This window comes from Bos mutus, chromosome 8 (assembly GCF_027580195.1).
Source record: "Bos mutus isolate GX-2022 chromosome 8, NWIPB_WYAK_1.1, whole genome shotgun sequence".
Classification (NCBI taxonomy): domain Eukaryota; kingdom Metazoa; phylum Chordata; class Mammalia; order Artiodactyla; family Bovidae; genus Bos; species Bos mutus.
Genome location: NC_091624.1, coordinates 57969682 through 58041599, shown reverse-complemented (window position 1 = coordinate 58041599; position 71918 = coordinate 57969682). Strand labels below are relative to the sequence as shown.

The 71918-nt window shown below is 43.6% G+C and overlaps 1 protein-coding gene across 1 annotated transcript; it reads left to right on the top strand.

Annotated features, from left to right (window-relative positions):
• The first annotated feature begins 11720 nt into the window (after nucleotides 1-11720).
• Nucleotides 11721-40153, top strand: PSAT1 (phosphoserine aminotransferase 1). The gene is made up of 9 exons (XM_005892988.3): nucleotides 11721-11903; nucleotides 15823-15883; nucleotides 16848-16917; nucleotides 19431-19636; nucleotides 20611-20783; nucleotides 22324-22493; nucleotides 28468-28596; nucleotides 37978-38115; nucleotides 39017-40153. Exons 1-9 carry the CDS (start codon nucleotides 11844-11846, stop codon nucleotides 39120-39122), a joined length of 1113 nt encoding a protein of 370 aa, XP_005893050.1. The 5' UTR covers nucleotides 11721-11843; the 3' UTR covers nucleotides 39123-40153.
• The last annotated feature ends 31765 nt before the right edge of the window (nucleotides 40154-71918 follow it).

Below are 71918 nucleotides of genomic sequence, written 5' to 3'. Positions count from 1 at the left end.
GAAACACTGACCTAAAGTTCTAACTAAAGGACAACATGTTAGTACTAGATGCTATGATCAGCCTTTCAGCCTCAGCAGAAACACCTGGTAGAAAGATGGGCCTCAGCAGTTATGGGCTCGCAAAAGTTGCCAAGTAGCTTCTCAGGATCACCAGGGCTTTGTGGAGGGTCTCATGCCTATCCTCACTCCACTATTTAAAAAATAACCAACTTTTTAAAAAGTTGATTAAGTTTGGAATATTCACTATGGAAAGTTCCAGAAAAATAATGTTTCAGCAACAAAGACTGTCAACAATGCCATCTATTTCATTCTTTCTGCCTTTTTTAATTCACTCTTGGAGTATCAAGCAAGCACTCATCAGTATACCTGATACTGAGGTATAGCCATGAGCAAGTTAGGCACAGTCTCAGCTCTCAGAGAATGTACTTTCTAGAATGTACTCATTCTACAGTGAGTAAGTTTTAGTATTTCATTGACTAGCAAGTTATGAGAGAAGTGTCCCAAGAAATGAGATAAGGGTGGGCAGGGGGTACTTTTGATAAGGTGGTCAGTCACAGTGTGAAAAGATGGTGCCTCAATAGACTGAGACATGGGCAGAGCCAGCCATGAGGAGGCTGGAGGGAGGGAATTTGGTGAGGGAAGGAGCCTGAGAGAGTCCTGGGACTGAAGGAGGAGTTCGGAGATTGAGCAAGTAAAAGGCTGAGCCAAGAGGTGACCAAGGACCAGGTCAGGTGAGGTCTTGTGGGCCTTTTAGGAGTTCAGTTCTAAATGTAATGGGAAGCTGTTAGAGGATTTCAGCAGAGCAGTTATATGTTCTACTCCATGTATGTTTTAAAATTTTTATTTATTTACTTTTTATTAATTTTTATTGGATTACTGTTGTTTTAGTTTCTTGCTATACAGCAAAGTAAATCAGCTATACATGTACACATATCCCCTCTTTTAGTTTCCTTTCTCATTTAATTCAGCACAGAGCAGAGTAGAGTTCCCTGTGCTATACAGTAGGTTCTCATTAAATAACTATTTTATAGATAGCAGCTGTATATCAGCAACAGTTCAGTTCAGTTCAGTTGCTCAGTTGTGTCCGACTCTTTGCAACCCCATGGACTGCAGCATGCTGGCCTCCCTGTCCATCACCAACTCCCCGAATTTACTCAAACTCATGTCCATTGAGTTGGTGATGCCATCCAACCATCTCATCCTCTGTCATCCTCTTCTCCTCTTGCCGTCAATCTTTCCCAGCATCAGGGTCTTTCAAATGAGTCAGTTCTTTACATCAGGTGGCAAAAGTACTGGGCTTTCAGCTTCAGCATCAGTCCTTCCAATGGATATTCAGGACTGATTTCCTTTATGATGGACTGGTTGGATCTCCTTGCAGTCCAAGGGACTCTCAAGAGTTTTCTCCAACACCACAGTTCAAAAGCATCAGTGCTTCAGCACTCAACTTTCTTTATAGTCCAACTCTCATATCCATACATGACTACTGGAAAAACCATAGCTTTGACTAGACAGACCTTTGTTGGCAAAGTAATGTCTCTACTTGTTAATATGCTGCCTAGATTAGTCATGACTTTTCTTCCAAGAAGGAAGATTCTTTTAATTTCATGGCTGTAGTCACCGTCTGCAGTGATTTTGGAGCCCCCCAAATTAAAGGCTGTCACTGTTTCCACTGTTATGCATCTATTTGCCATAAGTGATGGGGTCAGATGCCATGATCTTAGATTTCTGAATGTTGAGTTTTAAGCCAATTTTTTTCACTCTCCTCTTTTACTTTCATCAAGAGGCTCTTTAGTTCTTTTCCACTTTCTGCCATAAGGGTGTTGTCATCTGCATATTCGAGGTTATTGATATTTCTCCTGGTAATCTTGATTCCAGCTTGTGCTTCTTCCAGCCCAGCATTTCTCATGATGTACTCTGCATATAAGTTAAATAAGCAGGATGACAATATACAGCCTTGATGCACTCCTTTTCCTATTTGGAACCAGTCTGTTGTCCCATGTCCAGTTCTAACTGTTGCTTCCTGACTTGCATACAGATTTCTCAAGAGACAGGTCAGGCGGTCTGGTATTCCCATCTCTTTAAGAATTTGCCACAGTTTGTTGTGATCCACACAGTCAAAGGCTTTGGCATAGTCAATAAAGCAGAAGTCGGTGTTTTTATGGAACTCTCTTGCTTTTTTGATGATCCAGCGGATATTGACAATTTGATCTCTGGTTCCTCTGCCTTTTCTAAAACCAGCTTGAACATCTGGAAGTTCATGGTTCATGTACTGCTGAAGCTGGCTTGGAGAATTTTGAGCATTACTTTACTAGCGTGTGAGATGAGTGCAATTGTGTGGTAGTTTGAGCATTCTTTGACATTGCCTTTCTTTGGGATTGGAATGAAAACTGACCTTTTCTGGTCCTGTGGCCACTGCTGAGTTTTCCAAATTTGCTGGCATATTGAGTGTAGCACTTTCACAGCATCATCTTTTAGGATTTGAAATAGCTCAACAGGAATGCTATCACCTCCACTAGCTTTGTTCATAATGATGCTTCCTAAGGCCCACTTGACTTCACATTCCAGGATGTCTGGCTCGAGGTGAGTGACCACACCATCGTGATTATCTTGGTCATGAAGATTTTTTTTGTGTAGTTCTTCTGTGCATTCTTGCCACCTCTTCTTCTGCTTCTGTTAGGTCCATATTATTTTTGTCCTTTATTGTGCCCATCTTTGCATGAAAGGTTCCCTTGGTATCTCTAATTTTCTTGAAGAGATCTCTAGTCTTTCCCATTCTATTGTTTTCCTCTATTTCTTTGCACTGATCACTGTGGAAGGCTTTCTTGTCTCTCCTTACTATTCTTTGGAACTCTGCATTCAAATGGGTATATCTTTCCATTTCTTCTTTGCTTTTCGCTTCTCTTCTATTCACAGCTATTTGTAAGCCCTCCTCAGACAGCCATTTTGCTTTTTTGCATTTCTTTTTCTTGGGGATGGTCTTGATCCCTGTTTCCTGGACAATGTCACAAACTTCCATCCATAGTTCTTCAGGCACTGTCTATCAGATCTAATCTCTTGAATCTATTTCTCACTTCCACTGTATAATCTTAAGGGATTTGATTTAGGTCATACCTGAATGGTCTAGTGGTTTTCCCCACTTTATTCAATTTAATTCTGAATTTGGCAATCCGGAGTTCATAATCTGAGCCACAGTCAGCTTCTGGTGTTGTTTTTCCTGACTGTATAGAGCTTCTCCATCTTTGGCTGCAAAGAATATAATCAGTCTGATTTTGGTATTGACGATCTGGGGATGTCCATGTGTAGAGTCTTCTCTTGTGTTGTTGGAGGAGGGTGTTTGCTATGACCAGTGCATTGTCTTGGCAAAACTGTATTAGCCTTTGCCCTGCTTCATTCTGTTCTCCAAGGCCAAATTTGCCTGATGCTCCAGGAGAAGGCAATGGCACCCCACTCCAGTACTCTTGCCTGGAAAATCCCATGGATGGAGGAGCCTGGAAGGCTGCAGTCCATGGGGTCGCTGAGGGTTGGACACGACTGAGTGACTTCACTTTCACTTTTCACTTTCATGCATTGGAGAAGAAAATGGCAACCCACTCCAGTGTTCTTGCCTGGAGAATCCCAGGGATGGGGGAGCCTGGTGGGCTGCTGTCTATGGGGTCGCACAGAGTTGGACACGACTGAAGTGACTTAGCAGAAGCAGCAGCCAGGTGTTTCTTGACTTCCTATTTTTGCACTCCAGTCCCCTATAATGAAAATGACATTTTTTTTTTTTTTTTTGGGTGTTAGTTCTAGAAGGTCTTGTAGATCTTCATAGAACTGTTCAACTTCAGCTTCTTCAGCATTACTGGTCGGGGCATAGACTTGGATTAGTGTGATATTGAATGGTTTGCCTTGGAAATGAATAGAGATCATTCTGTCATTTTTGAGATTGCATCCAAGTACTGCATTTTGGACTCTTTTGTTGACTATGATGGCTACTCCATTTCTTCTAAGGGATTCTTGCCCACAGTAGTAGACATAATGGTCATCTGAGTTAAATTCACCCGTTCCAGTCCATTTTAGTTTTCTGATTCCTAAAAGATCAACGTTCACTGTTGGGGGCTTCCCTGGTGGCTTTGCTGGTAAAGAATCCGCCTGCAATACAGGAGACCTGGGTTCAATCCCTGGTTTGGGAAGATCCCCTGGAGAAGGGAAAGGCTACCCAGTCCATGATTCTGGCCTGGAGAATTCCATGGACTATACAGTCCATGTGGTCGCAAAGAGTCAGACACAACTGAGTGACTTTTACAGTGAAGAGTGTCAACAAATGTATCAGCAACAGCCATTTTTAAAAAAACACACACAGTTTTTCCAAATTGGATGGATGTTCCTGCTCTTTGGAGAATGGATTCAAGGGGCCAAAGTAAATGCAGGGAAACCAGGTCCAGTAATTGAGAAGAATCCATGGGAGCTTGGACAGGCAGGTGATAGAGAGAAGCAGATGGACCGGAGAAAAGTCTGGAGGTAGAGCAGATTTGCTAAGAGAGTGAATAAGGCAATGAGGGAAGATAAAACCTCCTTTGAAACCTTGTGGAATGAGACTTAGTTTGGAGTATGAGAAAAAGGGGGAAGGCAGGAAGACCCAAGTCCTGCACTGGCTTCCCCTGCTGCCGCCCCCAGATATCCCTGGCTTTGCTGTATCGCCTTTCTTTGTATTTGCTCTGCCTCCAGAAAGAAAAAGAAAGAACAAAACTACATTCAGATTATGAAAGTACAGAAGTCATTCTAAAACTGAGATGATGGTTTCTATAATAGAGAAATATAGATTTTGAACAGATGAGTAAACAAGTGTTCTGTGGCCTGTTTTCACATTCCATGTGGGACCCTGAAATGAATGAGATATCCCAGGTGAAAAGTGGGGCTTCTCAGGTGGCACTAGTGGTAAAGAACCCACTTGCCAAGGCAAGAGATGTAAAAGACACAGCTCAATCCCTGGATCTGGAAGATCCCCTGGAGGAGGGCAGGGCAATGCACTCCAGTATTCTTGCCTCGAGAATCCCATGGATAGAGAAGCCTTGTGGGCTACAGTCCTTGGGATCGCAAAGAGTCATGCATGACTGAAGTGACTTAGCATGCATGCAGGTGGATAGTGCTGATCCAAAAGATGCATGTATACATGACTAGGTCCAGCACACTGGGTGTGATGAAAAGTCTGTTTACAAGCTAGAGAGGTGGTGCCAGAAATGTTGTTCTTTTCCTTTTTTTTAAAAAAAGGCAGTGAAATACATACATTTTCAGGTTAAAAAAACTTGATGCTTTTTCTATATCATAATCATTTTAGGGTGTCAGGAGATATAAGCAGTATTGTGTTTCCTGTGTTATGTTGCCCACTTCCCCTAAAATGACCCCCTTAGATATTTTATTTATATGAAGTTTGCAGTGGAATGCTCTCTATATCGATTATTTGAAAATGAAGCAAAAGGGGGGAACTGAGGGATAAATAGGCAGAGCACAGAGGATTTTTAGGCAGTGAAACTTCTCTGTATGATACTATAACAATGGATACATGTTACTGTAGCCTTGTCCAAACCTACAGAATGTACAATACCAAGAGTGAGCCCTAATGCAAAATGTGGACTTTTGGTGATAATGATGTGTCAATGGAGGTTCATCCGTTATAACAAATGGACCACTCTGGCGGGGGATGTTGATAATCAGAGAGGCTATGCATGTGTAGGGATGGGAAGTAGTTGGGAAATCTCTGGACCTTCCTCTCAATTTTTCCTTGAACCTCAAACTGTTCTAAATAATAAAATCTATTAAATAAAAACAGAGAGAAAAAAAAGGATGAACTGAGAAGACATTGTACTAAGTGGTATAAGCTGGTCACAAAAGGCAAATTTTATATCTTCCACTTACAAGAGATACGTTTGTTACTGAACCAAATTTGGGTTCATTTGATACCAACCCCAGGGTTCTTGGTCTTCCCAAATGAATAGAAATTGGCTAGAGGCCAGAAAGCTCAACATTCAGAAAACTAAGATCATGGCATCTGGTCCCATCACTTCATGGGAAATAGATGGGGAAACAGTGGAAACAGTGTCAGACTTTATTTTTTGGGGCTCCAAAATCACTGCCGATGGTGACTGCAGCCATGAAATTAAAAGACACTCCTTGTAAAGAAAGTTAGGACCAACCTAGATAGCATATTCAAAAGCAGAGACATTGCTTTGCCAACAAAAGTCCGTCTAGTCAAGGCTATGGTTTTTCCAGTGGTCATGTATGGATGTGAGAGTTGGACTGTGAAGAAAGCTGAGCGCCAAAGAATTGATGCTTTTGAACTGTGGTGCTGGAGAAGACTCTTGAGAGTCCTTTGGACTGCAAGGAGATCCAACCAGTCCATTCTGAAGGAGATCAGTCCTGGGTGTATTTTGGAAGGACTGATGCTAAAGCTGAAACTCCAATACTTTGGCCACCTCATGTGAAGAGTTGACTTATCGGAAAAGACTCTGATGCTGGGAGGGATTGGGGACAGGAGGAGAAGGGGACGACAGAGGATGAGATGGCTGGATGGCATCACTGACTCGATGGACGTGAGTCTGGGTGAACTCTGGGAGTTGGTGATGGACAGGGAGGCCTGGCGTGCTGCGATTCATGGGGTCGCAGAGTCGGACACGACTGAGTGACTGAACTGAACTGAGAGGCCAGAAAAGAAATTCAGGTAAGGCTTTTTGGGGCTCCTGCACTGCTTGCTGCAGGAGGGAGCTAAAACAAGTGACAAGTTCCCTTGCACACTCCTGGGGGTGGGGCTCAGGTAGTGGGAAGGAGCTCATTCCTCATATGGGATGAGGGTGGGAGTGTGTCCAGGGGCTGGGCTAGAGGGACGGGTGGTTTAGGTGGTTTGCCCATCCCTTTGTGGTGTTGAGTGCAAAGGGCATGTATAGTACCCTGCTTTCACTTCCAGCACCCACTTTTTGCTTCTGGCTCTTCAGAAATTGCAGTTGGGCTTTTTGGGTTTTTTTTTCTTCTTTGTATCTTTTGGTCCAGAACTTGCCTCAACTGCACATACACACAGTTATTTTTAGTCCCATATAGTTTCTTTGTACTTTGTTGCTGGAGGAGAGGTTTGTCCAGGTGCAAGCATTGCAGCACTGCAGCAAAGGGTCCCAGGTCCCAGCTTATCTCACACTCACCTGACAAGCAGCAAAACTGATTTACTGATACCGATCTGTGGTGAAGGAAAGTATAATATTAATTGGAAAGGGTCAAGCAAGGATAATGGGCAGCTAATGCTCAAGCCCTGAACTTCTGGATGGCTTTCAAGGAAGAGGTTTTAAAGACAACATTAGGGGTGAGCGTTAGAGGTGATTGGCTTGATTAACTGACTAAGAGGTGACAGGATGAAGTTTCGAAATCTCAGTCATCTACTTTCTGAGTCCAACCAGTCTGGGGTCTATATGCTGGTGGTCAGCATGCAGTTAACTTCTACCTGGTGGGGGTTCTAATATCTCCAAAACAATTCAAAGATATGACTCAGGATATTATCTATAGTCCTTGAGGAGGAACTAAAGGTCCTTGACTCTGTTTTATGGACAAACTATTAAGATTTTGTCTTGCCTTCTTTTGTTTTTGCATTTTCTTTGTTTTGCAAAGAGCATTGAACTTTGGAACTCAGGGAAGGTCTAGAGGGCTAAAGCTTTCCTACAGACAAGAGGCAGTGGACTCAGGGACCTGTTTCAGGGAAGGCCCCTTAGGGTCCTGTTCCATTTCACTTACAACAGTCAAATTTAGAGACAGAAAGTTGAATGGTGGTTTACAGGAGCTAGGTGAGGGGGAACAGGGACACTGTTTAATGGGTACAGACAGAGTTTCAGTTTGGGAAGGTGAAAAAGTTCTGGAGATGGATGGTGGTGATGATTTCACAGCCATGTGAAAGTATTAATGCCACTGAATTGTACATTTAAAAATGTTAAAATGGTACATTTTATGTTATGTGTATTTTATCACAATAAAAAAATGAAGCAAAATAGGGTGAGGACATAAACTGAGGTAATAAAGTGAGTAGGATGGATATCTTTTCGTACCAGTTGGGGTCAGAATGGAGAGTGTAATAGGATTGTGACATTTCTTTTTGCTACACAAACTCTGATGAATCCCTCTCCCTGTCCTCCATTTTCTCTGGAAATGATGAGTGAAAAGGAAAAAGGATCTTCATCTCCAGTTAGAAAAAGAGTAATAGAAGTAACTTCACTCATTCCAAACAAACAGGTTTCTTTCTTCCTCAGAGTTGCCTTCTCTTCTCTTCCTGCTGCTGCTGCTAAGTCACTTCAGTCGTGTCCGACTCTGTGTGACCCCATAGACGCAGCCCACCAGGCTCCCCCGTCCCTGGGATTCTCCAGGCAAGAACACTGGAGTGGGTTGCCATTTCTTTCTCCAATGCATGAAAGTGAAAAGTGAAAGTGAAGTCAAACACTGATCTGATTGGAAATGGCAGCAAAGCTCACCATTCATTCATATTAAGGGCTCAATAAAAATATCTATGAAAATTGATATTTACAAAGTATGCATTTCATGAGAATCTACCAAGAGGGGAGCAAAGTGAAAATGAAAAGTGTTAGCAGCTCAGTCGTGTCTGACTCTTTGAGACCCCATTAACTGTAGCCCCGCCATGTTCCTCTGCCCATGGGATTCTCCAGACAAGAATACTGGAGTGGGTTACCATTCTCGTCTCCAGGGGATCTTCCCGACACAGGGACTGGGTCTCTTGCAGTGCAGGAGATTTTTTGCCATCTGAGTCACCAGGAAAGCCCTAGAGGGGAAAGGCCCTCATGAAATACAGGGGTTCCCTGAGCTATCTTTATACATCTGCACTGCAAAATAGGCAAGAATGACAGAATAATATTTTAAGGTTATATTTTCCCCAGTGTCTTCCCTTCTCCAAATAGAAACAAAGATGCCCTTTGTTGAATAAGGGGAAATACATGACAGAATACTATAAATAGTCCCTAGAAGGAGAGCTGGTGATCAGCAGGCTGCATCAGGCTTCTGAGAAGCTAGGTTTGATGCCTCACAATATTGATCTGCATATTACTGTCTGAAATTTGTAAACATTTAAGAGTTAGGAAATGTCACACAAAAATCTGAGTTTTTGGTTTCTCTTTAAGTATGGGAAGATAGCTTGAACAATCTTGTTTGTTCACTTGGTGACAACAAGCTGGATCTCTGAGCTGCAGCTGTTGCATTTAGATGGTGTATAAGTTAGGATTACATAGCCCTTCAGATTTCAGTGGCATAACCTAAGAGAAGCTTATTTCTCATGTGTAACAAGCCCAGATCAGGTAGTTCAGAAGCTGGGGCTCCTTCCTTTCTGTCTCCACCATCCCCTAGGACTTTAGAGTCTTCAATTTCAGCCTGCAGAACAGGAAAAAGGAAGTGGAGGAGCATACCATTTATCAACCACCTTGGTCCGAAAGTGGTATCCTCTGTTCCCTTCCATTGGTGGGTCCCAGCCACATGACCTGCCTTGATGCAAAGGGAGCTGGGAAATATGGAGCCTGACAAAGGCTCTACTCTATGGAAGGGGAAGCATACATGTGGGGTGGGTTGGTGCAACTCTGCCATAAATGGGTGTGTGCATTTCAATTTACCACAGTCTCACCACCGTCTTTTTATACCTAAGTGGCCCTGGCTGAAGGTGTTTGTAGACAGAATGTTTGAGGATGAAGCATAGAAAGAGATAGATTATTTCTAGAGTGAAAAAGAGACTTCCTTGGGTTGGGAGAGAGACAGAGACCCAAGAAAGAGACAGAGGTCAGCAGGTCCCTGAGTAAAGGGTCTGTGTGCCTTATCCATGATGTCATCTAGGACACTACAAGCCTCTCAGAGGAATAACTGCATGGCATGTTGTGGTAGACAGGATGGCAGCCACTCTTTTGTGTGTATGCTCAGTCTCTCAGTCTTGTCCGACTCTTTGTGACCCCATGGACTGTAGCCCAAAAGGTTTCTCTGTCCATGGAATTTTCCAGGCAAGAATACTGGAGCATGCTGCCATTTCCTACTCCAGGGGATCTTCTGGACCCAGGGATCGAACCCATGTCTCTTGTGTCTCCTGCATTGGCATGCAGTTTTTACCACTGTACTACTTGGGAAGCCTGGATAGCCACCCTTTCTCCACCCAAACGAGTCATAAAAGTGGTAGACAGCTATTGAAGTAGCATATAGACTTCAACAGTGGCAACAACTCAGCTAGATTTTCTGGGGAAGGAGGACCAAATGGACGAGTGCTTTCCTCTCTACTCCATGCCACGGAACTGTGTAACTCTCTGGGATGAGCTCCCCCACTCCCATAGTAGATTAGCTGCTTGGGGTCTACAACTAAGTCATTACATGCGATAACGGATACGTGACAATTCTTGCACACTTGAGTTTATGGATAGACATTCATACCCTCTATTCAATTTTGCAATTTTCTAAATGAATGTGCAGAGGAAGGCAGTGAACCTTGTTCATTTCAGCTTTTTCTGGAAACTTTGCCCTCCACCACCCAAAGCTAAAGCAGGACCTCCTATTCTAGCTCAATCCCTCCCACATACCACAATAAAGCAAACAAAAGTCCTAATCTTGTCAGTTTACAAACCTTTTCAAACTAGCATGGTTGACACTGGCTGGTGTGATGGTGGAAAGCCCCAGAACAGGCATTCTGTGTATTCCTGGTGTATCAGTTTTGCTCAAAGATTTGGGAAAATATTTTAATAAGAAACTGGGTTAAATTAAAGAGTAGAAGGAAAAATTCACATTTTAAACAAATGATGAAATTCCAGACTTCGAAGGAACTTTTTTCTTGCAGGAAGGGGGCCTCCCTATTTCAGAGTCCCATGTGGGTCTTCACTGGAGTTCTTCTGAGAAGAACACTTCTGTGGAAAAGTTTCAGCTGTGCTGGCCCTGTGCCTGGCCCTGGCTTGGGCTGACGCTCCCCAGAGGTATCGCTTTCTTGTTAATATCTCCTCACGTTTCTAAACTCACAGTTTGTCAGCGCCTGCGAAACCCGAGAGGTAATGCCAGGTTCCAGCTCGCTCTTTTCACAAGGGGAAACGGAGAATCAGCAACTTAAAAGGACTTGCCTGGGAAGCAGCTAGACTTCCCAGGTCAAAGCTCCTCTCAGCGTCCTTGGCAACACACGTCTCTTAATCCTGCTTTAAGCCTTGGCCCCTTGATGTTTTGCAGAGAACCTCATCTCCCACCCACCCACCCCCAGCCCATTTCACCCTGCAGTTCCATCCTTGGGGGCTCTGCCTCTCCCCTGTAGTATCTGGCGCCCATGGCGGGGGTACTTAGGAAAGTTTAGTGAGTTAATGACTGCTGACTCAAACAAATGCATCACAGTCCAGTCTACGGTCTGGTGAAGATGTAGTTGGATGGGGGTGAGGAATGATTTACTCCGCATCTCCCCATGCAGCCCACGGAGTCTGAGGTCAGGGTTGGAGGACTGGAACCGGCCTCAAGGGTGCAGAAGTGCCAAAGCATGTTGGCAAGGGCAACCGCTTCTAGCCGCCCACGGTTGTCGGGCGGGCAAGCAGCCGAGCCGACAGGCTGGTGCAATCTCCCGCGTGCCTTGCATTGATCAAAAGGGTTGAAACAGAAAACGCGAGGTGGAGCAACTGCTCATGAGCCGTGACTGCGAAGCACGACCAATGGGGGATGAGAGTCCCATTGCGCAAACCAATCAGCGCAGGGCCAGCGATAGTGCAGGCCGCTACTGGCGCCTCTCGGAACTGAAAGAGAGCGGAAAGTCTTCGCCAGACGCAAACTTGCGCTGCTCAATCGATAGGTCGTCTCCGGCTGACTCCTGCCGTCCCTGCAGCAGCACCATGGACTCCCTGATGCCGGTGGTCAACTTCGGACCCGGGCCTGCCAAGCTGCCGCGCTCCGTAAGTCCCAGGGAGCGCGCGCTAGGACGGCGCTCCAGGCGGGAGCAGGCGCGTTGGTGGCTGTGCATCCCTGCGTGGAGGGCTCGGATCCCCTCTACCCTCCCCGAGTCCCCTAAATACTCTGCATGAGTGTGCACGCCCAGTTCAGGATATGTCGCGGGTGGGCCTTTGGAAGAATACTTTGGAGAAGGAAACTTGAAGTTCGCTTGCTCAGCTGCCCCTGGCGCCGGCTACTGGTGCGCCGCGTTCTGAGTTCGGCCCGCCGGGGACGTGCTGGCTCGCTGCTCAACACACCTGCAAACTCAGGCGCTGTGCCTTCAACCGGGTCGGACTAGGGGTGCGGCGGGAAAGAAAAAGTCTCAACTGTGCATTCGCCTTGCCCAGCAGTGCTGCGAGCCAGGCAGTGTTGAGTGGATGTGTGAATGGACATGGTGAATGAGTGGTGAATAGAGATCGTGTTAATTGGAGCGAAGTGTAAACTAGAGGCCCGTGCAAAACCCCTCAGGAGCAGTGTTGGCTTCAGCTAGCACTTGGAAACGTTGCTTTTCAAAAAATGTAAGTTTGAAAGACTTCAGTACAGCCCAGCCTTTCCCGCTTTGCTTCTCAGAGACTCCACCCGTCCCTAAACCTATTTTTCTCTGCTCTGTTTCATGCGTAGATTTCTCCTCCCTGTACTGGCGTGTACCCTAAAGGCATTCTAATATTCAAGCTGTGGTAGGCACTGGGCAGCTAGCCCAGTTCGCTTCATTTTGTTCTGGAGCAAATGAATGACTGAATTCTCCCCCGGGCCATTACCAGACCTTTCAAGTGCAAGTGTAACTCATTCCCTGCCTTCCAGCCCCCAGCCGGGTTCCAGCTCCTTCCCTAACCTTCAATACCCACTCCCCCCACTCCCATTCTCCTTCCCACCCCACCAGCTGTGAAGGAGGCCTAGTCTCTAATGTGCCTTGGACGCGTTGACCAGCTGCCCCTGCTGTTACATTTTGCGTTTTCTAACCGGGATAACTCTGATAATACCTTGTAGCAACATGAGACATAGCCAAGTGCTTTCAATTATCTATTGTTAAACAGAGTGGAAATATCCCTGGGCCAGAGCCTTCTCTGTGTTGTCCTAAGAAGAGAGAATTTTTATAATTTTAGACGGTAAAGAACATTTTGCTTTTCTCAGTGCTCATAGTAGCTGAGAGTACAGGGCTTACTTTTTTCTTAGTTATTGCAGTCTGTGATAGGTGAGATTTCCTGTCACAAATATGCAAAAGTTTCTGCTACCCTCACTGGTTTTCATCCTCCGTGTTTTGGAGTCTTTTGCATATTTGTTTCCTGTGTAATTTGTTCTGCATTTATTATAAAGATAATTGTTATTATTAATACAATTACTTATTATTTATCTTCCTGGAGGATTTATGCCTTCATATGTGCTCTCTAACCTGTGAGGGGGCAGCTGTTTCTATTTATGTGTTTTCTTGAGTTAGTTGAATTATAAAGATTAGAGAAGTTTTGCAAACTTTTTTTGGCTGAACCATAATGAAAAATATATTTCACAAAGTGAGGAAGTACCTGCACATAATCAAAACAAAAAGTTTATGAAGTATTTAGCCTGATGACTACAACATACACAATTTTATATTCTATTCTTCTTTGGTCTATTCTAGTTCATTAAAAAAAATATTGGTTGTGATCCACAAAATTATTGCATTCTTCAGTTTGAAAAAAATAAACTTCACTTGATTAGAGGGGTATGCTTTTTGGGTAGAAGTCTTTAAAGCTTTTTATAATGATTTTGGTTATAAACCTTTATAGATGTTCTTTTCAGAGAATACTATAAGAGAATTCTATAAGAGGAAGGGAGTCTGAAAAGAAGTTCAAGGATGACTCTATCACAGATGTTTGTTTATACTAAAGAAAAGGATTCACTATAAGTTTGTTTGATCAGCCAGTGCTAATGTGTCCAACAAAAACGATGACAAATTCTTAAGCCTCCTTTTTTTTTGTATAATTCTTTCTTTATTGCTGAAATGTTTTTTCATACAAAGTTGCGATCTAGTTTAGGTTATGTTATATGAGATCTTTAGCTGGTATTTTTTAAGGCAACCTCCTTTGATGGCAAGATGCTTCTACAAAGTGTTTGTCTCACCTATTTTGTATACATTTTTACAGCTTTTCTTTCTGATATTTTTACTTTATGGCAGTTCACTCATACTCAAAGATAGAGAGGGAATAATATAATGAAATTTATAGACCCAGCCAAGATTTAACAACTAAGGACACTTTGCTAATCTTGTTTCAGCACTCCCTCCCCTATACTCTTTCTCCCCTTCTGCTTCTAGGTAAATTTTAAGCTAGTTCCAAATTTTATGTCATTTCATTCCTGTAAATGCTGCAGCATGCATCTCTGATAAGGGCTTTCTATTCTTCTTACTGAAATGTGTATGAAATATGTAGACGAAATAAGTACATATATGTGTGCATGTGTGCATGCTAAGTTGCTTCAGTCGTGTCCAACTCTTTGAGACTCCATGGACTGTAACCTGCCAGGCTCCTCTGTCCATGGAATTCTCCAGGCCAGAATACTGGAATGGGTTGCCATTTCATTCTCCAGCAAATGTTCCCCAACCCAGGGATTGAACCTGGATCTCCTGCATTGCAGGCAGATTCTTTACCATCTGAGTCACCAGGGAGGCCCGTATTAAAGTGTGTGTGTGTGTGTGTATACATACATATATAAATGAAATAGGTGTTTTTCTTTTCAGTGTGTAGTAATTTGCCTTTTACTTGCCTTTGGGAAAAATAACAATGAGGCACCTCTCTAGCAAGTGAGCTGTGTATTTGGGGGCAGTGGGTGGAGAATGAGCTTTGCCCTTCCCCCCCTTTCCTGGCACTGAAGGATTGGCCATAAGATGGGTCCCACCTATCCAGTTGCTCTTGTGAGGCAGAATGTGCTTATGGGATTGCAGTGATCTTACAAGATGGGTCAAAGGGCTGGATAGGGACATGCAGTTAAGTTCTTTTGTCGACTCAGCTGAGATTCTTCACCTACACACTGGGGATGAGACTATCACCTTCAGCGCTGTTGTTGAGGGGGCGATCAGTACCCCCATGGGTGTATGTGTGTGTGCTAAGTAATTTGAGTTGTGCCTGACTCTGTGCAGCCCTATGGACTGTAGCCTGCCAGGTTCCTCTGTCCATAGGATTCTCCAGGCAAGAATACTGGATTGGGTCTCCTCCTCCAGGGAATCTTCCCGACCCAGGGATTGAACCCATGCTTCTTGCATCTCCTGCCTTGGCAGGCTGGTTCTTTACTACCAGCGCCACCTGGGAAGCATCCCAGCCTTGTCTTAATTCACAGCAAGTGCTTCCTACTTCCTGCCCAACCCACCCATTCCAGTGGACCCAAAAGATGGAAAATTGAGTTATCAGTTTAATTTGGGCATAAATTATTTTTTGTTGTCCTCTATACCCAGAAATTTTTGTGCTTTTGCTTTCAGAGAATGGCAAATGCAGTTGTGAGAGTCGCAAATGCAATTGTGAAGGGGACATTTTCTAGGGAATCAGATTTTTCCCAAAGTTATTCTTTAACTGATATTGACAGGTAAAGAATTGTTATTAGAAAACTTCCTACTTGATTTTTATTTTACTTTCAAGTGAGATTTTATCTCTAAATTTGTGCCTTTGGAAAAACTGTATCTTAGAATTGGTCATATTGCATAGTTTCATACTCAACTTGAATGTAAGTTGCATCATCGGGGTTCGGTGGGAACAGGCAGAGAGAGGGGATTGGCTGTGGCAGGGACAGATGCTTCCTCACAGACCCAGCGGGTGGAGCTTCTCCTTGCCCCTCCTCTTTTGCAGTTTGTGTGTCCAGAGAGAGTTGTGCATAGCATACTGAAATCATCTTATTTTCTTTTATTTTTTTTCCTAGGTGTTGCTAGAGATGCAAAAAGAATTATTAGACTACAAAGGAATTGGGATTAGTGTTCTTGGTAAGATTTACTTTTGGATGTTGTGAATGTCCAGGATTTAAAGGGAACTAACTAAAATGCATCATCAAGCCTAAAATTTCTACTGGGTCTTCCCATAGGCATTTGTAGATGTATTTTTAAATTTTAATAACTTCTGTGGCATGTTTGATCAAAGCAATTTTGAAATCAACATAAATGCTGGTGAGGGGTTTATACATCTCAGCTTACAATTTCATAATCGGTTTTTGCTATACATAGGATCTGAGATCAAAAGATCCTATGTATTTGCATAATAGTGCCCAAACATTTATAATATTGTTTCACATTCTTTTTAGTTTTTGCTGTTCTTAGACACGAACTCATTGAATGTATAGAAGTATACAAGCCTTTTTTGGAAGATCTTGCATGTTAATAATTCCATTGTTTCTCTCCCCTCTGTTATTAGGAAAGATGACTTTTGAGTTCTAAAATGTACCTTTTAAAACCTTTAATTTTCTTTTTCTTTTTTGGTAGTTCCAGAGGCTACAGAGTATTAAAGAGATCGTAGGGTTAACTTTGTGTGCTATTGCTATTGAATTTTGTTCCTTAATTTGAATTAAGTGACATGTGCTTAAATTTCTGTGAAGGGACAGCACAGTATGGCGTTTTGTGCTGTTGTCCTAAAGGGCAGCCTTTGCAAACAATTCTTGTTTGTGAGAAAGTGATGAGAAATCAGAGATTGAAGAATAAATTAGCAAATGGCTCAGTCAGTGACTATCGCCACTTGAAAAAAAATCATTCTGCTGTGACAATAAAGTTAAAATGTTTGCAGTTTGAAAATCAGTTTGGATTTTCTCTTAAAATGTGTGGTCCATCATTTGTATGCAATATAACTGACATTTCACTTTATTATTTTACTTGCAAATTTTGTAGTTACATCTTCAATAACTTTTGTTCCTTTGGTTTTGAACTGGAATATTTTTCTTGTTTATTTTTCCTTCCACAGAAATGAGCCACAGGTCATCAGATTTCTCTAAGATTATCAATAAGACAGAGACCCTTGTACGGGAATTGTTGTAAGTATAAAATTTTAAAGACAAAGTTGTGTTATTCTTGTTTGGTAATCCATATACGTAGGTGTATGTTGCATTACTACATTCTGCTATATGTTCAGAATATTTCATTCTTAAAAGTCATCTTTTTAAGATTCTTTTAAAAGATCTTTTTAAAGATTCTCCCAGATTCACTAGATCAGTACATAATGCTTTTAATGTGATCCTCATCCTGCATTTGTGTGTTTATTTTTATTTTATGTGGTTTTTCCAAAGATTTGAAATCATTATATCTGGGATTTTTCAGCACTGTGGAAGTTAAATTGGATTAGAAGGGATTTAAATGACAAGTGGTCAGCATAATTAATTGTAATTTAGTTCACTGGCTTTTAAATTATGGGCCTCATACAATCTGTCAGAATCACTTCTTGGGAGAGATATAAAAAAAATTCAAGTGCTGGGCCCCACCCAGACTTGTCGAATCACAGCCTCTTTAGAAACTTCATTCTTAACAGACTCTTTGGGCAATTTTAAGGGTTATGAACTCTGGGAACTGCTCCTCAAATGAACTCTCTTAGTTATCTGCACTGCTTTTCTTACCTAGAGGAAACTATATTCTTAAATAGATTGCTGCTTTAAGCTACAGTTTTATGCATTACATACTCACATAGACATACAAATATGGTCACCTTAGAAACACAATACTTATTTGTTTTCTGCTCGTAACACTGGTGCATGTTCATGGTGGGAAGCTTAGGGAAAAAAACTCACAAATTTAACTGGAATTGTCCATAACCCTACCAGTCAAGAATAATCATTGTTAAAGTTTTAGGGTTCATCCTTGCATTATTTCATTAACAAAATTGGGTTTGTACTAATTGTGTAATAACTTGCTCTTTAAATTGCCTTAATAAAATGCCTGAGATGGGGCTGACTTAGTGACATTTTCTGAGGAGCGTTAGAAGCCCACCACAATGTGCAGGTCAGAGGCGCTCATCATCTGTTTGGCAGCACGCGGGGCTGCCTGCTGGGTCCCCAGTATGTTCGTGGAGCGATCTTGTCCTTCATGAATGCTTGGAATGTGGCCCGAAAGGCGTGCCATTTGACCTGCAGGGCTGTGAGCCTCCCCAGCCTGGACTTCTGGCTCAGGGTATGGGCCGGTCCCTTTGGAGCCCTGTACCCAGACCTCTGGTGTCCTTCCATCCAGTTCTTGGCCTTGTTAACTGCATCTGAATAACATAAACCTGGAATCCTGCTTTGGGCTGCTGTCCTCCCAGCTGCCAAGAACCTGATAGTTAGCACCTCCCAAGGCCTGTCTGCTCTGCTATTCTCTGGAGCCCTGGAGATAGGCAGGCATGGCTCAGAACCAGATACATGCACACCATACCACCTGCTGGTGAGCCCAAGACCCTCTCACATTGCCCAGCTCTTTGCTGCTTTCCTTAAGCCTCTTTTCTGGAGCTCTGTCGCCTGGCTGTTTGCCTTCTGCATAATCTGTTCCTAAGCTCTGACATTGCTCAAAAGCTCGGGTCCAGTTTCCATGGCCTGTGGCTATCCCAATCATCATCTTAATTTTCCATGCTGGAATCAAATCATTTCGCTCTTAATCTCAATATATATGGAGTAGGTGAAACATGCTTAGGTCTAAAGGGTTATGGAAGATCCTTCTCCACTGTTCACCTGATTCGTAGCATGGACCAGCACATATATACTTTTAGGACTTTTGGTTGCAAGTGAGAAACCCAACTCTTGGCTTAAGTAAATAAATAAATGTATTACTTCATAGGACAGAAAAGTGCAGGAGCTCACATGATGTAAAGGTCTTTTCCTCTGTCTCCTGGATCTGCTTTTTTATGTGTTTGCTTTATCAGATGGCCACCAGTGGTTGCAGATTTAGCTCCTATAAGTTCTTTCCCTCAATAGAAACAGCTTCTCTTTTCTAGAAGTTTGGATCCAAGATTTCAGAACCAAACCCCACTGACCGGTGTGGGTCATGTGCTCATCCCCTGGAGCTGGGATTGGGCACCCTTGAACCAGCTGGACTGAGAGTGGTATCCAATGCTTCCCTAAAGGAACAGCAGGGTGTTGCTAAAATTCTGTCAAAACAGTAACCATAGGCTTTCAACATGAAAAGTGAGTGAAGGTGTTAGTCACTCAGTCATGTCTGACTCTTTGCGACCCCATGCACTGTTCCCTGCCAGGCTCCCCTTCCATGAAGTTCTCCAGGCAAGAATACTCGAGTGGGTAGCCATTCCCTTGTCCAGAGGATCTTCCCAACCCAGGGATCAAACCCAGGTCTCCTGCATTGCGGGCAGATTCTTTACCGTCTGAGCCACCAGGGAAGCCCAGACTTTCACTGTGGGGCCCAGTAAATATCTGTGCAAGAAATTGAGTAGATAAATGACTGATTTGGGGAAGGCAGAGGTGGGGCTTTACCATTGTGCTTATGGTGTGTCCACCCCAGGGTGAAGTGCTGGAAGAGCATCACTCACTCTCAATCTTTGACCCTGTTTACTGTCACCTCTGCTTCTGCCCAGAGCCATTCCAGACAACTACAAAGTGATTTTTGTACAAGGAGGTGGGTGTGGTCAGTTCAGTGCTGTCCCCTTAAACCTGATTGGCCTGAAAGCAGGAAGATGTGCTGACTATGTGGTGACAGGATCCTGGTCAGCTAAGGCTGCAGAAGAAGCCAAGAAGTTCGGAACTGTGAATATCGTCCACCCCAAACTTGGGAGTTACACGAGTAAGTGCTGGTAGCTGAGCTGGTCTGTGAAATGCTGGCCAGTGGGTGATCCCTCCTTAGCTAGCAGGTTACCCCTGCCCTGGGCAATTCTTTCTTCCCCTGTTTGATACCATTTAGATTGGCTGCCTGTTCCTGTTAAGATTACTAACTGGCTGCTGCAGAAAGAGTGATCCTAGGCTGTTGTGTGCGTGCCTGCTCAGTGGCTTCAGTTGTGTCCGACTCTTTGCAACCCCATGGACTATAGCCCACCAGGCTCTCTGTCTATTGGATTCTCCTGGCAGGAATACTGGCATGGGTTGCCATTTGCCTCTCCACCTGGGCTGCTAACTTAGTTGCAAAACCCAGGGGCTGGGTTGGCTTTAGGTATGGCTTAATCAAGGGCCCCCCTACAGTGAGGGGACTTCTCCTGGTCCTGGCGTCTCCCTCTGTCTCCTTCACAGTCAGGAAGGCTGCCCCCTCATTTTTAGAAGATGGCTGCAGCTGCTCATTGCCTTATATTCTCCTAAGTTTCAATGCCTCTGCTCAAACATTCCCAGTAACAGTCTCATGTCTCCTGTGTCCCATTCCAAATCAGTCAAGTGGCCTTGCCTGAACTGCATTCTCCCTTCAGGGCTGTGGGTAGAATTGGTTCTATTGGAATCACATGAGCTGAGAGTGAGGGAGACTGGCACCCAAAGGACACTGTCCGTGGACCTAGGATGTTGGAAGCTGGGTGACAAGGAAAAACCCAAATACCTACCACACCATTCTCAAAGATTATTTGCCCCCAGTAGAAGTCAAAGGAATGAGATGGAGCATCCTTTTAGGACACTGGTGGTGATTGTAATACTAGATGAATAGGATGCCTTTTACTTGTGAATGCTCTGGGATCAGTCTTCCCCTGCTAGGCGAGGGGTGTTGTACCTGGTGGACTCCCGTCTCCCTAAGGGAAGAGGGGAGGAAACGTGGAGTCCCTAACTTGTCTCCTGTGATAGAAATTCCAGATCCGAGCACCTGGACCCTCAACCCGGATGCCTCCTATGTGTATTACTGCGCCAATGAGACTGTGCACGGAGTGGAGTTTGACTTTATCCCTGATGTCAAGGGAGCAGTGCTGGTCTGCGACATGTCCTCAAACTTCCTGTCCAGGCCAGTGGATGTTTCCAAGGTAAAGCCTGAAAGAGGCCTGGGTCAGGGGGAACCCAGTTTGGTTTTTCTAAGGACATTTTAACATATACTAGGACGGAGAAAGGCCGACCTTGGTTGTCAGAATATTTACATCCGGACATTCATAGCCCTTTGTTGACAGTTGCCTCACAGGATCCTACTTGATTCCTTGGGGAATTCACCTGCCTTTGAGGGTGGCTTTTAGAAATTTTTTTCATTGACACCTTGGGAATTTCTTGCTGTTGTCAAGGGAAGATATGCATTATCCAAACTTGGGGGGCTATGAAGGAGCCCTGCCTTACCTCGTTAGCCACCCCAGCATCAAGAGCATCCATAGGACATGAGATTCCCAGGTGGATCTCCAGGGTGGGCAGTGGGAGAGGCACCCACCATTGCACAACATGGGGAGCACGGGTTAGGAGGGTGATATCTGTAAGGAAGTTAAAACAAACTAAGTGGTAGTGTGCCTTTAAAAAAAAAATTCTGGTAAAATATACTTATTATAAAATTGACAGTTTTAACGATTTATAAGCATACCGTTCAGTGTCATTAAGTACATATACATGATTGTACAATCCTCATCACCATCCGTCTCCAGGACTTTTTCTTCCCACTGAAACTCTGTCCCCATTAAACAGTAACCCCAGTCCTTCCTCCCCCTAGTCACTGGCAACCACTATTCTCTATATAATTTTTTTAGTCTCTGTGAATTTGACTGGTCTAGATAACCTCACATCAGTGGAGTCATGCGATATTTGTCCTTTCATGTCTAGCTTGTTTTCACTGAGCATAATGTTCTCAGGGTTCACCCTGTGGTAGCATGTCAGAACTCCATTTCTTTTTAGGCCAAGTAATATTCTGTTGTGTGAATATATACATTTTGTTTATAGCCTACTTTTTATTTTCACTTACCATACACTGGCAATTCTAAACAATGCCAATTGTAAAAATACCTCTTCCTGTTGGGCCAGGCTATCCCCCTCCTCCCATGTGGGATGCTACTGAATTTTCCTAAAGGTTTCATGGGGAGACATGGAAGAAGGTTCTATATCTTACATGGAAATTGTCCCAAAGTACATTAAAACATCTCTTTTTCTGAATTTTTTTCTCCCTTGGGCAGCTTGTTTCATTTCTCAGTGTCTTCTGATTGTCCCTTTATACAAATATAAATAGATTAAAAAATTGGTTTCTTTAGGTCACCAAGGACAGCAGCCTTATTTTAAAGATGGGTTTGGAGGTAGAAAAGAGATGTAATAGAGTGAATAGGAATAGATACAAGGTCTTCACAGTGGTGGGCTTGGGCTGGCCTCTTCCTGGGGAGAAGGACCAGGCAGATTCATAATCTGCAGGCTCTAAACTCACAAGTATTGATTTGCTGTCCAGATAGAGATTCCTTTAGAAAAGGGAATTTGCTCTGAACAGGATTAAAATTGAGTTACTTCCTCATAAAAACTGTGTTTTAGAAAGAGATTGGGGAATTTGACATACATTTATGAAAGATGACCAAGTACGTTTAAAATAGCACGTTTTCTCTTTGGCAGTTTGGTGTGATTTTTGCTGGTGCCCAGAAGAATGTTGGCTCTGCAGGGGTCACGGTGGTGATCGTCCGAGATGACCTGCTGGGGTTTGCCCTCAAAGAGTGCCCCTCGGTCCTGGATTACAAAGTGCAGGCTGGAAATAACTCCCTGTACAACACACCTCCCTGTTTCAGGTAACTCCAGGGTGTGGCCTGGGGACCAGGGAAGGAGGGGTGTCTCAGCATTTCCCATCAATACTAGGTGACTTTCTGAAGCTGGACATGATTCTGTGAATTGGTAACCTAATCGCCCAGATGTCCTTCAGGATTCTCTGCCCAGCTCACCTCTTCCTCATCCTCCTCTGTGCACTGTCTGATCAGCTTTCCTTGCCTTTCTTTTTTGCAGTGTTTCTGTTTGGTCTTGGTAGCCTTGGTGGTTCACTGTTAGCCCAAAAGCTTTCTGCACATGAAGTGTCATGCCTGCATCTCAAACGAGCAGTGCAACTTTAGAGAAGAACTTTCAAAGGCTGGGCTACCTGCCTTTTTCATTCCCTAGCTGGGCCTGCTTGAAGCCCACTGCTTGGCATTGGACACACTGGCTGGAACAAACACTTCTCTGTTTTTCACCTAGTCTGCAGGGGTCCTGTTAGCCTGGCTTCCTGTTAATCCTAGTCAGAGTCTGCATTATAGCACTTTTGGGGAAAGTAAGCCTATTCCACCTTATGGTCTTTTAACTCTCAGACTCAGGCAGTTGGTGAAAATCTTTGTGACACCTAAAATTTAGCCAGATAAATTTTATTACTAGCAATCTGTGTGAGTTTAGGCAAGTTGCTTAATCTATCTGTGCATCTGGTGTCTCCAAGAGTAATTAGTTGCTGATAAAGATTGGATGATTAAAATATGTGTCTAAAATGTGCTTGGGGGCTTCCCTTGTAGCTCTCAGTAAAGTATCTGCCTGCAATGCAGAAGACCTGGGTTCAATCCCTGGGTCGGGAAGATCCCCTGGAGAAGGACATGGCAACCCATTCCAGCATTCTTGCCTGGAGAATCCCATGGACAGAGGAGCCTGTAGTGTCTAAACCTCTACCACCAAACTGTGCTTAGTGAATGCCTGGCTCTCAGTGGCTTATAAATGTTAGTGCTGTATTATTATTTACCAGCAGGGATAAGAGCCAGAGTTTATAGACTATCTTATCTTTCCAGGGCATCTGTGATGTAAATAGTGATGCGTATGACCCACTTAATCTCCCAAGCACCCTAGGAGATAGGTACTCTAATTGTTATTCCCGTTTTGCAAGTGAAGAAGCCAAAGCCATACTTCTAGGAAGTGGCGTGGATTTGAACCCAGGCGGTCTGACTTGAAAGCCTGGATAAGTACAGCTGGTGCCTTCATGCTCTTCAACAGCAAAATGACCAGGGTGGGTTTGTGTCGGAAGGGTCCCATCTCTGGAGAATAGATAGCTGTTGGAGTCCTGCTCTTTGAAGTTTTTCAGTGATGGTGGATGCTCTCATAACAGAGCATATGAAGAGGGGCTTGGGCCAGTATAGGCCTCAGTTACATGGGGGCTGGGGCTTTGTTAGCGGTCTCCTTCCGAGGCGCTGCCTGTGGGAAAGACACTTCTTCCATATAATTTACCACAGGAAGAAAAGAGCTTTTTCCACAGCTGGAATGCTGATGGAAATTGTTGCTGGTTTTCTGCGTAGCTCACGTAGGCTGCAGCAGCTCTTCTCTGTGTGTCCCCTGCTTCCCTCAGGCAACGGAGGTGTCTGGTATTTTCTCCCGGTCACCTGTCAATCCCACTCTGTCTCACTCCGGTTGAAAGTGCTTCTGAAGTGCCTGGTGGGGATTGCGGGGCAGGGCTGAACCTGTCTTGCCCACTTGTCTTGTCTCTGGGGTTTCTGGTAGTGGACAAGCCAGTAACCACTGGCCAGCTGGGAAAGGAGCCCTGCTGTGCTGAGCAGTGCTGGACAGCTGGGTCCCCTGGGGAAGGGGCTCTGCAGCCAGGCCACACCATGGCAGGAGGTGCTGGGAGGCGTTCAGTCCTTACCTGTTAGAACAAACAGTCAGGGTCTGGTCTCGGGCGCGTGAGTCTTTCAGGCAGAGGCAGAGACCACTGAGGCTCTGGGAGCAAGAAAGTGTGTGGGGCCGGGAAAGCCCTGGCCCTGGATGTGCCCCGAAGGCCAGCAGTTCTGATCAGAGCATAGACTGGGGGAGCAGGATGAGCTGTCTTACCCTCTGGCACCTTCTCTATGTGAGTGAGTGACCTTGAAATCAATTTTTTTTAATGTAATGCATATGTTAAAATGCAGCCTGTTAATATTAAAAGTCAGCAGAAATAGTGAGTTAGCAGGTGAGTCTGTCTAATGGGAAATAAAAATGTCTGGAGTCAGACCTGGGGGAGGCACTGAGAGAAAGTCCTTCTTGAATGACTCACAGAGGGTCATTCCCCTGCCAGCGCCTGTGCAGGCCTCCGCCCCGGGCCTTGACCAGTCAGGCGTGCAGGGTCAACCTGGTTACCTGGGGGCAGGGGCACAGGGTGGGGGAGGCAGACACTCCCTGCCTGGAGCCTTTCTGCCTAAGGAGGGAGCTGAGCCAGACACACAGAAACAAGGGGAGAAAAAGAGCAAGGTTTCTTTTCCAGACAGATCAGGAAAGTGAAAACTGAGACCATCTCAGGGCAGGACTGACAATAAGATTTGATCAGAACTGCATATAGCTGATTCACTTTGTTGTACAACAGAAACTAACACAACACTGTAAAGCAGTTACACGCCAATTCAAAAAAGAGAGAATCATATAAATGTGGAGGTCAAAAGAGATTGGGTTAAATTCTGACCCAGGACACCCCTTGGAGTCGTGGATTCTTTTACTCTAAAAGAAGAGAAAAGGAAAAACAGTAAACATCTGTGTGACTGAGCAGTTACTTACAGTCTATGACTTGAAAAACTAATATTTCATTTGGTGTATTTTTAAGATTAGAAAATTGTAGTTCTCCCAGTGAGAATAAGCATTGAATGGAGAGAGGAGGATTTGTGCATGACACCCTCCCCAGGCCTGGCTGTGAGCTGATAAGGCACCCAGAACAGTTCAGAACTTTGTATCACGTGGAAGTCCTTGAAAATGTCCCAAGTTAAAAAAGAAGCTCTTTTTTTTTCTAATAAAATTAGAGCCAAGTGACCAGAGGCCCTGGGCAGTTTGTTTGAACTGAACTGGATGACTGGCCTTCACATAATTGCCTGTAACCCTGAGCAGTGAATTGGGGTGGAATAAAGGACCATGTTCTCATTCTGTTTAACACTAAGCCCAGTTTATGGACAAGCAAACAGATTCCTAAACTTCCCTTCTAACCCTATAAGGCAGATTTACTTCCCATGACTAACGGGACCTGTAAGTATAAATTCGTTTTATCTATCGTATGAAGTAGCTAATGAGAAACAAAATATTCCCCACTAACCCAGGCCATCCTTCTTATCAGAATGGGAATGTGGGCCTGCCCAGGAGGCTTAGTCCTTCAGAACAGCCAGGGAGAGTTTCCAGGGCTTTCTGGGGTGCTTTTCTAATCCCTAGTGCCCAAAAAGCATTTTGTATTGCTTAGAAAAGTTAACACAAGATCTTGGCAAAGACTTCTGAGGCGAAACTACTGCTAACTGCTTGCTGTGCAGGGCAGATGCAAATAGAGCCATATATTTAATTATGCAAATGAAATGTTACCATACAGGCTGCTTTGTGAATTCTTTTTCCACCCAGCAATGTACTGTGAACACGGCTGTGTCAGGACAAATGCTTGCCTTTTTTCCTCTTTGAATTGCGGTGTGATATTCCAGAGAATGGATCTGCTGTGATTTATATAGTCATTTAACGCACAGGCTTAGACAGTACACTTAACACTGTGTGAAAAGAAAGTGAAAATGTTAGTCACTCGGTGGTGTCCAACTCTGCAACCCCATGGACCGACTATAGCTCTCCAGGCTCCTCTGTCCATGGATTTTTTCCAGGCAAGAATATTGGAGTGGGTTGCCATTCCCTTCTCCAGGGGATCTTCCCAACCCAGAGATCAAACCTGGGTTTCCTGCGTTGCAGTTGGATTCTTTACCGTTTGAGCCACCAGGGAAGCCCCAAGCTGGTGGCATTTTAGAAGTGAAGACAATATAACAGTTAAAAGTGATACCCTGGTTAGTGGGGAGAATGGAGACCAAGTTGCAAGGCTGCATAAGCATCTTAGGACCCCTGTGTTTTGAAGATTTCGGATGGTATGGGAGTGGAAGCGTGTGTTAGCTATGCATTAGAAGTTCCGGCTGAGTCATGAGGCCAGACATCCTTCCACTTCTGGGGCATCTGGTCTCCAGGAGAACTCGCTTCCTTCCAAGCCATCTGCCTTACACTGAGGCTTTGTAGACGGAAGCTAAGGGCGCCAGTTCTGGGCAGCTTGTAAAACGGGAGGGTTCTCTGCTGACTGTGCTGCTCAGATCTCATTAGGATTAGCCAGGAGCATGGGCAGTGAGTCTGGGTATGGGGCTGAGTCACACACCAAGAGGGAAGTGTGTGGGTGCTGAGGTCTGGCTGGGACCATGAACCTGGTCTGAGCCTTTGCTGCAGCCGTGATTTGATGACTGAAATAGCAGCTTGGGAACCCTGGGAAAACAGCTGCTGTGAGAAGGGAAGCCCAGTCACCAAAATGTACTGTTGAACAGGCAGGACTCACACGTGACTCTGCTGGGATCATGTGGCAGGGTGGGTTTATGTGGTTCCTGGGGGATCGAGCAGTTTGGGGTTAGATGGAAATTCTAGAGCATCTTACGGTAAAGTGGGAGAACGCCTTATCTGGAACACACGTGTGAGCTGTTATGCCCCTGCAGCCGCTGCTCTTGGCACCTATGTCGGAGCTGTGGTGCCAGCCTGACCGCCCCACTGGCAGGTGAGATAGTGGCTGAGGGTCTAGAGCCCTTTTGTTATTGTGCAAAGAGCTGGGCCTTTGGGATCAGACCAGCTGGGGTTGGAATCTTGCTTTATCAGCTACTTGTTGGATGTAAAAGTCATGCAGAGTCAAGCTCTCTGAGCCTGTTTCCTCATCTGTAAAATAAGATAATGGCAGCTCTGGCCTCAGACTTTTTTTGATCAGTAAAAGGGCGCCTAGCCTGCTGAATGGTGCTTGCCTCCCCTTGCTTTCTTCTGTCTCCTCTGCCCCTCTGATTTCTCAGTCTTTACCCAGAGAGCTTCAGCTGAGGCTGTAAACACCCAGCGGATGATTTCTGCTTTGAGCTCCCTCCCCTCTGGCCCTGGACACCATTTCTCCTTCCTTCCAGAGCCATCTGGGGAGCCCGCTGGGGAAGCTTCCAGAGGAGCCATCGCATGGTTCTGGGTACAGGCCATTCTCTGCCCAGTGGCCCTGGGCAGCCCCACATTGGCTTCTGCTACCTTCTGGGGGTAGAAATACCAGAGTTCTCCAGCCACCTGGAGGCAATGAAGGAGCCAGTCAGTATCTTGGGCTTCCCTGGGACCAGTTTCTTATATGTCTTCCCCTCCCCACCCTGTTACAGTGTTAATAAACGAGGCAGCAGCTATGTTGGGGGGATCCCCCCCAGACCTTCACTGGACCTAGACACCCAGCAACTAAGTCTACACAAATTCCTCTGGGGAACCTTTGTTCCCCCTCGTAGAGAGGGCATAGCTGGCCTTCTCCGTATGCCCAGCTCGAGCTGTGTCTTTTCCACAGAAGACCTGTGTTCCTGTGGGCTTTCAGGGAGGTGCACACGGAGCCCTCAGCACCATTTTATTTTTCATTTTTTGGTTGTGCCATGTGCCATATGGGATCTTAGTTCCCCAGCCAGGGAGCCAACCGGTGCCCCCTGGGCCGGAAGCTTGGAGGCTTAACCACTGGACCACCAGGGAAGTCCCCTCAGCAGTTTTTTTTTTTTTTTTTTAAAAGCTTATTTTTATTGAGATCTAATTGATCCATTAATATTAGTTTCAGGTGTACAATATAACGATTCAATATTTGTATACACTGTGAAATGATCACCATAAGTCTAGTTTTTTTCTCTTTTAAAACTAATTTGTCTAATGGTGTCTTTAAGTCTATTTTAGTACAGCTTTAGTTTGCTCAGATGTCTTGTTATTTGTGCAAAGCTGATCTAAATGGATACGTGTATTTTTTTTACTCTATTTTAGCATCTATGTCATGGGCTTGGTCCTGGAGTGGATTAAGAACAACGGCGGGGCAGCAGCCATGGAGAAGCTTAGCTCCATCAAATCGCAAATGATTTATGATATTATTGATAATTCGCAAGGATTCTATGTGTAAGTGGATGGTTTTTATCTCACATTTTGCCTCTTGTGACTTGAAAAATGTGTCTATGCTGTGTTGGTTTTGGAACATGGATGCAGCCATCTTTCTGTGAGACACTGAAGTCCCCAGGAGCGTGATGCATGTGAATTTTCCCTCCTGCATCTCCACCCCAGGAATACCAGGCTTTGGGACCTGTCTCCCACTGGTGGTGAAATTACTCACACTGCACACCCCTGTCTCCCCACCACCTCCTCTCTGTCCCTGGGGACAAAACATGAACATGCTAGAAGGTCTCAGCTTTGTCTCAGGACTCCACTGGAGACCCTTGGTATAAGCACCCACTCCTGACCTCGCTGGGATATTTACCCTTTTAGAAAAGTTTACTCTTTCCCTTTCAGATCAGATCAATTGCTCAGTCGTGTCCGACTCTTTGTGACCCCATGAATCGCAGCACACCAGGCCTCCCTGTCCATCACCAACTCCCGGAGTTCACTGAGACTCAGGTCCATCGAGTCAGTCCAGCCATCTCATCCTCTGTCGTCCCCTTCTCCTCTTGCCCTCAATCCCTCCCAGCATCAGAGTCTTTTCCAATGAGTCAACTCTTCACATGAGGTGGCCAAAGTACTGGAGTTTCAGCTTTAGCATCATTCCTTCCAAAGAAATCCCAGGGCTGATCTCCTTCAGAATGGACTGGTTGGATCTCCTTGCAGTCCAAGGGACTCTTAAGAGTCTTCTCCAACACCACAGTTCAAAAGCATCAATTTTTCGGCCCTCAGTCTTCTTCACAGTCCAACTCTCACATCCATACATGACCACTGGAAAAACCATAGCCTTGACTAGACGAACCTTTGTTGGCAAAGTAATGTCTCTGCTTTTGAATATGCTATCTAGGTTGGTCATAACTTTCCTTCCAAGGAGCAAGCGTCTTTTAATTTCATGGCTGCAGTCACCATCTGCAGTGATGTTGGAGCCCAGAAAAATAAAGTCTGACACTGTTTCCACTGTTTCCCCATCTATTTCCCATGAAGTGATGGGACCGGATGCCATGATCTTCATTTTCTGAATGTTGAGCTTTAAGCCAACTTTTTCACTCCCCACTTTCACTTTCATCAAGAGGCTTTTTAGTTCCTCTTCACTTTCTGCCATAAGGGTGGTGTCATCTGCATATCTGAGGTTATTGATATTTCTCCCGGCAATCTTGATTCCAGCTTGTGTTTCTTCCAGCCCAGCATTTCTCATGATGTACTCTGCATATAAGTTAAATAAGCAGGGTGACAATATACAGCCTTGATGTACTCCTTTTCCTATTTGGAACCAGTCTGTTGTTCCATGTCCAGTTCTAACTGTTGCTTCCTGACCTGCATATAGGTTTCTCAAGAGGCAGGTCAAGTGGTCTGGTATTCCCATCTCTTTCAGAATTTTCCACAGTTTATTGTGATCCACACAGTCAAAGGCTTTGGCATAGTCAGTAAAGCAGAAATAGCTGTTTTTCTGGACTCTCTTGCTTTTTCCATGATCCAGTGGATGTTGGCAATTTGATCTCTGGTTCCTCTGCCTTTTCTAAAACCAGCTTGGACATCAGGAAATTCACGGTTCACATATTGCTGAAGCCTGGCTTGGAGAATTTTGAGGCCTGTAGTCAGTGAATGGAATTGGCTCTGGTATAGTTGACTCCTAGTTAAATGTCTTTGTGACTAACTGATTCATGAACATGTGTTGACCCCTGGACCAGCAGCAGAAAACCCATGGGCCTTGTATTGATCTCTTAGGGATGCTAGAGCAAAAGTACCATTAACTTGGTGCCTTAAAACAAGAGAAATTTATTTTCAGTTATCAGGAGTCCAGGAGTTCAAAGTCAAGCTGTCAGCAAGGCTTTGCTCCCTGCAGAAACTCCCGAGAAGAGTCCATTCCTGGCCCCTTCCAGCTTCTGGGGGCTTTGGGCATTCCTGCCTCACCCCAGTCTCTGCCTCTGCTTCACGTGGCCTTCTCCTTCTTTGTGTGTCTTCTCTTCTGTCTCTCACAAGGTGGTCATTGGATATAGGACCTACTCAGATAATCCAGGATGATTTATCTCATCTAGAGATCCTTAGCTTAATTGCACCAGCATAGATCCTTTTTCTTTTCTTTTGCAGTAATTACTTTAATTATTTGGCTGCCCTAGGTCTTAGTTGCAGCATGTGGGATCTAGTTCCCCGACCAGGGATTGAACCCTGCCCTCTGCATGGGGAGCACGGAGTCCCAGCCACTGGACCACCAGGAAAGTCCCGACCCTTTTTCTTACTAGGTCACATTCACAGGTGAATGTGGAGGTGAGCACATGGGTAAACCTTTGCAGAGGCCACCATTCAACCCCCTACAACAGGCCTCTCACCAAAATGCCACATATGGTGCCTGGTACACAAAGAGCTTAACAGGCGATGCTTTCATTTGCTTTCCCTTCCTTCACAGTGGGGACTCCTGTGGGAGGATCTGACTTTATGCTGTGTATGCACACCCATTTCTACACACATATGCATAGATACTCTCATTGACCAAGCCAGGACCCCCTTCTTAGTGGTATTTACTCTTCGGAGTTCAGTCTGTTATAACAAAAACATCTAGCTGACAATAACAAAGGAATTTTCACTCTTTTTTGAGAACTCAGTGGGCCACATATCAAAAAAAAAAAAAAAAATGCCTCAAACCTGACTTCGAGTTGTATGTTTTACCCAGGACTTGCTAACACATCTCATAACCAACCATGGGTGAAGGGTTGGGGTGTACTGATGGGGCAGCCATAACTGGTGGTGTCATCTCTGCCCTTAACTGATTGCCTGCTCCTATGAGTTCTTGGCCTGCAGCCACAAGCCTTCAGGGAGTCCAGCTTGGCTGAATGACTTAAGCTTTAGGGTCCTCCTCCATACGCCATCTGGGGGAAGGGATTCCCCACTATGCATTCCTGCCTTCTCTGTGGTTCTGTGGCTTGGCCCTTGGGAATCTTCCATTTTAGGTCCTGATATATGAGAAGGGAAGCCAGAGTACTCCACTAGCACTTACCAGAGCCATTTTAACATGCGTGATTGGCAATAGATGGTCCAAGGAGTTCATAGCCAAGGGCTAAATGATGAGTCGGGAGCTGAGGACAGGAGGATTCTGCTTTGGCTGGAGGAGAAGGGAGGGCCTTTAGATGAGCTTCAGCCTTGGGCGGGAGTAGAATTAGGCAGAGAAGAAGGCAGAAATTCTTCTATAAATTTTTAGGAAGGCAAAGAATGGCCCCTGTAAAGCACTGAGGGAAGAAAGCAGTATGTTTGGAGAGCAGAGAGTGGGCCGCCTAGAGAGATGGCTTGTGCTGGGATTGAAAAGATAGTGTGGAAAGGTCTGAAGACATGTTTAATTCATTAGTTCATTTACCCATTTGTCTGCTTACCCATCCACCCACCCTCCATCTACCCATCCATCTACCATCCATCTGCCCATCCGTCCATCCATCCATCCACCCCTCCAGTAAATGGTGCCTGAGCACTCCTCTGGGCTAGCCTGGTTTTAGGCTCTGGTGTTACCAAGAAGAATAAGTCTCCTTATTCTTCCTGGCTTCCTTAGAGTGCACAGAATATGACTGTGAGTGAGAGCACGTGGCAGCTATTGTGAAGGGGAGACCAATGTTTCTGTTAGCATTTGACTTCATGTATTTCTTGGGAAATGTATAGGCACAAAATGAGAGGACAGAAAGAATGGTGATGCCCCTGGAAGAAATCCAGGGCATTAGAAAGAAAATAAAGTATAGAAGGAACACCAAAAGTCCCAGAAATTCTTCCCTCCACTCGAGATCCTTTAACTACAAGCACCCCCCAGCATCTTCCAGAAAGCAGCCTGCCAAAGCCAACATGGCAGGTGGGTTGTCTCCTGGGCAATCTGATCACTTTCCCATGCAAAACTCCTCATTCACTTATGAACAGGCTTTTGAGCCCGAACTTACATCCTTTTCTGAATAAACCACTTTCTGGGAACTCCCATTCACTCCTGGGCCGCCTGCCCAGAAAATGTCATCCTGGCTCATGGAATTACTGTGGAACCTTGTTACCATAGTCAGGAGCACACTCTGCTCCCCTCACCCCTGTTCAGCAGTTGGACACTCACGAGCTGTCTCTGTGTGCATCTGGATTTTCAGGAAATGCTTCGCTATGGAAATATGGCCCTGAAGGGGAGGTGAGCAGTTTCTAAGAGGAATACCAAGGAACCTAGAGTTGGAATTTACCGTTCACCATCACTTTCGCTCCTCATTTTTGTCCCGCCTTTGGTGCCCCCCTGCCTGGTAGAGCAGCCCCTTCATGGAACACAGTTTTGGGCAGTTTGCTGGGGGTTGGACCAGCTCTGCCAGTGTTCCTGGCCGGGGACTCAGAGACTTGAGAGGGCCACTACTGAAGTCCCTGTTCAATCTATAGCCTGACCACCACAGTTGCTTGCTGGCTGTGAGTTGAGCCCACGTGGGCAGTGTAGCATCTTGGCCGTAGAAGCCCCGCATTGCCACTTACCAGCGTGTGGCCTTGGGCAGGTGTCCTGACCACTCTAGACTCAATTTCCTCATCTGCACAATGGACATAAGTCCATAGAATATTATGACCATCATGAGGGTTAAATGAAAATGCGTATGAATCAAGAGTATATAATGGAGGGGTTTAAGGGCTCTTGCTCTGGGTCATTTGTGTAAAGCATGAGAAACCCTACTTGGTAGGTAGGGATCATCCATGAAAGTTGGCTCTTAATATTATTTGTGGTTATTATGGAAAGCACCTGGGATGTTCCTGACACATAGTGTTTAATATGTATTAGATACTAAGTTTTTAGAATTTGTTTATTTTAATTGAAGGATAATTACTTTACAGTATTGTGACGGTTTTTGCCATACATCAATGTGAATTGGCCATAGGCATACATGTGTCCGCTCCATCTTGAAACCACTCCCCTACCCACCTCCCTCCCCACCCCATCCCTCCAGGTTGTGAGAGAGCACTGGCTTTGGGTGCCCTGCATCATATATCAAATTAAAATGTTTTAGATATTAACTTTAACATGCTAAGTTAATATCTAACTTAACTTAGATATTAACTTAGATATTAGTCCAAGTGGTAGAATCCATTTCAGATCAGAGGTCACCTTTTCTCATCAACTTCCTATGGGAACCAGGCCTTAGGAAAGAGGGAAGCACCTGACGAGTCCAGAAACAACCCAAAAATAAAGCAGGCAGAGCTCTTGGTGTTTTACAGATATTAATACATTTTATTGTTGTCACTTCCTTGTGAGCAGTGTTTTACAGCAGCAGAGACAGGTTATGGTCAGGTGCAAAGGGCAGGTGGGATCAGACAGGGTATGAACATGGGGAGAGTCGGTGGGGCTGGTTTCAGAGCCTTTAACTACTACACTAAGGAAACAACAGAAATCACAGATGATGTGACTTTCTATTAAAACTGCAGGAATCAGTGGAAAAGATTAGAAATGATTATGTTCAGAATTGTGATTGGTTCCATCGAAATGTATAAAAGTCGATTACTTTCCCAAATTCCAGTGATAACAATAAAAAATGAGGAAAGATCCCATTCACAATAATTACAAACATTAGTAAATATTAGTTCAGTGTTTAACTAGGAAAGTTAGTGCAAGAGGATAGCTGAAAAATATTTAACATATGTGGACATTAGTAAAATGTAATGTTAGCATATGATCTATTAAAATACAAAGCCACTGGCAGAGGGAAAGACAGATAACTGGAAAAGTTCAGAAACTTTTGTTTACTTGAGAATTGCATTTTGGTTTTTGTTGTTGTTTATTTTTTGGCCACATGTGGGATCTTAGTTCCCTGAACAGGGATTGACTCCACACCTCCTGCATTGGAAGCGGGAAGTCCTAACTACTAGACCACCTGAGAAGTCTGTGCATTTTAAATTAGACAAAAAACCATGTTTTCAATTGATTGAAGCATTGATAATTCATTTAAACAAAAATTAGAGTTATATATTTTCAGCATGCCATACATAAATTCTAATCAATCAAAAAGATGTAAATGCATTGAAATGCAAGACATACATATAAAATCCAGCAAAGAATTTCTGTTTAAGTATAGAGTGTACAGAGGCCTTCCAAAATAAGCCATAAAACTCAAAAGCCATAAAGTAAAAGACATTTAATTACATGAAAAATTTGAAACTTTGCTACAGTTCAAGACATCATAAACAAAACAAAATGATAGATATGAGAAAAACTTCGTAGCATAGAACTTATAAGGGTTACTTTTGCTATAGGGAAGAATCCACAAATTAAAAAGGATAAACCAAAAAAAAAAACCAGGCAGGAGGTGGTCTCTAACTGTATGAGCAAACGACAGGGAAGAAACAGCTGGCTAATGGATGAAAGGGGTTAATTTCTTCAGGAAATGCAGATTAAAACCATGAGGTGTTTTCCTTCTGATCAACAGAAATTCTGAAGATTGATAACAGCTGGTGTTGGCAAGGGACCACACTTTGGTTATGTCGAGTGTAAATGTGTTCAATTTTGGAGTGAGGTTGCTGCTGCTGCTGCTGCTGCTATAAGTCGCTTCAGTCGTGTCCGACTCTGTGCGACCCCATAGATGGCAGCCCACCAGGCTCCCCCATCCCTGGGATTCTCTAGGCAAGAATACTGGAGTGGGTTGCCATTTCCTTCTCCAATGCATGAAAGTGAAAAGTGAAAGTGAAGTCGCTCAGTCGTGTCCGACTCTTAGCGACCCCATGGACCGCAGCCCACCAGGCTCCTCCATCCATGGGATTTTCCAGGCAAGAGTACTGGAGTGGGGTGCCATTTCCTTCTCCAATGAGGTTGCAACACCCATCAAAGTTCACAACTCTTGTACTTTGACCAAAGACTTACCTTAGGCACCTGCCCTCTGCCAGTACTCTGCCTGGCATGGAAGTGTGCACAAAATCAGGTGCCCCCAAGTCCAATGTGGGATGCTTACATAATGGGGAAAATCTGGAGTCAACCCAGGTGTCCTTCAGGAGGGGTCTGATGAAGGAAATTAGGGTCCACCAATAGTTTGGGGTGGGGCTTGCCAGGCACCCGGCACCCTATTTGCTACAAGAACTTGCTGAGGTCTCCAGGGCTTGACGGACACACATGCCATTCCTTCCCCTCACCCTGTCCTAACCCCTCCCTCATAGCTTCCTCTGAAACCTTTCAACCTTCTCTGGGGAGAATTACTTGCTCAGCTCTGGGCTTCCACAGGGCTTGTCCCGTGGAATTTTAATTCCCTACGTAGCCGTCTTGCTAGGTTGGAAGCAACTAATTCCCCTTAATCTATTTCTTCTTTCCCTCAGCCCCACATCAGAGACACTGTCGGGCACTGTGCAGGTATCTGCTGCATGCTAATTTAATCTTCAGTTTCTAGGTTTTATGACATTGTTGCTGTTATGGTACCATCTACTTTCACAATAGGTTGGGTAAATTTGTAGGGGAGGACTGTAAATACAGATTTGTATTTACAGATTTGTAAACCCAGGTTCTTAATTCTTCCCCCTTTTAATATTTTTTACCCTTAAACCACATGTCCTTTTTGCTGCTCCGGCTCTATAATTGGACTCTTGCCTGAGGAGCCTGAGGCAGCAGAATATCAAAGGAGGTAGACACTAAAATTTTAATTTAAATGTCAACCAGGAAACCTACTACCTGTGAAAAGGTGGGGGCCAGAATTCAGGCTCAAAGCCTATTGCCAGAGACCTGATTTCCCTTCTTGGGTCTCTTTTGTCTGTTAATGTGGACTTGACTCCTGTTAACTTTAACAAGAACTGTGTGTGCGCCCTCAGGGGTGAGCATAGCTGTTAATGGGGGGCTTCCTCACACTGCTTTTTTTGCTGTTTAATTTTAATGAATCCTACCCTGTAGAAATGGAAGGATAAAACAGGATGTGCTTGAGAATATGGGGAAAGAGAGTTATGACATATTTTCCCTTGTATTTCAGAGTAGCATGTCAGCTCTCCTTCTGTTTGTCTCATTTGGTTGTCAATGAAAAATAAGTTTGGCTTGCTTGCTTTCCAAACCAGAAACTGAAGTCATATACTAACCTATGAAATTTGACTCATTCATTTTTGAGAGTCTGTGTGAGCCTCGTGCAAGGTGCTGGGAATAAAAAGACAAATTTATTTGATTTTAACAGATACTTATATAGCATTGAATGTGATCCAGGCACTCTTCTAAATTGTATCAGTTGTCTGCTTTTGCATCATACACAGAAAACTTCAAGACTGGCTTAAAACCACAGCCATTTTCATTACTCAGGATTCTTTTCCATCAGCAGGTTGAGCTGAACTCAGCTGGGTGGTTTCTTCTGCTGGTCTCTTCTGAGATCACTTATTCAACCAAAGTCATCTGGTGGTTCACCCGGAGTCTAAAATGGCCATGCTCCCCTGTCTGGCAGCTAGTGCTGGCTGTTGGCTGGGGCTGTTGTTTCCTGCAGGCTAGCTTGGGCTTGCTTACATAGCAGCAATGTTTGAGCAAGACAGGTATAGAAGCTGCATGTGCCTTGGCTTGGAAGTTGCATGGCATCATTTCTGTTGCAGTCTGTCTCTTTTAAAAAAATTATTTATTTTAATTGGAGGATAATTACTTTACAATATTGTGATAGTTTTTACCACACATCAGTATGAATCAGCCATAGGTATTCACGTGTCCCATCCATCCTGAACTTCCCTACCCACCCTAACCCTTCAGATTGTTTCTTGGTCAAAGCAAATCCACAAGGCCAGCCCAGATTCAAAAGCTGTGAACACTAGGCCCCACCTCTTGCTGGGAAGGCTATGGAGAATTTGTGGCCATTTTTTTTTTTTTTTTGGCCATTTTCAAATGTACCACAGAAATTCTCTGCAAATGCTTTGTTTAGTTCTCACATCAGAGAGGTACAATAGGGAGAGTCAGTAAGTTTCAAGGTCACATGGTTTGGGACAGTACAGTGTTGTAAGTGCTTTGAAAGTTGCTGCTCATTGTTTTTAAGTCTTACAGCCACTATTCAGAACAACTTTTCCTTCTCTGCAGCCTTGTAGAGAAAGGGTCATTCATGTTGCTCTGTGGCTGCCATGTGTTGGAAGCTTCATATGTGTTGTGTCATTGAACTGTCAAAACTTGTCTGAAATGGTGATTTTATTAATATTCCCAATATTTGGATGAGGAAACTGAGGCTCTTAGAAATTAAGTAGTACAAGTTGTGTAAGAGAATGCTAACTCCCTTTTCCAAATGCAGAAGTTGTCTCCTTAAGTAAATTATAAATGTCCTGGGGCAGATTTGTAACCTCTTGTTTGCATCTAGAAAATGGTTTTTAAAAAATTTTCTGTTGACTTGTTAAAGTTGTACATTGCAGAAAATTATCTACAACAATAAATGTGTTTTTCAGATGTCCAGTGGAGCCCCAGAATAGAAGCAAGATGAATATTCCATTCCGCATTGGCAACACCAAAGGAGACGATGCTTTAGAAAAAAGATTTCTTGACAAAGCTCTTGAACTCAATATGATCTCCTTGAAAGGGCATAGGTGAGTACATGTCACATCCAGAAGCTTGTCAGAGAATTGGTTTGGTTTTCAGATGCAGTGAAAGTGTTAGTTGCTAAGTCATATTGGACTCTTTGTGACCCCACGGACTGTAGACCACCAGGTTCCTCTGTCCATGGAACTCTCCAGGCAAGAATACTGGAGTGGGTAGTCATTCCCTTCTCCAGGGGATCTTCCCGACCCAGGGATCAAACCCATGTCTCCTGCATTGGCAGGCGAGTTGTTTACTATCTGAAGCACCAGGGAAGCCTCTTCAGATGCAGAGTAAAACACATCCAGGAGCCTGCCCAGCTTGAAGTAGCGGTTACTGTAACTAGTTGAAAAAGACCAGTTATTATGGGATAATCTTCTTATTGCCTTTAGAACCCTTAGCATGATTTCTCAGCTGAGAGCGTGATGGAGCCCCATCTTCTAGGAGCTTTGGTCAAAATTACCTTTGAGGCTGTTCTGCTGTGACAGCTCAGAGGTTGCCATCTGATCCATGGTGCAACTGACACAACCCTGTCCAATGTAAGAAAAAGCCGCTATTGCTCCCGCTGGACATTAGGAAGAGGAGTTAATTAATCCTTCAGGCTCCATGAAAAATGTATGTCCTCACGCGCAAAAGTACCTGCCAGATCCCTGCCCCCTGTACAGCAGGCTCATCGAAGAGTTGAGTTAACCTAGGTCACATGTAAGCATGACGCTCACTGTGTTGGTAAGAATTCCTAAGGACTGAGATGTCTGAAGCTTTTGGCCTCTTATGGGTATTTTCAGGTGAGAAGTTGGACATGATGATCTCAGGTGCCATGACTCTTAAAGGAGTGGGTGACTGGAAGGAGGGTGGTCTTGATGTTAAACCGGATGCTCCTGTTCTTAATGGCCGCATCTGTGGTCCTTCCAGGTCCGTGGGAGGCATCCGGGTCTCTCTGTACAATGCTGTCACTGTCGAAGACGTCCAGAAGCTGGCAGCCTTCATGAAGAATTTTTTGGAGATGCACCAGCTATGAGCGCATCCTGACCAGTATATACTCTGCCCTTGAACAATGAACGAAGCTGAAAGTCACTTGGGAATGGTTACAAAAATATTAACAAATATGGCATTTTCTCGAGTGATATGGTAGATTCTTCTTTTTTAGAGAAAAACAGCGACACATCCGTAGCTCTGCCAAACTGTTGGGACTTAATTCTGACTTTAACTGGAAGCCTTTAAAAAAATCTTCCCTCTCTTTTTTCTAAAAACTCTTAACTAATACTGTCTTTACTGCTACTCTTTCTGCTTAGATCTCATATTCAAAGCTGCCTATGGCCTTAATTATGCAAATTGGCAGGTTATTATTTTTAGAAACAAACAGCATGGAGAGTGGGGTGGGGTCCTCTGGGTGCTGAATTTTGATCCTTTGCAAGATGACAGCAGTGGGGGGGTCTCCTGGGGTTCTGCAGCTATTAATTCAGGTCACCACCGTCCATGCGGTGAGTTGAACTGGAAATCTTTCCAGTTTGCCTTTTAGTTCAGACTAAAAGGCAAACTGGAAATCTTTCCTTATTCTCATAAAGAGATGAAAGTGACATACTGTATGTTTATATAACAAGGTCTGTTTTTAGCACTAAATAGTTTATATCTCCATGCACTTATGTTTTCTAATAATACAGTTCATGTGGGTGTATGTTCGGACTTTGAGAATTTGATAGTATCCGTAACCATTGAAGTGTTACGTTTTCAACGGCTGTGTTCCTCCCCTACCCCTTCCTTTTTAAAGCTACTTCACAAGGGTTGAAGCTCCCTGGTTCACTTTTTCATTCCTCTCAGTGGGTAGAAGAAAGGTTGGTTGGTTGTTTCCTTGTTTTTCAGTTATGCCGTTAAACTAAAAATCTCTGTTAAATTCTTCTTTCCTTTGTTCACATGACTGTTTCTTTATGGTGTTTGGCCAGTGATGCTGTGAGTTTGGGAAGATCTTTGCTGAAGACTCTTTTCCCCTGTTATTCACCCATTGTCAGTTTTTTATGCTGAATATATGAAGGACATTAAAGTCCTAAAACATCTAAGTCTTTGTCAGTGAATTTCTTTACCTGCTTTTTAGACAGATTATTCTTTTACAAACTTTCTGTTGGGCAAACTTGAGTCTAAAAATAGCATCTGTGAACTGTATTTTGTTAAACTAAAGTTGCAAGACCTACATTCTCTGCATCCACGTTTGTGATGATTCAGCACACTGGTAACTTTCCATTGGCTCTTGGAATGGACAGTATCAACAAACGACCTTATAACACAGCTCACAGTATAAAGTTCTACGAAGCTTGCCCCAGTTCAGCTGAAAACATGCCAACAGGACAGTATTGAGCTATCTTCATGTTTTGTTGGATTATGTAACGAGGCTTGTGCTGATCTTTCGTCTGAGCCCTACACAAATCAGTTGGGTTAGTTGCATTTCTCTGCTTAGGGCTAAGCCTTTACAGGCTTGATTCTCTCATCTTTAAAGTGAAGTGAAAGTCGCTCAGTCATGTCCAACTCTCTGTGACCCCATGGACTGTATAGTCCATGGAATTCTCCAGGCCCTGGAGTGGGTAGTCTTTCCCTTCTCCAGGGGATCTTCCCAACCCAGGGATTGAATCCAGGTCTCCTGCATTGCAGGTGGATTCTTTACCAGCTAAGCCACCAGGGAAGCCCTTTCTTTGAAAAGGAGGATAGAAATAACTCCTTAACTTTGCTCAGGGATATTTAAAGCATAAAACAAGGGCTCAATGCTGGATGAGACTAATAACCACAGTAAATATTTAAATAGCAAGAACTGCCCAGTCCATGGACTCCAACCAAGTGTTTACATATCATAGCATTCAGAGTCTATTTCACCTCCTTCCTCACCCATTCACGTGATGGTTGCAAGTCCCTGTGGTTTGTACCAACCCCAAAGCTCTTGAATCTCCACTTATTTCCATTCCCCTTGCCACAACCAGCTCTGCCAGCTTTCAGAGGGTCATTTCAGCAGCCTCATCTGCCCACACCATCCCCTACAGCACAGCTGGTTGGATGATCACTTCATGCTCCTCTTTGGTTTTTAAAAAGGCCCGGGCTTCTTAGCCTAGCAGTCACAGCATTGTAGCATCTAGTCTGCCCTTTTCTTTTTTTTAATTTTTAATTGGAGGATAATTGCTTTACAGTGTTGTGTTGGTTTCTGCCATACATCAGCATGAGTAAGCCATAGGTATACATATGTCCCCTCTCTCTTCAACCTCCCTCCACCCCCACCTCACCCCACCCGCTAGGTCGTCACAGAGCACGGAGGAGTTGAGCTTCCTGTGTCATACAGAGACTTCCCATTAGCTAGTTTACATATGGTAATGCCTGGAGAATCCCAGGGACAGGGGAGCCTGGTGGGCTGCTGTCTATGGGGTCGCACAGAGTCGGACAAGACTGAAGCGACTTAGCAGCAGCAGCAGCAGCAATGTATGTGTTTGGCCTGTTCTTTCTTGTGTTTCTTGTTCTTGGAATGTCATGCATAAGCCCATGCTTCCACAGGTAAGCCTGGAGTTCCTGCCCCAACTTGGCAAGACCAGCCTTCCTTCAAGACACCTGCCAACCTCCTGACCTTGTTTGTGTCTCCTCCATTGTAAGCATGCTCTTTTCCTTTGTTCTTACAAGGGTGACCCTTTTATCCTATCACAGCTCCTCCATTCTGTTCTTTACTGTGCTGAGTGTGTCTGTTTACCTGCCTTCCCCACTAGAGCAAGGAGCAAGTCCTGTTTCTTCACCTATATCACCTGACATCCTGCTTTGCCTTTAGGGGATGCTCAGCAATTGTCTAATGAATGGAAAGGCGGGTCTTCCTAAATTTCGCAAACGGCCTGCAGTAAGGGCAGAGGTACAGTCTCACATAGGATTTTTAATTTTCAAAAGCTTAGTATAAATTTAATTTTTCACAAAAACTTAAAATCTTGGATGGCTCCCAGGCTCTTCTTTATGTATCTGTGAAAGTGTTTGAAAAATAGTCAGTACCTGCTGCATGCATACCAGTCCAAAGGGTGGACACTGTTGTCTGGACAAAGGAAGGTTCTGGAGCACAGATTGCTGGAATACACTCATTGAATGAAAACCTTGACCTTTGTGTGTCTCAAGTGAACGAACTGACGTCAGGCTGCTGACCACGTGAAAAGAGGGGGAAGAGGAAATAAGGATGCAGCCTCTGGGTCAGCAGGCTGTGGGAGCCATGACCGGCCAGTCTTGATTAAAAGCCAAGTGGACAGAAAAGTGTCTTTCAGGCCTTGGGAAATCTGTGTAAGGCTTGGGGGCCTTATGCTCCTTTAGATTCTCCAAACTGTACCTCTTCCCCCAAACTGATTTTGAAGTTTTATTTTTCTCTTTCAAAATTTGACAACACATAATCACGTTAATACCACCCAAGTGAGAAAAAGCAGATTTATTTTCACATTACATGTTTACCTTCTGACACTGCGTTGTGCCTAGCACTGCAGTTCTTTGTGTGCATGAGAAATAATACTGTGTTCTGTTCCCTGCTAGTCTATGTTTATTAAATATCTGATGCTGTCTCATCACAGCTTAGCAGGTCTGGGAGGCTTGGCAAACTCTTAGGTAAACTATGTGATGCAGCAAATAATTATTCCCTTCTCCCTTTTGAGCTTAAGGAGCCAATAAGACCTGTAAAATGGACAAGCTCCATTGACAGAGGTCTAATTTGGCTGAAGGCACTTGCAGGTATAACCTTGAATCATTCTATGGTTAATGTTTGTTGTGTCATGTTCTTTGGAAGGAAAATAAAATGAGGAAGACTTTCTTCACTTTTGATCAGAATGCACATAATTAAAAAGTAAAATGCTACTGCATCTGCAAAGAAATCAGTCACTTTAATTGGAAGGAAGATTCCTTCCCTCTGTTAGTAATTGGGCTTTTGGTAATTTAGAATCAGAATCCATGACAGTTTGTGATAAATTGGCTCCTTTTGGGCTAAAGAAGGTAAGAAGTTCTAATTACCCTTGGATCATTCCAGAGTAGATGGAAAAAGCTTGATCAAAGAGATGTTGGGAGAGAGATAGAAGAGCTAGCAGTGAGCAAAGATTTATTGAATTTCTTTTTAAGAAGATAAAGAATAAAATAGTTCATTTGATGTGACAAAAACTATAGCTTGTGGTATTTGAAATCCCAGAGATGTAAATTTGATTTTCTAAGAACTGGGTATATTAGAAAAAGTTTATGGACAAAGAGGTTCTATAGTTAAGTTATAGAAATTTGCCTTGTTTACTTGTTAGCACATGAGAATATTGATGACATTGGCCTTCACTTGGGGAAAGTATGGAATTTGTACTTTGAGTGTTTAAACATATAAGTAATTGGCACTAAGTATAAGGAAGTATACATTATTTTATTCAAATGAAAGCATACTTTAAGTTGGTAGAAATATCCTCAGAATACAAATGTATGAATCTACTGACTCAGTGCCTGTTGATATTCTAGCCTTTGTTTCTCTTCAGATTGCCTAACAATATCTGAAGGATAGTCTGGATCTTAGGTTGATGCATTTATTTTGAATTCTGTGTATTTATTTTATATCAGTTCACTTCAGTCACTCAGTCATGTCCGACTCCTTGTGACCCCATGAACCGCGGCATGCCAGGCCTCCCTGTCCATCACCAATTCCTGGAGTCTGCCCAAACCCATGTCCATTGAGTTGGTGATGCCATCCAACCATCTCATCCTCTGTCGTCCCCTTCTCCTCCTGCCCTCAATCTTTCCCAGCATCAGGGTCTTTTAAAATGAGTCAGGTCTTTGCATCAGGTGGCCAAAGTATTAGAGTTTCAGCTTCAACATCAGTCCTTCCAATGAACATTCAGGACTGATTTCCTTTAGGATGAACTGGTTGGATCTCCTTGCAGTCCAAGGGACTCTCAAGAGTCTCCTCCAACACCACAGCTCAAAAGCATCGATTCTTCGGCTCTCAGCTTTCTTTATAGTCCAACTCTCATATCCATACATGACTACTGGAAAAACCATAGCCTTGACTAGAATCTGAAGGTATAATGGGTATTAATCAAGAAAAGAGGTTATGGGGACTTCCCTGGAGATCCAGTGGTTAAGATTCTGAGCTTCCAGTACAGGGGCGCAGGTTTAATTCCTGGTTGGGGAACTAAGATCCCACATGCCACTTGACAGGGTATATAAATAAATAATAAAAAAATCAATCATTAAAAAAAGGAAAGAGATTACCTTTCTTAGTTTCCAAGAAACCTTGGTTACCAAGATTACCTGTGGTTACCAAGGGGGAAGAGAGGGTGGGATCAATTGGGAGATTGGGACTGATATATATATATACAATTGGTTCTATATATAAAACAGATAACTAATGAGAACCTACTCAATAGCACAAGGAACTCTACTCAATCCTCTGTGGTGACCAAACTGGGAAGGAAATCTAAAAAAGAGGGGATGTGTATATATATAACTGACTGACTTTGCTGTATAGTGGAAACTAACACAATATTGTAAAGCAGCTATACTCCAATAAAAATTAACTTAAAAAAACAAAAGGGATTAGGGAGAGATGAGTGATGTGAGCATTTGGGGGACATTTATTATTTTACTCTGTCTTAGGAGAGTTAGTGTGAGATCTTCAAGACATTGTTCAGAGGCCAAAGTTACAAGCGGCTAAAGGAGGATGACTATAGGAAGGCACCAGCTGACTGGCTGCTACTGCTGCTGCTAAGTTGCGTCAGTCCTGTCCGGTTCTATGAGACCCCATAGATGGCAGCCCACCAGGCTCCTCTGTTCCTGGGATTCTCCAGGCAAGAATACTGGAGTGGGCTGCCATTTCCTTCTCCAGTGCATGAAAGTGAAAAGTGAAGTCGCTCAGTCGTGTCCGACTCTTAGCGACCCCATGGACTGCAGCCCACCAGGCTTCTCTGTCCATGGGATTTTCCAGGCAAGAGTGCTGGAGTGGGGTTCCATTGCCTTCTCCCAGCTGACTGGAGGTGGACGCAAATGAGTATCCACCATTGGCCCACTTCTGGGGCCTGAGGTCCACAGGGCTAGAACTGGGGTAGAGAAAGTTCATCACTAGGATGGAAGAAGTAGATAAATATATAAATAACTGGTATGGCAGCAGAAGTGTGTACTTGCTGGATTTCTACTGAATGTACCCCATTCCTCTGGGCCTCGTTCCACTATCTACTGACCACCTAACCTTCCTAAGTGATACTCAATAAACATTGACTAAACGTATAGATGACTATGTTGATAGCAAGGGAAAATCATCTCATTCATGCTTGGTTGGTACTGACAGACAGTTTTGCCCCAGAGCAAATTGGCAAATGGTTTCCCAGATTCTGCAGAGCATCTGAGACATTGATTCTCAACTAGAGGCTTCTGGAATTTGAATCAGCATCTGCCTGGAGTTTGAAAATTGTGGGGACTCTCAGCCTGGAGATACATACTGATTCCATTGTAGAATATTGGAAGCCTATACGGAGTAATAAACTCACAGTTGTGTTTTGTTTGAACCATTTAATACCTATTAACTCAATGGCCACATTAAAAAATCATGAGATGAGGCATTAATATTTTGAGTCTTTTTCTTGAAGGGGAAGAACATCTGGACCTGCACTTCAGTGTGGACATTTGTCTGGAGCCAGTAGAGGCTGCCTGTTCAGATCATGTGCTCTCATTTGCCTTTCTTCTACCTTGCCTTCTTTTTCACATTTGTTACCCCTTGGTCTTTGGGTGTTGGGTCTGAAAATAGCACAATTTATGCTTTCTATTAGAAAACCTTCCCAAGGTAAAAAGAGTAAGAAGATTCTTGCCATCACCCTTCTTGCCCTTTCTACCATTTTAACCCCAGTGGCAGGAGCACAAATTTTCCAGCTGTGTGAAGGACTCAGAACTGAGTCAGAGCAATCCTCAAACTGGCTGAAGTTAGTCTGTTAGCTCTGTGCAGGCTGAAAGCATTAAATAATCATTTCTAGTTACACCTTCTGTTATTTCCCTTTGGTATACAGCTTCCTCCTCCAAGTTCCTCTCCTACAGTCTGAAAGCCTGGCCCAGAGCTAACCTAGGCGCCTCCACTTGGATGAGTAATTGTCATTAGCCTCCTTTTAATCTCTTAAGCATCTCTCCTGTTTAGGGCTGAAGTTAAGTCCCATATGATTTCAAATAAAAACTCCCATCCTTAAGTCACTTATCCATTCATCCAAGTTTACCTATTTATTTAGCAAATTGGGGAATCTTACTGAAAAGATCATTCTCCTCAAGTGATTTGGAACCTAGTAGGGACATTAAAATGTGAATATATAGGGACTTCCCTGGTGGTCCATTGGTTAAAACTCTGTGCTTCCAATGCAGGGGACACAGGTTTGATCCATGGTGGGGTAACTAAGATCTATATGCCATGCATTACGACCAAGAAATAAATAAGAATTAAAAAGTAATGAATTAATTTAAAAAATGTGAACATGAATTGCCATACTCTAATAGGTAGGTTTGCAGATAAAATACAGGATGGCCAATTTAATTTGTATGGTTTATTTGTTAAATCTGATAACCCCGCTGCTGCAGCTGTTTAGTCACTCAGTCATGTCCAACTCTTTGGACCCCATGGACTGTAGCCTGCCAGGCTTCTCTGTCCATGGGATTTCCCAGGCAAGAATGCTGGAGTGGATGGCCATTTCCTTCTCTGGGGGATCTTCCTGACCCAGAGATTGAACCCAAGTCTGGTTGGCAAGTGAATTCTTTATCACTGAACCACCTGGGAAACTCTAGCTAACCCTATCACTGGGGAAAGCGTTGGGCACAAGGGGATACATGTAAGGAGATCAGGGAAAGCTTCCCGGAAGCACTTCCATCAAGGCCAACATGAAAGGGGTTAAGTCAAAAGAGGTGGAAGACAGGGGAGTGTTCTGTGAAGAGAGAATAGCATGTGTTAATTTCTGGACTTGAGGGCTGCCCCAGGAAATTCTGGGGCGGGTGGTTTAGGATGTGGGAGTGGTTCAGGATGTGGGTGTGTGGAGGGTTTAGGACCTTGTCAGGGAGGGGAGATCAGAGATGCAGCAAAGTCCTGCCGTGGAATCTGGACTGGATCCTAAGCACAATAGGCCAGCCACTGTAGGACTTGAAGCAGCAGAGTGAAGTAAAATGTTCATTCAAGAAAAATCCTTCTGGCTGGAGTGTAGTGACTAATTAGAAGAGGGAGTCTGGAGATGGGAGAAAGGAGAGCTGTGCCCAGTGCAATAACAATTGTGAGTGAGGGTAGCTGTGAGGGACAGAGGACTGGATAAGCTACTTAGAGGAAGGATCATTAGATGTGGGAGGTGGAGGGGAAGAGAGGGGTCAAGTATGAAGATGGTTCCACCAGTGGGACAGGAGAGGCAGGGAGATTGAGGATTGTGCTGCCATCTTTCTGTTTGTCTCAGACCTGCTCCCTGCCTTTCCACTGCTCTGCTCCATGTCACAGGGCTAATCCTGCAAACCCCACCTTCCAGACTTTCTCGCCAACTCTTGTCCAGGTAGGTTCAGCCAGTGGAAAGCATTGGCTGGAGGGTGGAGAGCCTGGGGATGGGAGAAGCCAATGTATTTTCCCCTCCCCATCCTGCTGTCTATTCGGGCACCTGCAGCAGGGCTGGTGGGTGGCTGCTCAGTTCTGAGGCCCTCTGTCTCCCAGGCAGCCACTCCCTCTGTCTCCCAGCTTCTACCTCATAGGTGGCAACACCACTTCTTTCTCTGTCCCCAAGCTCAGCAGAGGGGTGGCTGAGGCTTCCTCTGGTGTGACTCTCTGGATGGTCCCACCATCCTGTTTGGCCTTTTAGCTTTCTCATCACCATATGAATTTTCCCGTATTGAACTGATTGTCCTGGGTTGTTTTTCTGAGTGTACATTTGACAGACTTATGAGCCACTTAAATGGAGATGTTTAACAGGATGCAGTATGTGGATTTAAAGCTGCAGAGAGAGAATGGTCTTTGATGGAGACAGACTTAGATGGTAATTGAAACTAGGGGAAAGGATGAGCTTCCCTGGGAAGATATAGTATAGAGGATGAAGAGCAGAGAGCCTGGTGCAGAGCCCCAGAAAGACCCCCAAAAAGCTCAGCTCAGAAAGAGACTGAAAAGGTGCAGAGAAGGGGAAACCTATTGGAAGGGTTGGGTGGCACAGAAACTAAGGAAAGAGACTGTGAAGTAAGAGATATTGTAGAAGGGAAGGTGGGATCAATCGGGAGATTGGGGTTGACATATATATATATATATATATATATATATATATACACACATACTACCATGTGTGAAATGGGTAACTAATGACCAGGGAGCTCAGCTTGGTGCTCTGCGGTAACCTAGAGGGCATGAGATGGGGGGCAGTGAGGAGAAGATCCAAGAATGATGGGATATATGTATACATATAGCTGAGTTACTTCGTTGTACAGCAGAAACCAACACAACATTGTAAAGAAAGTATCCCCCTCCACTCTCCCCCAAAGAGACATGGTTTAAGATATAACTTGGCTTGGAGGTCACAGAGGTAAGGATTGAAAAGTAGTCCCTGGGCTTGTCAATGAAAAAAATCATTGGGGACTTCAAGGAGAGCAGTTTCATGAGTAGTGGGGCAGAAACCAGATTGCAGTGGGCAGAAGTGAAGATGGGAGGGGAACAACGGCGGGCAAGTGAAGAAATCCAGTGGCAAAGGGAAAGAGGAGAGGGGTGGATAGAAGGATATGAGAACAGGCTGGAGAAAAGTGTTCCCTTGTGGCTTTTTAGCTCTGGATGGGTGGGGCTAACAGAGCAAGAGAGTATTAAGATGTAGGAAGAGGGGCTCACTCCGGAACCCAAGGAGGTTGCTATCTTCAGCTCCCACCAGCTGGGTGTCCCCTTTCTCTAGCATTCCATGTAGGCTGTGGAGGTTCCCCCTGGACTCTTTGGATCAGCCCTTCTTGATCCATTCATTCTTTTCTTACTTCTCAGCACATCTGGGTCATACATTATGTGAAGACAAATAAATCATTACTGATGGTCAATTTTCTTGAAAAATCCCCCAGGAGTGTAGCATTTTGGAGAACTACATATTGTTTCACAAAAAGCCAAAGAAGCCCATTTTTGCCTCTACCATTGAGAGAGATTGCTATTTCTTGGGGAACCTGATGAAGAAGGTGACTCACACTTAGGAATAATCTTGCTTGAAAAGTGCAAAAGGTGAGCGACTTTGGCTATGAGAGGGCTCCAAGGTCTGAGTCTTCCTGAGAGATGGCAGTTCCACAGCTCCCATTTCCCTCTGACCCTGGGCTATGAGCTCATCAAGTGAGATGTAATTAAAATCACTGACATGGTTTAAATGGTAATTCTGTTCTCTCTCTTTCATTCAGAGCAAGTTTAATGGAATTTGTATAAAATATATGGGTGAAATATCCATACAATGGAGCTTGGCTATATCCTCACAGTTCTCCTTCCCTTTTGCATTTTCTGCATCTGACCTCACCAGCCGTTCAGACTTAACCACACAGAATCAATCCACCCAGGTGGTCCACTGAGCATGTCTTCCCCCTTCTCATCTGGTCATTATTGTCAGCTTGCTCTCCACCACTGCCTCCTGCTGCTGCTGCTGCTAAGTCACATCAGTCGTGTCCGACTCTGTGCGACCCCGTAGACGGCAGCCCAGCTGTTAGTTCTAGGGAAGTTGGTTCATTTTGAGCAAGTAACTGTTAGCTCCATGGACAGTTTGGAAGTGACTTGGGAGCCTGAATGGGCCTGCCCTGGGTTAATTATACCAATGAGGTTTCAAGGAGAAGGGAGGAGCAGTTGGTCTGCAGAGACCCAGCAGTTCTGAGACACATGCTCTTAGCTCCACAGGTAACTCCATATGCAGTCTTACTTTTTGGTTCTCTCTTGACTCCATTCAGGTTTCTGCTCTTTTTTTCATTTGGGGAGAAAAATGAAAAGTACCAGCCCAGGGGTAGCCCCCAAATGCCTCCTACTTCTGAGCCCTACGTATGCTTATATATCCATTTGCTCGGTTGCCCAGGCATTCGTGATAACAAGTTGAGTGGTTTCTTCTCTAGGCCATCTTTCCTGGCATCCTTCCTTGGTGACATGTTGGAGGAGGTCACTGAGGGGATGTGACCACCAGCTGACCAGAGAGCTTGACCTGGGCGATCAAGGACTCCTTACCCCCTCCCCTGACCTTGGATTATACATACTGCCTACCACTGCTACAGTGGGAGTGGGAACCATTTTGAAGGATGCAGCCATTTGTTTTTAATTAATTAATTAAGGTGGCTGTGTTGGGTCTTACTTGTGGCACATGGGCTTTAGCTGCCTGTGGTATGTGGGATTTTACTTTCCTGACCAGGGAGCAAGCTGTGTCCCCTGAAATGGAAGGTGGAATCTCAACCAGTGGACCACCGGGGAAGTTCCAAGAACACTGCCTTGAGACAGCACTGTGTTACTGAGGCCATCTGGACAGCAAACGTGACTGAACCCTGGTAAAGTCTGTATGTAAACTCAAAATTCTGGCAGGTGGGTGGTGAGATCTATTTGTCTTTTGGCTGACAAAAACAAGTCTTGTTGACTGAATCTGGATCCCCTGCATTGTAGGCAGATTCTTGAAAATTCTCAATCGGTTTCAGTGAGGGAACACTTGGTAACAAGTGCTGTCTTTCCAGGGCTTCCCAGGTGGTGCAGTGTAAAGAATCTGCCTGCCGATGCAGGAGACACAAGAAATGTGAATTTGATCCTTGGGTTGGAAGATTCCAAGAGATGCGGGTTCAGTCCCTGGGAAGATCCCCTGGAATAGGAAATGGCAACTCCAGTATTCTTGCCTGGAAAATTCCCTGGACAGAGGCGCCTGGTGGGCTGCAGTCACCAAGAGTCAGACACAACTGAGCACTCATATACTTTGTCTTTCTAAAGGAGTCGCTCCTTTACTGACATTGCTCCTCATGCAAAATTTATAAGGTTTGCCTATATGTATATGCAAAATAATATTGTGTATATTTTGAGAAATAAATTGACAAGCCTCTTTTTATCTTTCACACACCTTAAAGATTTTATAGAGGAAGTAAAAGTGTCCAAATTTGTGAGAAATTGGAATAATCAAGAGTTACCTATATGGAATGCTGCTAATGATGGCAATTCACACTAGAGTACTTTTCATCTGAGACACTTAGGGTCTGTTAACAGATTAAAAGTACTAAAAGACACTGATGTAGAGAATTTTTATTATCTTGTGCTCTGAAAACTTGGATTTTCATTGGTTTGAATGGGCCTGAAAATACATTTTTATTACTAGAGGCATAGAAGCCTCTAGCAGTGTTCTTAATAAAGCAAGGAGAGTTATAAGCAATCATCTGATGGCGGGTAAATGTACCATACTCCATTTTAAGAAAAATACAATATAAAAGTCTCAACATGGAAGAGAATCTTTATATGATCTTTTAAAAAAAAACTTCAAGAAAAATAAAGAGATGACACTATATTAAATTTAAAGCCAGTGACTTATAAGCAAGCAAAGCAAAGACAGTCTGATTAAAGCTGTTGCATTGTTCCGGTATTTTTTTATGTCTCACCCATTTCTGTGACCTTTTTAGAACTGAAGCTTTTAGGACACAGAGAACAACTTCATCTTGATGTAGGACTGAGCAAATGCACAGAGAGGTTCTCAATAAATAGGCATTAAATTCTAAGTCCAGAAGGGGCTTTGAGAGGCCTGCTCTTTACTCCTTGATAGAACTTTTTAACCAGCCCAGAAAAGTAGATTTTTTTTCTTTAAACCTCAGAATTCAGAGATTCCACAGTGAGAACTTCTCACATTTTCCTTGTGGTCTGCTGTGGCCATCTATGGAACTGTGTGACCTCTGCGTGGGGACCCTGACTGCCCCACTGATCCACAATCTGAATTGCTGTGCTCAGGGACCTACGTCTTTGGGGCTATGTCTTTTGGGGCTACGTCTTTTGGACCTACGTCTCTTGGTTCAAGTGAGGCTTGGTCACTTTCTTTTATGGAATCTTGGGTGCTTGACTCTCTGACTCTCAGTCTCACTTGCAGGTTCTGGGAGGATTAAATAAACTTGTGTGATAACCAAGTGACTGAGGAAGAATAGGCACAGAATGAATCTTCACTTCCTTTTAATTGACTGCAGAGAAGAACATAACCCAGGGGATGAGACTCCAGTTTCGCGCCTCTCAAACTTTAACATGGGTATGCCTCTCCCGTGGATCTTGTTAAATGAAGGTTCTTATGCAGTAGTTCTGGAGTGGGGACTGGATTCTGTATTTCTAACAAGCTCCTAGGTGATGGTGACACTGCTGGCTTTCTCCACCTCTGTGTGATCTTAGGCATATTATTGAACCTCTCTGGGCCTGTTTCTCCATCAGAGGCATGAGGATACTCAGAATCCCTCTTTTAGGAGCTGTGATGGGGGTTCAGCGACATATAGATGGACGCACGGACATATGGTGGACACCCAGTGTGTGCTACCCTAGCTCGTACATGTATTAGGAGATAGGTATTGTTAGAAAGATAAGCTGTCAACAGGACTGAAAAGTCACTAAAACAAAAGCTTCTACAAAAATGTCAGCTTCCTTCCCTCCTGCATCTTGGACACACAAGAGAGAAATGGGTGGAGTAAAATCTCCACCAGGGGCCTGTTGCCTCCTCCAGGAAACAGGGCCAAGGGACTGCTTCAAGGGTCAGTATGTTGGTCCCTGTCACTCCAGTCCTTTCTTTGATTTCTTCCCCTTACCCTCTGTGGGTGGATTCACCTCTTATTGCAAGAAGAGAGAGATGGGAACATGCATGAAAACAAATCTATGCATACTTGGAAACTTCACCACTTTTTAAATCGAAAAACTCCCGACCAAGAGGAAAGAGCCTATTCAGGATGGACTTTAATTGGCCATTAATGCGCTTATCGGGTGGTGGAAATCGCTTGGCCTTTGGCTTCGGACCATGCCGGGCACCCATGGCAGGCATTAATAGCCCATTAATGCACACCCTGTCACTGCTTTATTTCCTAATTAATACTGCCTGCTTTAGGGATAGGGGAACACAGCTACAAAATTGTTTTATCTATTCCTTCAACAGAGAGAAAAAAATGTTATCAACACCTCATGCCTTGTCACATCAGTGGCTGAACTAGAAAATCAGAAGGATCAGCATAGGTTTTGTTTTCTTGGTCCTTACCTCAGGGAGGAGAAAGGTCAGTCTCAAACCCAACCCTGAACTTAGGTCCGGAAGCCCTCAGGTTGCTTATAGTATCTCAGAAATATGGAAAGTAGAAAGGAATGATAAAGTGTAGGGCTCGTTAGCCTCATTTTCCTGTGACACTTGAAGAGAGGGAGGGAGGAGAAGGATGACCATGGGCAGTTGGGCAGGTTGTGCACTATACAACACCATAAATGTAGAATGTTCACATATATTATTATGACAACTTCCTGACAGAGGGAAATAGTGTCTTGAGGAAGTATCTTTTTCTGTTTCTCATAGATAGAGAAGTGCTTCTCAGTGGGAGTGATTTTTGTCTCTAAGAGGATATTTGGCAACGTCTGGAGACATTTCTGGTGGTCATAAGTGACTGATGTCTTACTGGCATCTAGTGGATAGAGGACAGGGATGCTACTAAGCATCCTTCAGTGCCCATGGCAGAACTGCATGACAAAGAATGACCTAGCTCAAAATGTCACTAGAGCCAGGGCTAAGAAACCCTGGTCTGGAGGATGAAGGTGAACCTCCCTGACTCCGGCATTTTTTCTTTGCTTACCATGGAGAAATGACTACAGCAGAGGGAATGAGCCAATTCTGATTCTGCCTCCAACATGCTCCAGCAGCTTATATGTAGTACACCACTTACGCACATGGCCAACATGCCTGGAGGAGCCCGGGGATATCGGATGGCAAAGCTGTGGATCAGGGTGACAGCCATCATGGGAAAAGTCTTCCTGCCTCCACGCCCTCAGTTCACCAGGCCCAGGTATCTCTTCCTTCTGTCCAGGGGTCTCTGGGATGAACCAGCTTTCCTTGTCTCTCCAAAGCTCCCCAAGTAAGTCTTGAGTCCTTGTCTCTCAAGAGTGGGGCACAGTATCCTCAGATTTACCTTCCATACGGGACAGTGGAGCCTAGTGGGCTTCCGTCTATGGAGTCTCACAGAGTCAGACACAACTGAAGCGACTTAGCAGCAGCAGCAGCAGCAGCAGCAGCAGCAGCAGCAGCTGCCTCCAAAACCAGTTTTGGAAGGATGGTCCTTCCAAAGTGGATGATCAATTGGGGAACATAGGCAGAAAATTTGGACAAAACAGAGCATTCCTATACTGGTGACTGGGTTCAAATTCCAGCTTTTCCACATGCCAGATGGATCCTTAGGCTTTCACTGAACCTCTTTGTGCCTCAGTTTTTTTATCTGTAAAATGGGGATGAAAATGACAGTGCTATGGCCCCTCACAGGGCTATGGTGAGGATCGAGTTAGTGTTTGGCAACTATTTGCATGTGGTAAAATCCATGTATTTGGTAGATATTCTGGCCTCTTTCTATATCCATTTATTAAGTATCTGTATTAGTTTGCTAGGGCTGCCATAACAAAATACCACAGTCTGGGGAGTTTAAAAAACAGAAATGTATTTTCTAACAGTTCTGGAGGCTGGAAATCCAAGGTCAAAGTGTCAGCAGCATTGGTTTCCTAAGGCCTGTGAGGGACCAGGCTTCTCTCCTTTGCTGGCTGAGGGCTGCATTCTCCTCCTGTTCTCACATGGCCTTTAGACTCTGGGCAGGCCTGGGGGTCTCTGGATGTCCTAATCTCCATTTCTTACAAGGACACCAGTCAGATTGGATTGGGACCCATATTAATTACCCCTTTGAAGGCCTTATCTTCCAGTATAGTCATATTCTGAGGTACTGTAGTTTAGGGCTTCATCATATGAATTTGAGGGGACACAAATCAGTCCATAATAAGGTCCTGAAAAGGACCTTGTAAAAAGACCAACATGATTCTGAATGTTTAACTGTGATACTGAGTGAAAAGAAAGCCAGGAAGGGCCTTGGGGCCATTATGCTAAGCAAAATTAGTTAGACAAAGACAAATACCCTATGATCTTACATATATGTAGAATCATGAGAGCTGAGCTCATAGAAACAGAGACCAGATTGGTGGGTGTTGGGAGGGGTGAAGGTGGTCACAAGGTACAAACCTGCAGTTATAATGTGAATATGTACTGGGCATTTAAAATACACACAATGACTACAGTTAATAATACTGTTTTTTAGTTTGAAATTTGCTAAGAGAGTACATCTTAGAAGTTCTCAACATAAGAAAAAAATTTTAACTCTGTGAGGTGGTACATGTTAACTAAACACATTGTAGTAATTATTTTGCAATTTGTAACATGTAAGTTACTATGTTGTATACCTAAAACTGATTCAATATTATATGATAACCATATCTCAGTAAAATGGGGGTGATCATATATCTCAGATTTTTCTGGAAAATCATGGTTTCAAAAATTATGTCTTCCTGTCCACTTAAGGACATTTGTATTTTTCATAAGTCAACTTCCAAAATTTGGTTCAGAAATCATGGTCATGGTGCCTACCAGGCTAAGATGGCAACTGAGAGGGGTGAGAAAGACATAGCAGGTGACAAGTGGGCAAAGTCAGAAACCTGGAGGAGGAAAGAAAAAAGAAAAAGGCCCAGAAGATCCATAACTTTAGAGCAAATTCCCTAATAATAATAGTTTACTGTGGCAGCAAGGCCTAGCCTCTGGTTTACTGCTAAATCTATTCTCCAAGTAGCACAGCAGTTGGAACACTTAATACAAAATTTCCTAGTTGTAAAATGGAAACATTAATACCTGCTTTTTCCTGTTTGAAGGTTATTTCAAAAAGTAATGTTAATATCAATAAAGCCCTTTATAAATGAACTCAAGAAACTTGGAAAGTATTACTTTTTTTTCCCCAATCACTCTTTATAGCTACTAGGCAGTAATGACTTTGTTTGTACTGAATCCTGAATGTGTCTGCATCCTGGAAATATTGCAGTGATCATCTTCACATCTGCAAAATATTCCTGCACTAGGTAGGTGACTGCTTATGGCTCAGCTCTCGGGCCTCCTCTAGGAGTTACTACCTGTGAGGGCACATTGATACACATGAGGGCATCTACAACAGTCTTTGTGCTGCTGTGCTTAGTCGCTTTCACTTTTCACTTTCATGCATTGGAGAAGGAAATAGCAGCCCACTCCAGTGTTCTTGCCTGGAGAATCCCAGGGACAGCGGAGCGTGGTGGGTTGCCGTCGATGGGGTTGCACAGAGTCGGATACGACTGAAGCGACGCAGCAGCAGCAGCAGCAGCAGCAGCAGCTTAGTCGCTCAGTCGTGTCCGACTCTTTATGACCTCATGGACTGTAGCCCGCCAGGCTCCTCTCTCCATAAGGATTCTCCAGGCAAGAATACTGGAGTGGGTGCCATCCCCTCCTCCAGGGGATCTTCCCAACCTAGGGATCGAACCCAGGTCTCCTGCACTGCAGGCAGATTCTTAACTGTCTGAGCCACCAGGGAAGCCCTTTGGCAAAGGCCTATTTAGGTTACTTCACTGAAGGCCTAAGTCTAATTGGACAGCAGACCCTGAGTAGAAAGAACAATGCACTCGTCATTTGGCAAAAACTCCTCCAAATATAAACAGATACAAGCAAGCAATCTCAGTGTGAAGGGTGATTAGAAAGTGACTTGTATTTTGGACAATAAACTATATTTATGATAGTCTCCAGGTTATTAAGTATCTCTGCTGTCAAGGAAAACTGGGGCTATTAACTTCTTCAGATAGACCCAGAGGGAAGAGCAATCATTTCTTTTATAAGCAGAAGGGAAGGTTCTGCTCAATAAAGATCAATTAAACATCTCTGTTAAAAGACTGCTTGGAGCTGGTGCCAGTAGAAATTCCACTGTATTAACCAGTACTCCCTCCAGCCTTCCCACCTCTGGGGAGAATTTTAAGAGGACACTGGCTATTGTAAGCTCTATAAGGTGACAGGCACTCTCACATCTGTGGCTGAATGATCTCTCATGTGAGTGACTTTTCATGCATTTAGCAGGGGTACTCCCAGAGGATGGCAGGCAAATCAAGCACTCCTCTGAATTCAGATGAGCCCCAGTCATCCTCATGTGAAAAAAGACTATAACAATAGGTACCTTAAAAATGATGTGGCAGTCCAAACTCATAATTCCCAGGGTACAGGAAGAGTTTTGGGGGCCCTCAGGGAATATCCATTAAATAAAGAAAACCCTCCACAATCTCCACCAACATCTCACACTTACCACCTCATTCTTGTCCTTTAAAATACAGCCTGCTTCTTACGCTCGGCTTAGACTGCATCCTCTCATGTAAATTCCATCATTTCTTGCTTTCTGAGCTCCCATATGGTTTTCTTACACTTCAGTTATAATACCTGCCTGACAGTTAATTTTCCAAACATCTGTCCCTCATCCAAGATGTAAACTTATCTATCTTTTCATCCCTGATCACTAATTGACCCCCCAATATGCGGTTTAATGCTTTGCATATGGCAGGCATGTTGAAATAAGCCTGCAAGTTGGTCTTGGATAAACATTATTGCATTCAGTATCTTGATACTCATAGTCCTCAAAGGTGAGCTGTATGCACTGGCCTGAGCCACATGAGAATTCAGACAGAATGAATGAATATGGATCTAGAGGGACACATCTATCTACATTTAAACCCAGAAGTTATTGGACTTATTGGGTTCATAAAAAACTTTGTCTGGGTTTTCCCATAACATGTTATGGAAAAGCCTGAATGAACTTGTTGGCCAATCCAATAAACATCCCCAGCAGTAATTCCGACATCAAAGTCTTGGACCTCCCTAGAATAGTTTTCTATTGCTGTGTAACAAATTAGTACAAACTTAGCAGTTTTCCATATATAACCTTATCAACTCATAGTTTCCATAGGTCAGAAGTCCAGACATGATATGACTGAATTCTCTGCCGAGCTGGGAGTCTCACCTGATGATGTCAAGGCCTTGCTCAGGGCTCCAGTTCTAATCTAGTGTTCAATGTCTGCTTCCAAGCTCACACTTCTTGGAAGAACTTATTTCTTTATGGTTGTAGAATGGAGAACCCTTTTCTTTTCTGGCTGTCAGTGAGGGTGCTCTCTCAGCTTCTAGAGGTTAACCATTACCCTTGCCCCATGCCCCCTTCCAAAACTACCACCAGCAATGGAGACTCTTCCTTTATGCTGAATCCTCCTCTCACAGTAATTCTCCTGACTTCTCTACTTCAGAATTCTAGACTCAGGCTTAAAGGGCTCACTTGATTTGATCAGGGCCATCAGGGTGATTTTGATCAACTAATTTGGGATCTTAATTTCCATCTGCAAAGTCCCTGCGAAGTGACACTTAAATGGAGATGCAGATGTAGGGATCGAATTTGTGGGCACAGCGGGGGAAGGAGAGGGTGGGATGAATTGAGAAAGAAGCATTGAGCTACATACACTACCATGTGTAAAATAGATAGCCAGTGGGAAGCTGCTATGTAATACAGGGAGCCTGGCCTGGTGTTCTGTGACAATTTAGGGGTGGGATGGGGAGTGGTGGGAGGGAGGTTCAAGAGGGTGGGGATATATTCAAACATATAGTTATGACTGATTCGTGTTGCTGTAAGGCAGAAACCAACCCAACATTGTAAAGCAATTATCCTCCAATTAAAAAATAAAAAAAAAATTAGGGTAATTGAATCTTTAGAGGAAGATGTGTATTCAGCATGGGATGACCAACCCAGAGGCCATCTTAGAATTCTGCCTTCTGGACACACCAACATGCTGAAGTGAAAGCTTTGCTTTATCTGCATGTATCTGACTTAAGTCTTCCACTGTGTCATAAATTATGCAGACAGAGGAAGTCACAAACCTGCATCTGACATTAAAAGTGTTGCTCCCTGAAGAGGGCAGGAAGACACAACTTTGACTTTATCCCTTGATGAGAGCCATGTTTCATGGAGTTGGGGAGATTTTCATTGGGTCAATTGCCTGATTGAGACAGTCTTAATGAGCTGACAAATAGCAAGCATTAATGTCTCATTTTTAATGCTATGATGAATGGTCTACGAGAGGGGTCAGCAAACTGTAGCCAGTCACTCGTCTTTGTAACTAAATTATTGGACCACAGTCAGTCCTGTTCGTTCATGAATCCTCTCCGGCTGCTTTTGCCTTGAGTAGTCGTGACGGAGAGCTAATGGCCCACAAAGCCAAAAATGCTCCCCGGCCACGGCCGACTCCCGGTCTAAAACCATTGGCACAATCTTCTGGTGATAAGAAACACTTGGATCATTTGTTAAAGCGGTGATTTCCGGGGCCATCTTGGAACCGCTGAAGAAGAATCTCGAGGGTAGAGGCTTTGGGAAGGTAGAGCTAACGAGTTTCGCAGGTGATTCTGATCACCAGGTCTCAGGTGTGCCTGCCTACCAGGCAAGGAAAGAGGCTTTACAGAAGCGGGGCTTGGGCGGAGGCGCGCTGCCTTCGAGAGCGCGGATCTGGCGTTCCACCAGGTAAGTTACTTTTTGGTCTTTTTCCTCCGCTGAGAAATGAGGGTAATGGTGCCTGGTTGGCAGCGTGTGTATATATGTACATTGAGAGCCTAATTCAATGCTCAGTAGTGGTCACCCTCACTTAGAGGAGGGGCACCGTGTAAACCCAGAAGACTGTGGAAACAGCTCCTAAACGAGACAGGCCCAGCAGGGCTTTTCAGTAGTCCACGGGTGTGTAGTCATCTTCCTCAGAAAGAAAAACTCCCTTAAAGGAATCTCCCATTACCTTCACGACAGTGTAAGGTCCTTTAGAACTCAATTGTCCTCAGAATAGAGTATAATGAGAGGTGATCACTGGCTGTTTTAGGATATAGCTGAGTTTGCAAAGGAATGTTATAATTGAAAACTCTGGTACTTAGCAGAACACACACACACACACACACACACACATATAATTTTTTTCTGTTTCTGAGGTTAATGTTTTTAAAAAAATCTTTGCCTGATGAGATCATGCAAATTCAGCTACCCGTGTAGCTGTTGAAAGATGGTTTTTCGATAAACTGCCCAGAAATCCCTGCAAGATACGGGACTCCAATAATAGTTCAGGTTACCAGGGAGTTTCATACTTTGCTAAAGGGGAAAAAATCAATCTTGAATCTTTTAGTCCAGTGACTAAAGAATTGCTCCATTGATTTTGTTCAGCTACTCAGGTGGGTGTGCAATTGATCCTGATTTGATATTTAAAGTTTACTTTTTCTGGGAAGTATTAATTTGAACCTGGTAAGAGGGTAATACTGTAATACTAGATGCTGTTTAAAGCCACTTTGCACAGCTTGTGTAAGCATCCAAGATAGTTTCCATTTAACCTTTTCTTAAATATAGAACTTGAGTTTGTGTGTTTTTCCTCTTTTTAACAGAAGAGGGAGGCAAAGGCTTGGTTAAACAGTGTACCTAAAACCCAGGCTAAAGGGAACTGAATCCATATTTTTAGAGGAACAGGTAAACAAGAAGAGGATGAATTCTACCAGATATGATTTAGGACTTTTTTGTGAAAGAAAGGGGAGAAAAAGCACAATTCGCAAATGAGTGTGCTTTGCTGATTAATTTTGAAACTTTTTAAAAAAGAAAGTACCAGTGGGAACTGAGAAAAACAAACCTTCAGAGGGCAGGGGGAGTTATTCTTCATTTTTACTAAATGCAGTGTTGGGATCATGCTGTGCCCTAAAATACAACTGGATGAACAGGGTAGTTCAAAGTCTGCCCAAATTAACTCCCTAAGCAAATTTCTAGGTCTCCAGGCCACCTGGCTGAGCTCCAGGCTAACGGCTAGTGATGCCATGTGATTTCCTTCTGCTCCTCTCAAGCGGAAAAGCTGGAAGTGCTAACCACCAATAGTTGCATGTACTCTTGCTGGGATGTCCAATTCTGAAAGATTCTCAGGCTAATGTCTCTTGGGCAGATGCCCTCCCCCCACCCCAAACTCCAGAAGAGTTCCTATGGCTCATACCTGGTACCAACCAGCAGCCAGGGACACTCCCGTGCTCAACGACCCTCGACCCCCCTCTCCCACCCTACAGTCCCTCCTGAAAACCTGCTGCTAATAGAGAATTCAGAGGAGCTTTTCCTGCTGGGGTGGCCGTCTTGGTTAGAGGCTGCCTCTATCTTCTGTGGGTTCTGCCTCCTGTGGTTTCCAAGGGGGCAGAAGGGAGATGCAGGGCCTTATTTGATGCGAGATATGAATATGTGGACTAGGTTCACTTCCGAGATTCATTTTTTCCCCTGATAAATATGAGTGATTTTTTTTTTTTTTTTGCTTGTTTTGCCGTGTTTTCTGTGTGGGTGGTATCATGGAAATACTTGGGGATGGTGATCACTGGAGTCAGCTGAACTGAGTTTAGTTTGCTGTCACTTAGCAGTGTGACCTTGGACAAGATTCTTAACCTTCCTGGTCTCCATTGGTAGAATGGAATTATCCCCTTCTCATTTACCTCTGAGATTGTCATGAAGAGCCAGTGAAATATGTATATGAAAGTGCTTTTGGAATGGCAAGGTACTCTGTATACAGTCTGTGTGGCAGGTAACATCCCAGTTTGAATTTAAATGAGATTCAGAACTATGATTAACAAAGTAAGCAGAGACAGGAAGGGCTGAGGCAAGCAGGTGGCTAGAGTGCTCAGTTAAGGAGGCACTCCCTCACGGGGAATTTAATATGTGGGCTCTGAACCAGCAAGATGCTGAGAGTCAGTGTCTCCTTAAGTTTTGCACCCTAGTCACCTCGCTTCCCTCACCCAAATCCCCCATCCTGAGTGAAGGTAAAATATCTACCTATTACAATTATAAGTGTAATACACTCTCATTATAACTGGTGGACTTCTGTTATAACAAAGCCCACCAGTACCTAATTAAACTTGGCAGAGGTTAATGCTGGGACAACTTCTGGGATGTTCTTCCTTGAAATTTTTCAGACTGCTACAACCTTAAACTAGGCTTTTGTTGTCACCTCATGGGCAGCACAGAAATATGGGAAAGAAACACCAATCTGATCTCAAAACCTCATGCGTGTTTTAGACCTTTGCCATGGCTGTATTTGCAGACTCTGTGGAGGTCACATAGAATATGACACGTTAAAACATTCTTGAGCCCTACTTCACCTAGCTTTCTCTCCCATAAACCAAATCTTTAGTCACTGCTCCAGGATCTCCATCTCCCCACTGCTTCTAAAAACCCTAGGTACTTCTTTTCTTCCATCTTCTGGTTGGCTGCCTGCTTGCCTTCATTCACTACTTCCTCTTTTGTCTCTTCTTATGAAGATGAATATGGCCATTTGAAGACTCTTAACACTTGGATCTCTCTTACTGTTTCCCAGATCAGTTTCATAAAGGCTCTGAGTGTTCAGAGAATGGGGGTGAGGGAGAAAGATTTTCAATAGTTCCATGGGTTTTGTTCCTGACATATAATATCAATATGTACACCTCCCCTGCCTTCCCCACACATTTTGGAAATTTGATCACACTGTCCCTAATGTTTTCTGACTGGCTTGTTTCACTTAAAGATGCATCACAGAGGGACTTCTTGGTGGTCCAGTAGATAAGACTCTGTGCTCCCAATGTAGGGGACCTGGGTTTGATCCCTGGTCAGGGAACTAGAACTTGCATGCCACAACTAAGACCCAGAGCTGCCAAATAAATAAATATTTTTTTTAAAAAAGGATACATTGCAGAGATCTCCAGCAGTACTTACAAGTTGACATCATTTTTGTTTCAACAGCTGCCTATATTCTACCTTGTCCATGTGTCATAATTTAACCCTTTCTGTACTATACTAGGAGATGTGTGTTTCTCCTTTTTCACTTTTGCAAATAATCCGCAGTGAAAATCCTTTTACACCTTTTACTTCCTTGTGCACTTACAGGTTTAATTTGCTGGGTCAAACAGAATGTGCATTTTGACAGCAGATTATGGAAAGGGTGATTGTGAGCACATCTTAGACTCTGTCCCTGGTGTATTTCTTCCTGATTAGCCTCAACTAGATTCACATTCACATACAGTTTTCATTTATAGCTTAGGGGCTGTAAGTAAAAACTGAAAGAGTTGTTTTCCTAAAAAACTTTCAGTAAAATATTGTGTGTGGTGCTAAGATGACTGCTCTGGGAATAGCAACTGGAAGGAAGAATGAGATATTCCCCATCTACCTGGTGACTCAGATGGTAAAGAATCTGCCTACAGTGCAGGAGACCCAGGTTTGATTTCTGGGTAGGGAAAACCCCTGGAGACAGAAATGGCAACCCACTCCAGTATTCTTGCCTAGAGAATCCTATGGACAAAGGAGCCTGGCGGGCTACAGTCCATGGGGTTGCAAAGAGTCAGCCACGACTGAGCAACTAATATATACTCTGTATAAAACATCCTGCAGTTTTGGCCTGGCTGGAGTTAGAGGCCGTGGGGTGCTTGAAGGCTCAAGAGAGGAAGTCGTGCAAACGCAGCGTCGCCCAGTGGCCGGCTGGAGAAGAGGACGGCTTTGTTTGCAGGTGCAGACCCCAAATCCTTGAGATCGCCTAGAAATGCTTAGGGTGTATTTTACTGGAGGCTGATGTCCTGCATCAACAGCAGCGAGACCGGAGCCAGTGACATTTGGGTTATTGTTAAAGTGACTCCATGTGAAGCCATAGACTGGCGCCTGGGGCAGCGTAGGTTACTGTTGCTTTCCAGTGAATTTGCATTTTATGTCTCATGCAGTATCTACTCATATTAGAAAGGGATCGTGGCAATATACCGGGAGCAAGTCATTTCTAGGCAGTGTTTATTTGACTGCAGGGACCTCTGCCATAACTCTGTGGTCCAAAAGTTGGGAACTACTGAGATGAGATATTGAAAAGCTGAGTGCGAATGAAATCATTAACTCAATGTCAAGGGGAGTGTGTTCTTTAAAGGAATCCTGGGGTGAATTCTCACCATACTGAAGGAACACCCTGTTACTCCAACTAAAGATGCTAAAATGACTCCCTGATATAATAAATCAACTTCTCCAGGCAGCTTGTTTCCCCTTCATAACGAGTAGCCACCCTATAATGATACCTGTTTCCTGTGGCTCTGATCAGGGCAGGTGCTGTCACCTCAATCAGCAAACAGAAGGCTTATTTTTGTTCCTAAATCATTTCTTCTGCTTTTGTACCTCCCTGAGATGCCTGTTTAGCCATCTAAAACCTACCATCTTTCCTGTCCTTAACACCCACTCTCTAAGTCTTCTCAGCCAAACCGGGCCTGAAGTGACTTTGGAAGCTTTTACACTTGGTGTCAGATATTTGATGTGGTCTGTTTCGAGTCTGTCATGCATCTTCTCAGATAGACTATGAATTCTGACTTCTGTGGTGCTTCATGTCTTCATAGCTCCTTGAAGGGAGATGCTAGACACAAAATAGTGTAATATTTCAGTGACTTGCTGCATGATGAAAAAAAAGGAAAAGCCTTTTTGTAAACATAGATCTTCATATATTAGATGTGCTTCATGTAGATATAAAGAACTTCATTCATTTACCCATTCACTTAGTCACGCATATGTATGCATACACCCACATGCGTGCACATGTGTACATACACACACACACGCTCATACAGGCTGGTCACAGGTGTAGGTGCACAACCTTTTTTTAAAAAACGGAGATGTGTTTTTGTACAAAGTATGCCCACCAGCATGGAAAATGAGCTTGTGGCTTATAAAAATGAAGTCTGAGAATCCTGACCCCGTGGGTCACGTGTCCTGCTTCCCTGGGCCTGGCGCACTGCTCAGGAAACACTGTTGGTGAGTCGTGGTCACATATCTATTGGGTTCAGCTCTGCTGCTTCTTGGTCTGCTTTGTGTCGACTTCTTCTCTGTGAACAATGTGTTGCTGGTCTCTGGGTGAAGAGAAGTTAAGGCACACAGGCCAATGACCAACCACTAACTGGTGAGTTCAGGGGATCTAGTATCTTGGGAGGATTTATACCAATTAATTAACTGCCTGAATACCAAGTTCCTTCCTATTAGCTTTGTAATAAGCAGAGCCTAGGTCTCACATTTATCCCAAGAAGACAGCTTTATCCAAATCATCTATATTTTAACAGGCAGTACCAAACTTCAGGCCCCAGAAACACATTTTAAATAATTCTTGCCATGCCATATATTTTAAGTATCATTAAAAAGCCATTTTCTTACTTTAAAAAAAGTGTGCAGTAGATTTTGTGAAACCTATAACAAGTCTATAAAAAATTGATAATTTTTCCACAGGGATATATTCAGATGATTTTTATTCTGCTTGCTAAATGAAAAAAATCTAGTGTGCATGGGTCCTTTATCTTATTTCTACCCCCTGAGTATAATCACCATGTTCCCAAACAAAGAGAAATGGGTTACATGGTTTGAGCAGCCAAATCCCTTCCTGTGGTGGGCAAAGGAGTTGGTGTAGTTCTGAACTAGGAAGCTTGGATTTCCCTTTCAAATGCCTCACTTTCTTATTCACTGCCTTTCAGTCAGCTCCATGTAAAATGGAGAATATAATATGGGTGTTGAGATGAATTTTGGCTGCTGGTGGAATGAACATATGGTGGAAATAGGTCACTTTAGGGCCCAAGGACAATGTAGAGAGAGGTTTACAGTCAAAGATAATAATTATTCTGTCCTTTACCTAGCATTTCTTTTTCTTTCTTTTTAGCTGAAAATATGTGCCATTGTCCCTACAATGGCACACATTTGTCTTAGTTCTCTGGCCTTCATTGCTTCAATCTGGTTATGACGTTGCTGCCTTCCCAGCATTCATTCTCTCCCTGATCATGAAACAGGTTAAGGGATAGGGAGAGATGGTGTATCATCATGCTCTTGTGAATTACTCCTCACCCTCCCTTCCATCTGGGACAGGATGGGGAACTGGGCATCTTGTGCAGGTGCCAGTGGAATAGAGGAAGCACTGCCACCATAACTAAGGTGGGAATAGAAACAGTTCTAAGCTGGGGTGGTGGGTGAGCACACACTCTCGCTTCACAAAAAGGATGAAATAGGCAATATGTAGAGGCTCGAGAGACTGTTGTAATTCTGAGTACAGGGGGCCTCAGTGGTGCTCTCTAAGCTTGGACTCTTACACTGGGGCTACATCGTGGCTGATCTCAAGGACCATGGTAGTGAATGTGAACTGAACCGATTCTGCAATGAGGGGCCATAAGGGTTTTTAAGCTGGAGAATTTTGAGAGTATGATTTAACCTGAAGCCTTTGAAACTGTCTTAAAGAGAATTTAGAAGTTGTCTTGTCTAGTGGTTTTAAACCTTTGCTTTGATGATCTCCTTGCAGGGCTGTTCTGGAGGGAGGGGCTGGGAAAAGAAGCTGAGAGGCTGGGACCTTAGGTGCCTATTCCCACTGAATCAGCAGTTCCACCTCTGTTTTACTTTCTGCCAGGCAAGAGTCCTTTCATTTCTTCTTTCCTCCTTTCCTGTGGTTAAGCACATAGCAAAAAATTCCATCTTTACTGAGTAGTACATTTAAAAACAGTTGTGTTAAGTGTGTTTGTATGTGCATGCATGCTCAGTCACATCTAATTCTTTTCGACCCCAGGGACTGTAGCCCACCAGGATCCTCTATCCATGTAATTTTCCAGGCAAGAATACTGGGGTGAGTTGCCATTCCTTCTCCAGAGGATCTTCCCGACCCAGTGAACTCATTGTTAAACAGATCTCCAGACTTCTTCCTCTTGCAAATGCAAGTCTGTTCTCTTTAAAAAGCAATTCTCCCTTTCCTCCCCTTCTACATTTTCTATGAATTTGGCTAGCCAAGTAAGATTTCTTTTCAAAAAGCAATCAAGCAGCTGAAAAGGTTTGATAGCCCCCTAGTATATCCATCATTCCTCACTGTCTACCCCTGGAACCCCAGACAGTGAGCAAACTGAAATCCTAGAGGTCCTGGGAGGCCAAGGTGGTCATGCAGGGCAGATGTTATACACACAGCTACTTAAGCTGGATTGTCAGGTTCAAATTTTTGTTCTGATGCTGTGTATGTGACACTGGGCAAGTGGTTTAACACAGTGCCTCAGTTTGCTCATCGGTTAAAGGGACATGATGGTAATAGACCGGCTTTGTAGCCTTGTTGAGAAGATTAAGTGAGGTACTCTATACAAAGCACTTGGAACAGGGCCTGACATTTATGTAAATGTCCGTGGTTATTGTTAAGTGACTTCTAGCATGACACAGTTCCTTTAAGGAGAGCTGTAACTTTGGGCCTACGATCAGCTCCCTTGGTGTGTGTCTTTTGAGTTTAAGACTGAATAGATAGATAGTTTTGACTTGCAACATTTCCTCCTACACATCCCTATCTCTCATCTAGGGCACACCATTGATCTTGCAGGATGCTCCATCAGTATCTTAATCTCCAAGGGAGAAGTCATGCAGCTCATCTCAGACAGTGCAAGAAGGATGGTCATCCGATGGCATTAATTCAGCAAATATTTATTGAATACTTCGATGTAAGGACACCTCAGGTGGATACTGGGGACACTGAGAAAACCAGCCCCAAGTCCTTACTCTTGAAGAGTTTGTGTTTTCTTGGGGCAAAGCTTTGTAAGGCAGCCCTCTTAAATGAAATGTTTTTCTTGAGCTCATCTAGCCAAGGAAGATGAAAAGTTTGCCTAAAAATGTTCAAGTCTGGAATGCTCCAGACTTCTTGTTAGTTGTGCTTTTGAACACTGGTTCATAAAAATAGATACTAAATACTGTGTGGAAATACTGGTGGTTTCAGATTTGAGGTGATTTTTCAGATACAAAGTTTCCAGATCGATTTATTTCCAGTTCTTACTCTGGGGTTGTGGGTATAGTACAGTTCATTACACTTAGAACTTGGTAAGGACAACATAAGGCTCACCTTACCTGTGCTTCAATTGGATATCAGAAGGAATGTGGGATTCCGTCTGCCTATGCCTCTCCTGGGCTTCATCCTTTCCTCCTCAATGTGAGCAGTTGACATTCAGAGGAAGCGGAAGCAGGTGTAGTGGGGTTGGGATTAATCTTCTAGGGGAAAGAAAACAGGAATTGACAGCATAAGCTACAGCTATGCAGCTGTGAGAAAAGACCTGCATTATAGATACCATGCTACTTGCTACCCGCCTGTGCCATGTGGGTCACGGCCACTGTTGTAAAGCACAGCACTTCTTCTCTGGGATCCTATAAGTACTTCATTGGTAGGTGCTTCCCAACACAGCATTTCCAGGATGCCGCTGCTATCAGTCAAGATCATTGGGTGATAAGCATACCATGTACTATTTGGAACTACTGGGACTGATGTGGTGGCCTTAAAGCCAACAGGCTCAATCAGCAGCAGCTGTGGCCCATTGTTCATAGCCCATTCCCCCACTTCTTTCCCTTTAAGTGGCTGCTGTTTTGTTCAGGTAGAGTGAAGATGCTTTGATCTTAGGAAACAGAGACCCCCTCCTCTAACCCTAAGGGATGAAGCATGGAGGTCTGAGCTACTTGTAGTAAACCTGTTCAGTTCAGTTGCTCAGTCATGTCCGACTCTTTGCAACCCCATGAATCACAGCACGCCAGGCCTCCCTGTCCATCACCAACTCCCGGAGTTCACTCAAACTCATGTCCATCGAGTTGGTGATGCCATCCAGCCATCTCATCCTCTGTCATCCCCTTCTCCTCCTGCCCCCATTCCCTCCCAGCATTAGAGTCTTTTCCAATGAGTCAACTCTCTGCATGAGGTGGCCAAAGTATTGGAGTTTCAGCTTTAGCATCAGTCCTTCCAAAGACCACCCAGGACTGATCTCCTTTAGGATGGTTTTTTTGTGTGTGTGTTTCCATACAAACAGTGAAGTTATTTGTTCTAGTTCTGTGAAAAATATTGTTGGTAGCTTGATATGGATTGCATTGAATCCAAAGATGCTTTGGGTAGTATACTCATTTTCACTGTATGGATTCTTCCAATCCATGAACGTGGTATATTTCTCCATCTATTTGTTAAGTATTTTATTCTTTTCATTGCAATGGTGAATGGGATTGTTTCCATAATTTCTTTCTGTTTTTTCATTGTTAGTGTATAGGAATGCAAGGGATTTCTGTGTATTAATTTTATATCCCGAAACTTTACTATATTCATTGTATAATGAATATTGCTCTAGTAATTTTCTGGCATGTCATCTGCAAACAGTGAGAGTTTTACTTCTTTTCCAATCTGGATTCCTTTTATTTCTTTTTATTCTCTGATTGTTGTGGCTAAAACTGCCAAAACTATGTTGAATATTAGTGGTGAGAGTGGGCACCCTCATCTTGTTTCTGACTTTAGAGGAAATGCTTTCAATTTTTCACCATTGAGGATAATGTTTGCTGTGGGTTTATCATATATGGCTTTTATTATGTTGAGGTATGTTCCTTCTATTCCTGATTTCTGGAGAGTTTTTATCATAAATGGGCATTGAATTTTGTCAAAGGCTTTCTCTGCATCTATTGTGATAATCATATGGTTTTTATCTCTCAATTTGTTAATGAGGTATATCACATTAATTGACTTGCAAATACTGAAGAATCCTTGCATCCCTGGGATAAAGTCACTTGGTTTTGATGTATGATCTTTTTAATATGTTGTTGGATTATGTTTGCTATAATTTTGCCTAGGATTTTTGCATCTATGTTTATCAGTGATATTGGCCTCTAGTTTTCTTTTTTTTGTGGCATCTTTGTCTGGTTTTGGTATTAGGGTGATGGTGCCCTCATAGAAAGGAGAAGGCAATGGCAACCCACTTCAGTACTCTTGCCTGGGAAATCCCGTGGATGGAGGAGCTTGGTAGGCTACAGTTCATGGGGTCGCAAAGAGTCGAACACGACTGAGCGACTTCACTTTCACTTTTCACTTTCATGCATTGGAGAAGGAAATGGCAACCCACTCCAGTATTGTTGCCTGGAGAATCCCAGGGACGGGAGCCTGGTGGGCTGCTGTCTATGGGGTCGCACAGAGTTGGACACGACTGACGTGACTTAGCAGCAGCAGCAGCCCTCATAGAATGAGTTTGGGAATTTACATTCCTCTGCAATTTTCTGGAAGAGTTTGAGTATGATAGGTGTTAGCTCTTCTCTAAATTTTTGTTAGAATTCACATGAGAAGCCATCTGGTCCTGGGCATTTGTTTGTTGGAAGATTTTTGATTACAGCTTTGATTTCCATGCTTGTGATGGGTCTATTAAGATTTTCTATTTCTTTTTATTCAGTTTTGGAAGGTTATACTTTTCTGAAAACTTGTCCATTTCTTCCAAATTGTCCATTTTATTGGCATATAGTTGCTGATAGTAGTTTCTTATGATCCTTTGTATTTCTGTGTTGTCTGTTGTGATTTCTCCGTTTTCATTTCTAATTTTGTTGATTCCCCCCTTTTTTTCCTCAATAAGTCTGGCTAATAGTTTGTCTATTTTATTTATCTTCTCAAAGAATAAGCTTTTAGTTTTGCTTTTTGCTATAGTTTCATTTCTTTTAAATTTATTTCTGCTTTTATTTTTATTATTTCTTTCCTTCTACTAACTTTGGGGTTCATCACTTCTTCTTTTTCTAGTTGCTTTAGCTGTAAAGTTAAGTTATTTATAATTGATGTTTCTCTTGTTTCTTGAGGTAAGCTTGTATTGTTATGAACCTTCCTCTTAGCACTGCTTTTACTGAATCCCATAGGTTTTGGGTTGTCATGTTTTCATTTGTTTCTATGCATATTTTGATTTCCTTTTTGATTTCTTCCATGATCTGTTGGTTATTCAGAAGCATGTTGTTTAGCCTGCATATGTTTTTGCTTTTAATAGTTTTTTTTTTTTTATGTAGTTGGTATCTAATCTTAACACATTGTGATCAGAAAAGATGCTTGGAATGATTTCAATATTTTTGAATATACCAAGGCTAGATTTATGGCCCAGGTTGTGATCTGTCCTGGAGAAGGTTCTGTGTGCACTTGAGAAAAAGGTGAAATTCATTGTTTTGGACCTTTCAATTAGGTCTAACTGGTCCATTATATTATTTAAAGCTTGTGTTTCCTTGCTAATTTTCTGTTTGGTTGATCTGTCCATAGGTGTGAGTGGGGTATTAAAGTCTCCCACTATTATTGTGTTACTGTTAATTTCTCCTTTCATACTTGTTAGCATTTGCTGGCATATTGAGGTACTCCTATGTTTAATGCACATATATTTATCATTGTTATATCTTCTTCTTGGGTTGATCCTTTGATCATTATCTAATGTCCTTCTTTGTCTCTTTTCATAGTCTTTATTTCAAAGTCTATTTTATCTGATATGAGTATTGCTACTCCTGCTTTCTTTTGGTCTTCATTTGCATGAAATATCTTTTTCCAGCCCTTCACTTTCAGTCTGTATGTATCCCTTGGTTTGAGGTGGGTCTCCTGTAGACAACATATATAGGAGTCTTATTTTTGTATCCATTCATCCAGTCTTTGTCTTTTGGTTGGGGCATTAAACCCATTTACATTTAAGGTAATTATTGATAAGTATGATCCTATTGCCATTTACTTTGTTGTTTTGAGTTCAATTTTATAAACCTTTTCTGTGTTTCCTGTCTAGAGAAGATCTTTTAGCATTTGTTGAAGAGCTGGTTTGGTGTTGCTGAACTCCCTCAGCTTTTGCTTATCTGTAAAGCTATTGATTTCTCTTTCATATCTGAATGAGATCCTTGCTGGGTATGGTAATCTTGGTTGTAGGTTTTTCTCTTTCATCACTTTCAGTATGTCCTGCCATTCCCCTCTGACCTAAAGAATTTCTATTGAAAAATCAGCTGTTATCCTTATGGGGATCCC

Bases quoted from the DNA above. Each gene is read 5' to 3' on its own strand.
- PSAT1 (XM_005892988.3), top strand. From the start codon at position 11,844: ATGGACTCCCTGATGCCGGTGGTCAACTTCGGACCCGGGCCTGCCAAG. The intron at 19,637-20,610 runs GTAAGTGCTGGT...CTCCTGTGATAG, and splicing joins CAAACTTGGGAGTTACACGA to AAATTCCAGATCCGAGCACC. The intron at 20,784-22,323 runs GTAAAGCCTGAA...TCTCTTTGGCAG, and splicing joins GGCCAGTGGATGTTTCCAAG to TTTGGTGTGATTTTTGCTGG.